Here is a 72,089-nt window from a genome sequence, read left to right on the forward strand (position 1 = left end):
TTGCACGAATGAGCCGACGGGGTCTACTCACGAGTAAGCCAACCCGGGTCTACTAAAGAGTACGCCTAGCGTGGTCTACTCACGAGTAAACCGAGCATGGTCTACTCGCGAGTAAGCCGAGGGTGGTCTACTCGTGAGTAAAACAACCGGGGTCTATTCGCATGTATGGCAGCTGGGGTCTACTCGTGAGTCGCTGACGGGTTGGTCTAACCGTCTAATCTAACCTTTTTAAGGTCTTTTTGTATTTTCTTACATCCATGTTTTTGGCAACTGTGTGCCACCCCAATATGATCTGGGCTGCTTTTTGACCTGTTCTTGCAACCAGTGAGTGTTTTTACTGAGTGGAACTAAGACGGAAGAAGAGTGTAGCATTTGAATGAATGCTATCTTGTTCTTTGCATTTTGCAAGCTTATCCGATCTGATTTTTAAGCCAAGGAAAGCAGGCTTTTCCTCTGTTGCGTAGCATTTGAATGAATGCTATCTTGTTCTTTGCATTTTGCAAGCTTCTCCGATTTTAATTTTAAGCCAAGGAAAGCAGGCTTTTCCTCTGGTGCAACATGCCTCATATGTGCAGAAACTACGCCTTTTATCACCACGTGTAAGCTTGGACATTGCACGAATGAGCCGACGGGGTCTACTCACGAGTAAGCGAACCCGGGTCTACTAACCAATACGCCTAGCGTGGTCTACTCACGAGTAAACCGAGCGTGGTCTAACCACCAGTCAGCCAAGCATGGTCTACTCGCGAGTAAGCCGAGGGTGGTCTACTCGTGAGTAAACCAACCGGAGTCTATTCGCATGTTGGCAGCTGGGGTCTACTCGTGAGTCGCTGACGGGTTGGTCTAACCGTCTAATCTAACCTTTTTAAGGTCTTTTTGTATTTTCTTACATCCATGTTTTTGGCAACTGTGTGCCACCCCAATATGATCTGGGCTGCTTTTTGACCTGTTCTTGCAACCAGTGAGTGTTTTTACTGAGTGGAACTAAGACGGAAGAAGAGTGTAGCATTTGAATGAATGCTATCTTGTTCTTTGCATTTTGCAAGCTTATCCGATCTGATTTTTAATCCAAGGAAAGCAGGCTTTTCCTCTGTTGCGTAGCATTTGAATGAATGCTATCTTGTTCTTTGCATTTTGCAAGCTTATCCGAGCTGATTTTTAAGCCAAGGAAAGCAGGCTTTTCCTCTGTTGCGTAGCATTTGAATGAATGCTATCTTGTTCTTTGCATTTTGCAAGCTTCTCCGATCTTAATTTTAAGCCAAGGAAAGCAGGCTTTTCCTCTGGTGCAACATGCCTCATATGTGCAGAAACTACGCCTTTTATCACCACGTGTAAGCTTGCACATTGCACGAATGAGCCGACGGGGTCTACTCACGAGTAAGCCAACCCGGGTCTACTAAAGAGTACGCCTAGCGTGGTCTACTCACGAGTAAACCGAGCGTGGTCTACTCGCGAGTAAGCCGAGGGTGGTCTACTCGTGAGTAAAACAACCGGGGTCTATTCGCATGTATGGCAGCTGGGGTCTACTCGTGAGTCGCTGACGGGTTTGTCTAACCGTCTAATCTAACCTTTTAAAGGTCTTTTTGTATTTTCTTACATCCATGTTTTTGGCAACTGTGTGCCACCCCAATATGATCTGGGCTGCTTTTTGACCTGTTCTTGCAACCAGTGAGTGTTTTTACTGAGTGGAACTAAGACGGAAGAAGAGTGTAGCATTTGAATGAATGCTATCTTGTTCTTTGCATTTTGCAAGCTTATCCGATCTGATTTTTAAGCCAAGAAAAGCAGGCTTTTCCTCTGTTGCGTAGCATTTGAATGAATGCTATCTTGTTCTTTGCATTTTGCAAGCTTCTCCGATCTTAATTTTAAGCCAAGGAAAGCAGGCTTTTCCTCTGGTGCAACATGCCTCATATGTGCAGAAACTACGCCTTTTATCACCACGTGTAAGCTTGCACATTGCACGAATGATCCGAAGGGGTCTACTCACGAGTAAGCCAACCCGGTTCTACTAAACGGTACGCCTAGCGTGGTCTACTCGTGAGTAAACCGAGCGTGGTCTATTCACGAGTCAGCCAAGCGTGGTCTACTCGCGAGTAAGCCGAGGGTGGTCTACTCATGAGTAAACCAACCGGAGTCTATTCGCATGTATGGCAGCTGGGGTCTACTCGTGAGTTGCTGACGGGTTGGTCTAACCGTCTAATCTAACCTTTTTAAGGTCTTTTTGTATTTTCTTACATCCATGTTTTTGGCAACTGTGTGCCACCCCAATATGATCTGGGCTGCTTTTTGACCTGTTCTTGCAACCAGTGAGTGTTTTTACTGAGCGGAACTAAGACTGAAGTAGTGTGTAGCATTTGAATGAATGCTATCTTGTTCTTTGCATTTTGCAAGCTTATCCGAGCTGATTTTTAAGCCAAAGAAAGCAGGCTTTTCCTCTGTTGCGTAGCATTTGAATGAATGCTATCTTGTTCTTTGCATTTTGCAAGCTTATCCAAGCTGATTTTTAAGCCAAGGAAAGCAGGCTTTTCCTCTGTTGCGTAGCATTTGAATGAATGCTATCTTGTTCTTTGCATTTTGCAAGCTTCTCCGATCTTAATTTTAAGCCAAGGAAAGCAGGCTTTTCCTCTGGTGCAACATGCCTCATATGTGCAGAAACTACGCCTTTTATCACCACGTGTAAGCTTGGACATTGCACGAATGAGCCGACAGGGTCTACTCACGAGTAAGCCAACCCGGGTCTACTAAAGAGTACGCCTAGCGTGGTCTACTCACGAGTAAACCGAGCGTGGTCTACTCACGAGTAAGCCGAGGGTGGTCTACTCGTGAGTAAAACAACCGGGGTCTATTCGCATGTATGGCAGCTGGGGTCTACTCGTGAGTCGCTGACGGGTTGGTCTAACCGTCTAATCTAACCTTTTTAAGGTCTTTTTGTATTTTCTTACATCCATGTTTTTGGCAACTGTGTGCCACCCCAATATGATCTGGGCTGCTTTTTGACCTGTTCTTGCAACCAGTGAGTGTTTTTACTGAGCGGAACTAAGACTGAAGTAGTGTGTAGCATTTGAATGAATGCTATCTTGTTCTTTGCATTTTGCAAGCTTATCCGAGCTGATTTTTAAGCCAAAGAAAGCAGGCTTTTCCTCTGTTGCGTAGCATTTGAATGAATGCTATCTTGTTCTTTGCATTTTGCAAACTTATCCGAGCTGATTTTTAAGCCAAGGAAAGCAGGCTTTTCCTCTGTTGCGTAGCATTTGAATGAATGCTATCTTGTTCTTTGCATTTTGCAAGCTTATCCGAGCTGATTTTTAAGCCAAAGAAAGCAGGCTTTTCCTCTGTTGCGTAGCATTTGAATGAATGCTATCTTGTTCTTTGCATTTTGCAAACTTATCCGAGCTGATTTTTAAGCCAAGGAAAGCAGGCTTTTCCTCTGTTGCGTAGCATTTGAATGAATGCTATCTTGTTCTTTGCATTTTGCAAGCTTCTCCGATCTTAATTTTAAGCCAAGGAAAGCAGGCTTTTCCTCTGGTGCAACATGCCTCATATGTGCAGAAACTACGCCTTTTATCACCACGTGTAAGCTTGGACATTGCACGAATGAGCCGACAGGGTCTACTCACGAGTAAGCCAACCCGGGTCTACTAAAGAGTACGCCTAGCGTGGTCTACTCACGAGTAAACCGAGCGTGGTCTACTCACGAGTAAGCCGAGGGTGGTCTACTCGTGAGTAAAACAACCGGGGTCTATTCGCATGTATGGCAGCTGGGGTCTACTCGTGAGTCGCTGACGGGTTGGTCTAACCGTCTAATCTAACCTTTTTAAGGTCTTTTTGTATTTTCTTACATCCATGTTTTTGGCAACTGTGTGCCACCCCAATATGATCTGGGCTGCTTTTTGACCTGTTCTTGCAACCAGTGAGTGATTTTACTGAGTGGAACTAAGACGGAAGAAGAGTGTAGCATTTGAATGAATGCTATCTTGTTCTTTGCATTTTGCAAGCTTATCCGATCTGATTTTTAATCCAAGGAAAGCAGGCTTTTCCTCTGTTGCGTAGCATTTGAATGAATGCTATCTTGTTCTTTGCATTTTGCAAGCTTATCCGAGCTGATTTTTAAGCCAAAGAAAGCAGGCTTTTCCTCTGTTGCGTAGCATTTGAATGAATGCTATCTTGTTCTTTGCATTTTGCAAACTCATCCAAGCTGATTTTTAAGCCAAGGAAAGCAGGCTTTTCCTCTGTTGCGTAGCATTTGAATGAATGCTATCTTGTTCTTTGCATTTTGCAAGCTTCTCCGATCTTAATTTTAAGCCAAGGAAAGCAGGCTTTTCCTCTGGTGCAACATGCCTCATATGTGCAGAAACTACGCCTTTTATCACCACGTGTAAGCTTGCACATTGCACGAATGAGCCGACGGGGTCTACTCACGAGTAAGCCAACTCGGGTCTATTAACCAGTACGCCTAGCGTGGTCTACTCACGAGTAAACCGAGTGTGGTCTATTCACGAGTCAGCCAAGCATGGTCTACTTGAGAGTAAGCCAAAGGTGGTCTACTCGTGAGTAAACCAACCGGGGTCTATTCGCAGGTATGGCAGCTGGGCTCTACTCGTGAGTAGCTGACGGGTTTGTCTAACCGTCTAATCTAAACTTTTAAAGGACTTTTTGTATTTTCTTACATCCATGTTTTTGGCAACTGTGTGCCACCCCAATATGATCTGGGCTGCTTTTTGACCTGTTCTTGCAACCAGTGAGTGTTTTTACTGAGTGGAACTAAGACGGAAGAAGTGTGTAGCCTTTGAATGAATGCTATCTTGCTCTTTGCATTTTGCAAGCTTCTCCGAGCTGATTTTTAAGCCAAGGAAAGCAGGCTTTTCTTCTGGTGCAACATGCCTCATATGTGCAGAAACTACGCTTTTTATCACCACGTGTAAGCTTGCACATTGCACGAATGAGCCGACGGGGTCTACTCATGAGTAAGCCAACCCAGGTCTACTAACCAGTACGCCTAGCGTGGTCTACTCACGAGTAAACAGAGTGTGGTCTATTCACGAGTCAGCCAAGCATGGTCTACTCGCGAGTAATCCGAGCGTGGTCTACTCGTGAGTAAACCAACTGGGGTCTATTCGCATGTATGGTAGCTGGGGTATACTCGTGAGTCGCTGACGGGTTTGTCTAACCGTCTAATCTAACCTTTTAAAGGTCTTTTTGTATTTTCTTACATCCATGTTTTTGCCAACTGTGTGCCACCCCAATATGATCTGGGCTGCTTTTTGACCTGAGCTTAGACGTGGTGATAAAAGTAGTAGTTTCTGCACATATGAGGCATGTTGCACCAGAGGAAATGCATCCTTTCCTTGGCTTAAATATAAGATCGGATAAGCTTGCAAAATGCAAAGAACAAGATAGCATTCATTCAAAGGCTACACACTTCTTCAGTCTTAGTTCCGCTCAGTAAAAACACACACTGGTTGCAAGAACAGGTCAAAAAGCAGCCTAGATCATATTGGGGTGGCACACAGTTGCCAAAAACATGGATGTAAGAAAATACAAAAAGACCTTAAAAAGTTTAGATTAGACGGTTAGACAAACCCGTCAGCGACTCACGAGTAGACCCCAGCTGCCATACATGCGAATAGACCCTGGTTGGTTTACTCACGAGTAGACCATGCTTGGCTGACTCGTGAATAGACCACACTCGGTTTACTCGTGAGTAGACCACGCTAGGCGTACTGGTTAGTAGACCCGGGTTGGCTTACTCGTTAGTAGACCCCGTCTGCTCATTCGTGCAATGTGCAAGCTTACACGTGGTGATAAAAGGCATAGTTTCTGCACATATGAGGCATGTTGCACCAGAGGAAAAGCCTGCTTTCCTTGGCTGAAAAATCAGCTCGGAGAAGCTTGCAAAATGCAAAGAACAAGATAGCATTCATTCAAATGCTACACACTTCTTCAGTCTTAGTTCCGCTCAGTAAAAACACTCACTGGTTGCAAGAACAGGTCAAAAAGCAGCCCAGATCATATTGGGGTGGCACACAGTTGCCAAAAACATGGATGTAAGAAAGAACAAAAAGACCTTAAAAAGTTTAGATTAGACGGTTAGACAAACCCGTCAGCGACTCACGAGTAGACCCCAGCTGCCATAAATGCGAATAGACCCTGTTTGGTTTACTCATGAGTAGACCACCCTCGGCTTACTCGCGAGTAGACCATGCTTGGCTGACTCGTGAATAGACCACACTCGGTTTACTCGTGAGTCGACCACTCTAGGCATACTGGTTAGTAGACCCGGGTTGGCTTACTCGTGAGTAGACCCCGTCGGCTCATTCGTGTAATGTGCAAGCTTACACACACACACACACACACACACACACACACAAATAGGAGCCTATGGGGTTTTATGGGGAAGGTTAAAACAATATAAAATAACTTGCTGCGGGTTGGGTGGTAGTTAGCACCCGATCCACTTTGGTGTTCCTAGGTCCTACCCATGGGGAACAATGGGGTGCTTCGAGTTGGGAAGCAACCCATTGTTCCCTTTGGCCGAATCACTCAAATTGATTTGAGGTTGCTCCATTTAATCTATTTGAGGATTTTGTGTTTTGTTTTGCGCTCAAAACGAATAGCAAAATCTGTTTCGTTAGCACCCCTAAACCATGTACACTGCTCTGGGCTCCTCAAAGGAAGAGAAGGATATAAATGTAAAATTAAAATTAATAAAATAAAATAAAATAAAATTCTGTTCGGCCAGATATCGGCAGAGTGATCCCATGATCCCAGCTAGAGCAAAGCCTGCTAACATTGGCATAACATCAGTGTAGCTTAGTTGAGATTTTATGCACTCTCAGCAGCAAAGCTGACTGACATATCAATCGCCACTCCCAAAGCATATTGGGCAACAGTACCAAACTACAACCAGTCATGGAGTAATATGCTAATGACTGGTTGGTTGATTAATAGATTATCTCCAGGATGATCTGTCTTCAACTTGGCCTTTAAGGTCTCTCAATAGTGCATTCAATGTTTTCGTAATCGAGTCCATCCACCTTGCTGCTGGTCATCCTCTTCTTCTCTTTCCTTCAACTTTCCCCAGCATTATGGACCTCAAGGGAGCGGGGTTTTCGAATAATGTGGCCAAAATATGATAGTTTGAGTCTGCCTCAAGTGAAAATTCTGGATTGATTTGTTCTATGATCCATTTGTTTGTTTTCCTGGCTATCCATGGTATCCTCAAAAGTCTTCTCCAGCACCAAAGTATCAATCTATATTCTATCTTGCTTCTTCAAAGTCCAGCTTTCACATCCATAGAGTGTAATGGGGAAAACCATGGTCCGAACGATTCTAATCTTTGTAGCTATATACAAATTGCAGCATCTAAATATCTTTTCCAAGGCCTTCATTGCAACCCTTCCAAGTGCTAGTCTGTGGCATATTTCTTGATTGCTGGATCCTTTACTGTTGATGGTCGATCCTAAAAAGCAGAACGTATCCACTGTTTCAATGTCTTCATTATCAACTCCAAGGCTTGTTGCTGAACCCGTTGTCATTAGTTTAGTCTTCTTGACATTTAGTTGCAGTCCCATTTTCTCACTGTGCTCCTTGATTTTCATCACTAGAGCTTGCAGATCTTCCACATGAAGTGGTGTCATCAACATAGTGCAGGTTATTGATCTGAAATTGCCGACCTCCTTGCTAAAATATAAAATAAATGTGAAATAATGTGATGTAATGCTATGTGATGTAATGCTATGTGATGTAAAGTGATGTAATGTGATGTAATGCTAAAATAAATGTGAAATTGCCGACCTCCTTGCTAAAATATTTAACTTATCCCTGAAATCGGGCTCTGTACCAGAGGACTGGAGAGTAGCAAATGTAACACCGATTTTCAAAAAGGGATCCAGGGGCGATCCGGGAAATTACAGGCCGGTTAGCCTAACGTCTGTTCCAGGCAAATTGATGGAAAGCATCCTCAAGGATAAAATTGTAAAGCACCTAGAAGAACAGGCCCTTCTGGGAGTGAGCCAGCATGGCTTCCGCAAAGGTAAATCTTGCCTCACCAACCTTTTTGGCGTTCTTTGAGAGTGTCAACAAGTATGTGGATAAAGGTGATCCAGTTGACATAGTCTACCTGGACTTCCAAAAAGCTTTTGACAAAGTTCCTCATCAAAGACTCCTGAGGAAACTTAGCTGTCATGGAATAAAGGGACAAGTACATGTGTGGACTGCTAACTGGTTGAAAGACAGGAAACAGAGGGTAGTTATAAATTGAGAGTTTTCACAATGGAGGGAAGTAAGTGGGGTCCCGCAGGGATCTGTACTGGGACCTGTGCTTTTTAATTTATTCATAAATGATCTAGAAGCAGGGGTAAGCAGCGATGTGGCCAAATTTGCAGATGATACCAAACTCTTCCGGGTAGTGAAATCCCAAACGGATTGTGAGCAGCTCCAAAAGGATCTCTCCAAACTGGGGGAATGGGCGACAACATGGCAAATGTGGTTCAATGTTAGCAAGTGTAAAGTGATGCACATTGGAACAAAAAACCCCAACTTCAAGTATATGCTGATGGGATCTGAGCTGTCGGTGACGGACCAGGAAAGGGATCTTGGGGTTGTGGTTGACAGCTTGTTGAAAGTGTCTATTCAATGTGCGGCAGCTGTGAAAAAGGCAAATTCCATGCTAGGGGTCATTAGGAAGGGGATTGAAAATAAAACGGCTAATATTATAATGCCCTTATACAAAACTATGGTGCGACCACACCTGGAGTACTGTGTACAATTCTGGTCACCACATCTTAAAAAAATTGTTGAACTGGAGAAGGTACAGAAGAGGGCAACCAAGATGATCAGGGGCCTAGAGCACCTTCTTACGAAACAAGACTACAACACCTGGGGCTTTTTAGTTTAGAAAAAAGACTGCGGGGAGACATGATAGAGGTATATAAAATCATGCATGGCGTGGAGAAAGTGGGGAGAGAGAGATTCTTTTCCCTCTCACACAACACTAGAACCAGGGGTCACTCCATGAAATTGATTGCCAGGAGGTCTAGGACCAACAAATGGAAGTACTTTTTCACACAACGCGTGATCCACTTGTGGAACTCTCTGCCACAATATGTGGTGACAGCCAACAACCTGGATGGCTTTAAGAGGGGTTTGGATGACTTCATGGAGGAGAGGTCTATCAATGGCTACTAGTCAGAGGGCTGTGGGCCACCTCCAGCCTCAAGGGTGTGCCTCTGAGTACCAGTTGCAGGGGAGGAATGGCAGGAGAGAGGGCACGCCCTCAACTCCTGCCTGTGGCTTCCAGCGGCATCTGGTGGGCCACTGTGAGAAACAGGATGCTGGACTAGATGGGCCTTGGGCCTGATCCAGCAGGGCTGTTTTTATGTACTTATGTTTGTTCCTCCAACTTTCAGGCCACGCTCATCTTCTTCTAATCCAGCTTCTCTTACCAGGCCATGCAGAGGCCCCTTGCACAGGTGCGGCGGCCTCCAAAATGGCCACTGGGCCAAGTGGGGGAAGGCTGAGCAACCAAAGAGCGGCTGTATGGCCGAATTATGGCTTAAGGGAGGCTGGTGGGGGGGAGGGGAACCTCCACGGACATCACCACCCCGCTGCTCTCTCGAACAACTCCCCCAGAGAGGGTGTGTCTGTGTGTGGGGGATCATGAACCCAAGGGGGGGGTTCAGTCCGGGATTGGATTGAATGGGGGGGTCGATGTCAAACCTGTTTGCTCATCACTAGTCCAGACACATTGCAGCCGGTTCTCCCCTGCCCTTCATACACTCATTTCTACATGTAATCAATGTCCGAACAGAACTCTGCATAGAACTAGGGATGTGCATTTCGTTTTGGATACAAAACATTTTGTGCACAAAACAGGCCATTTCGGCTGTTTTGTAGCCAAAACAAAACACCCAATGCTCAAAACAGAAAATTTTGTAGCCAAAACAAAACGTCCCTGTTTCGGATACAAAACATTTTGTTGTTTCAGCTGTTTTGGAACTCCATTTTGCAATCGCAAAAAGTCTTTCTCCTTCAGTCTCCATTTTGAGTTTTGACATCTCTTTGAATTTCCAGCCCTTCCAGCCTGCAGATTGGCCAGCGAAAGCATGGGCTGATCTGCTGGCAATTGCCTCCTTATTCCTTTTAAGCAAATTTAAGGGTAAATTTTACCCTCATTGGCCAGTGGGGCAGTGTGCATTTCACTGTTGTGTGTAGATTAATTGCATTTCAGGCAGGGGGTGGGGATGTGGATGTTCATGACCTTTGGAAATCTGCCTGATTTTTTCCAAAGCTCTGCTGTTGTTGATGTGTGATGTTGATGTTATTTGGGGTGGATTCGGAGCAGAAAGGGGGCTTTGGGGCAGAAGAGTGTTTCAGGTGGTAGTGCCCCAATGGGTGCCTGCTGCCACCCAGATTCCAAAGGAATTGGGAAAAGGGCTGATTTTTAAAGAATTTCTGAAGTTGAACTGTCTTTGGGGCAGATTCGGGGCAGAAAGGGGGCCTGAGGGGCAAAACAGTGGGTTGGGTGGCAGTGCCCCAAGATGTGCCTGCCACAACCCAGATTCCAAAGGAATAGTGCAAAGGGCTAATTTCTTAGGAATTGTTGAAGTTTATGCTTCTTTAAGCCCCCACCCCGAGAATAATGGAGGTTTTCAGCAGTCCCATAACTCCACCTGGGGGGCACTGGGGTGGCCGGGAGTGAGTGGTGGTGTAGTGCACATACCCATCTACATGGGTTGCTAACCCATGGGGTCCTGGGTTCTGTTGTTTCTAAAGTGTTCTGAGTGTAGATTCTCTGGTAGCATATGATATTTTCAATGACAAACCATGAATCCACTCTACCAGAGAATCTGAATCTACACTCAAAACATCTCAGAAACAACAGAACCCAGTACTCCATGGGTTAACAACCTATGGGGGTGGTTGGCACCCTATGTGCTCTACACCACCACTCACTCTGGGCCACCCTGGTGCTCCCCAAGTGTCGTTATGGGGCAGGAATTATGGAGCTCCATCATTCCCTATGGGGAAGAACTTTACAGACACGCAAACTCCATTACATCTTTAAAAAGCAGCCTTCTGCCCAATTCCTTTGAAATAATTCTGGCAGCTTCCTTGCCCCCACTGGGCACTACCACCCACCCTACTCTGCTCTTGGCCTCCCCTTTCCCCCCAACATGAAGCTATACTTTTGCTAAAACCTCCATTCTTCCCTATGGGAAAAATCCTATACTTCAAAAATTCACCAAAAACCAGCCCTTTGCCCAATTCCTCTGAAATTTGGGTGGTAGTTTCTACCCATTGGGCACTACCAGCCCCACCCACTAGTTTTTCCCTGGGGCCATTTTTTAAAATCCAAAACGGTTCGGATTCGGATTTTGCAATTTCGAACAAAGAACAAAATTGGGGTGTTTCGGATTGGCTGGTTTCGAACAAAGAACAAAACAGGGGTGTTTTGGATTTGGGCCAAAAACAAAATGGGATAAAACAAAACACATAACCCTACACAGAACTCTTTTTTCAAGTGTACAATTGCAAGTTGCTTTATTTGATGGAAGAAGGACATCTAGTGACCACTGGCAGAGTAACATTAATATTTTCTCACTGCAAAAAGTAATGCTGGGTCCATTCGGCTTGGCTCAGCTCAGCTCAGCTTAGCTGGTCCTACAGCACTGCAGAGTTTTTGGCTACTCGGATACCCCTGGATGATATCCTGGGATTTTTCAAAACCAACCCTTCATGCAACATGCAGAGCTGAGCAGCGAGGGGGCTCTGTGTGTGTGAATAAAAGGATGGCAAGGGTGGGGGGAAGAGTGGAATCACTGTCTCCCTCTTGCGTATAGTAAGGCTTTAACTATGGTGGCTCAAATCTAAAGGGATGATAGAACTGTGTAAAATTTGATTGAATTTGCCATTTGGCAGTTCTGTTACCTGGCCTTGAGTAGCGGTTTTCCATTTGAATTTTCTCAGGTTCCTTTTTCAAAATCAATGAACTTACCTCTCAGTGGGTAAGTTCACATGCACAGGCAAAACCAGGCTAAGGAAGCCCAGCCCAGGTTTGCTGGTGTGTGTGAACCGCCCGGAGCCACACGGCTTCCAGCAGTGGCACAGTGGCAAACGCGCTTCGGGAGCCCACCACAGCCTGAGTTTTGGGTGCGAGGACAACCTGAAACCAGGCTCAGTGCTGATGTGTCAGGGCTGCACGCAGCACCTACGTGTGAGTAGCCTCCCGAACAATGCATCCAGCAAACATCTGGGCCTGCAATCAATTGCCCAGCAAGAAGGGCAGGATCATCTGCAGGTAAGCAGTTTAAGGCTGTCTCTCCTCACCCCCTTCGAGCCCTTTTCCCAATTGTGAGAAAGGGGTCAGTCAGTATGTCAGTTAATCCAATCTTCTCAAAAAGCAATGTTTCAGATGTTTTCAGGGGGATGAAAACATCTTGCTGTTGCTGCAATGGGATTGTAGTTTTGCGTCTTCATCAATCATCCTCTTACCCACATGTTTTCCAGTTGTGAGACTGAAGATGCATTGGGGCAGAAGTATTAAGATGTTATGAGAATACATATGTTTTGGTACTGAGACACCCAAATAATGCAAGAATGTAAACCTAACTTGGAGACAAGTTTTTTTAAAAATAATATAAAAAGTTATGTCTAGCAACATAACTGAGTCATGATTTAGAGGACATACAAGACACACATTTGGGTTGTGTGTTCTGTATAGAGGCCACTGGCCTGACATAATTTTAGTTTATTTCATTGCAACTAGAGAGTCAACAGACAGCTATGCTGAGAAACAGAGACTCCCATTTATGTATTTCCCCCCAGAAGTGGACAAAGTGGAATCTTGGCCGGGAATTCATTTCATTCTCATAATATTACAGAACAATTTATTATTTACTTTAATTGGGGAGGTTTGGGGTTTTGTTTTGTTTTGGCAAAGCAACAGGAAGCCAGAGATAATTGCTATGATGTAAATTCCCATAAGGTGGAAAAGGTGGATGAGTCAGCTTCTGCAGAAAGATTTCATTAAGCTAGCCACAGATGGACTTCCAGACTGTTCAGGTCCCAGCTTGATTTGGCTAGTTCATGAGAATTTTTCCAGAGTTACCTGGCTTTGAGATCTCCTTTTCATCTGCAGATGTTTATTTAGGGCTCTCTATAAACTCTACCATGCTGCTGCTCCATTTAGATCAGTATTGTCTACACCAGAGATTCTCAACATTGGGTCCTCAGATGTTCTTGGACTTCAACTCCCATAATCCCCAGCCCCAGTGGCCTTTGGTTGGGGATTATGTGAACTGAAGTCCAATAACATCTGGGGACCCAACACTGAGAATCCCTGGTCTACACTGACTGGTAGTTGTCAGTGGCGCAACTAGGTGATTTTGGCACCTGGACCTGAAGGGCTTTGGAGGGGCCCCTCGCTGTGAAGCCCCACCACGATTAGGTCTGAGGGACCTCTGGGCACCCTAATGCCTCTGAAGGGCTGCCGTGTGCAGGCAGAAGTTGCAGGGAGGGAGAAAGAAGGCACAAAGGTTTTCCTACTTTATTCTTCTTACTTTATTCTTCTTACTTTATTACCTACTTTATTCTTCAGCCCTGTTGCCAAGGCCACTGACCCCCATGATGCAAGGAGAATCGGAGCATGCAAGTGTTGAGGCTGTAGGAGGAAAAGCCATGTGATTAGAAGGCTGGAGCCACCCAAGCAAAGAAATACAAACTAAATACCAGCTCGCCCTTTCCTTGAAAACACTCCTCGTGAGGAGGATCTCAAAGCAGTGCAGCAGCAGGGCCTGTGGAAGCTGAGGAATGCGGGAGGGGGTTGTGGAAGGTGGGGAGAAAACCAACCACCCGATCGGCATTTGTGGTATAGTCCCTTTTTATGATACATTATTCGTGTGTGCGCTCTCTCTCATACACCCCCCCACCATCCCCACCTCAGACTGACCGCGATGCGTTTGTGGTAACGCTGCATGTGAGGGTTTAATCGCATTCATTTGTTACCAGTGACCTTCAAAGAGGCAGCACAGCTTGAGGGAAGCATGTGACAGCTTTTGTGGTTCGCCCTCATCCACGCACATGTAGCTTTAAAGTGCTGCTGGTGCGCGTTGCTTCTCCAGTGGGGGTCCCCAACCTCCTTCCACTGACAAAGTGCTTCCGCACAATAGTGCAGCTCCCTCTCCCTCTTTCTCTCTTCTCATCACACACACAGTTCTGTTCCACTTGACCCGAAATGGGCGGGGGGGGGGAGGGGAGAGACACGCCACTTCTTGCTTGTCACCGGTGGCCACGCACCACTGCCACCGTCCAGGCAACTGCCACCTCAAACCGCCTCGTGCTCTAGTTGGGCGGCCCCTCCCCACAACGGCACACCTCATGCTCTGCCCTGGTGTGAGGGGCAAAGGACGCGGAAGGATCAGCACGCTCTCCGCCTTCCTAGAGGCCTGGGAAGGGGTAGGGAGGCTTGCTGGGTCTAGCAAGATCGGCATAGCAGCGCAGGCACAGGGAAGAGGCAGGGCAAGCACAAGGTGGTGGCAGGAGGCCCACCAGGACACTTGGAGCCCCCCCCGAGACAGAAGGCCACAAGGGGCAAGAGCACCTGTTATACACAGCAGCCTTTCCCAGCTCTTCCTGCAGGTGCTGCCTGAAAATTGGGATTGAACCTGGGACCTTCTGCATGCCAAGCAGATGCTCTTCCACTGAACTATGGCCCATTCGCTAAAATTGCACAAGGGGTCATTTTTAATCTCCCCCTTTCCTCTGAAGTCCACTGTGCATCACAAAAGCTATATGAGCCATGCATTATGAGCCATGCCATAGAAACAGAGTGCTGGATTAGATTGGCCTTGGGTCTGATCCAGCAAGGCTCTTCCTAGAATGACTTCACTCCATTCCATTGACTGGGGAGTGACTTATTTCTCTGGTCTCCTGATTAGTTTAGAAAGATGAGCCAATAACGTTCAAATTCCTTGGGGAAGAAGACCTAGCATCGTGTCTCACTTAATTCGAGGCAAGTTCGGGATAGCTCGCTCATCTCTAAAGAAAATAATGTGCTATTCTCAATTGCAGAGTTCTTCTCATCAACTTCCAAATCATAGAGCAGTTCACCACATCTATAATGTTGAAATAGTAACAGAATTTTCTATATGAGTCTTACTTCAAAGCTTTTTAAGCACCAGGCATAAAGCCATATTTGGCATCATTTTATCTAGGATATCAACATAGGAAGATTTTCCTATGAAATAAATCTAGTTCATTAAGAACTGGAAAGAAAAAGCATTTTAATTATTGCAATTAAAGAGAAGTGTCAAGGGTGGAAGGGATGGGAAGAATCCTAATTCAAAGGCAGATAAGATGCTTTGAGCAAAATAGTTAATCTCAGAAAGCCTTAAGAGAAAATGAGTGTCTTTAATAATTATTTTTAATTTGGAAACAGTAATACACAGTGGGAAAGCTTCTGGTGAAGCCAGGCAAACCATCTCAAAATCTTGAAACCGCAAAGAAGACATGGATTCCTCCCCGACCAAATCTGCAATGTTTCTGAGTCTCATCATATTCCATCTTTAAGCCACAACAATTACCCATTCAAAGATGTTGGTTCCCTTCAACTCCTAGTCCCACATGGCATTGAGGTCTACTGTTAGAAGCAAAATCTTAGACATGGGTTATGCCTGCCCAGTGTTATTTCATGTGGGATAATTGTGGTTAGGTTTTTTGTTTGCATTCAGGATCTTTGATACCAAGCAATACATTTGGGGTCAACAGCAACAACAAAAAAGAATTTCCCCTTAGCCATTCTGCTAGGTCACCTTTCTTCTTCTTAACGGCCATTTCTGAAATTAAACAGCAGTTCACAAAAGAAATTAAACAGCAGTTCACAGCAATCACCATATCAAATAACGCTGCAGATTTCTCATGTGATATGTGACGTGCAATGGAGAGGATCGAGGATTGAGTGGTGGACTGGAGAAGGAAAGTTGGAGCTGGCACTGAGGTGCAAACGATGAAATCCTGGCTAGGAGTGCTTCTAAAATTATTTTTATGTGAATTCCTCCCAAGATGTTGGAATTGCTTCGAGATTCTTGTTCTTAACATGGAGAACTGATGCATTTGGAATCCTCCATTGTTATGTGTTCTGCTTCTGAGGATGGGTTCTCAAAACAGATCCATGGCTGATAAATGAAAAACCAAGATCCTGGCAGCCCATGGACTTCCACCAGAATGTGTTGTGTGAAAAATCAGGGGAAATCTGCAATGTTCATCAGGTAGCACATCAGCCCAGTATCCACCTGGGTGGGTAATCTTACATCTGAACTCTGGCTGTTGGTCACAGATGAGTGTCAGATTAGCATATTGCCAAATGGAGATTGTAGATGTTTCCAGATTCACATAGACATTCTGTGGGAAAGGACTTGGCGCTGCAATCTTGTTTTTTTGTCTACCAGCCATGGTTTTGATTGTGAGAACCTGCCCTGAGTGTTCTGAATGTGTGATTTGTTGCAGCTTTCATTCCATGGGTGGGGCAGGGGGATTTACATAGTGGAGAAATGGCGGGGGGGGACGGGAGAGGGTTCCCTATCCTTAAGGTCTTACAGCTGCGTTTGCATGTAACACGAAACTGGAGTTGAAGGGGGCCCCGGGAAATTTGTGTATGTCCAAAGGTGTGCAACTGCAATTTGCTTCAGTTGTGCTTCAGACCCCAAATCTACCCACAGACTCAGATTTGTACCTTTGGCTTGTAGTGAGTTTCACTGCCTTTAGCTCCAGTTTTGTGCTGTCAGCGTTGCATGTGAATGTGGAATGGAGGGAGGAAGCACCTCCCTCGCTCTGGCTGTGATTGGCTGCCAGGGCTGTCCTTCATTCATGCCAGTACCCTCTCCTCTCTGCAATCGCTGTGACTGCAGCTTTCCTCTTGTCCGTTACATCCAAATGTGGACAAGAGAGTGGGAAGTGGGGGAGGGCGTAGAGGAATCTGTGATTCTGTGTGAATACGTCAGGAGGATGCACAAGCTTAACTCCTGCATCCTGCTGCTTGATTTACCCAGTCTGTGAGTTAATAGATCCTTGGTCCTGAACCCAACCCCCACCCTGCACTTTTCACATTTATCAATTCCTTCCATTCTGACATTAAACTGAATTATTCCAGCTTCAGCCTGTTGTTTTTTTGCTCCCTATCTTGCGTGTAATGCTCCCAGGAGATAATCCAGCAACAACTCAATTAAAATGCACAAAAATTTCATTTTTGACTTCCTGGTGGATTGCGCCCTCTAGTGGAGAAATTATCTTCTCATTATTTGGGAATTCACGAGTATAAGGTTGGTAAGGGGAACTAACAACAACCACAACAGCAATAGTAATAATATGTTACAAATGTTAAAAGTTTCAAATTAAAAATTATAAATAAAAAGCTAAAAACCAAACCACCTTCCAGATATAGCAGCGGATATGTATTTAAAAGCCTCCCTAAAAATATGTGAATTCAATGGTTTATTTAAAAACACTGATGGAGGAGCATGGCAAAGCTCTTCGGGGAGGGTGTTACAACCCTGAGGGGGTCATAACCTAAAAGGCCCTGCCCACACCAACCAGATCTATGTTAGTGGTGGGTCCATGAGCAGAACCTGAGAGGATGAATGGAGGGCCCTGGCAGAGGCATATTGGCAAATGCAGGTTGAACTGAATTCTGTCTCTGCATGGTCTCTGACCTAAAGCATAACGTGGTGTCAGAAGTGGTTGGAGGGGAAAAATTTTTATTTATTTATTTATTTGAAACATTTAATATACCCCCCACTCCGGGCGGTGCACAAAGACTCCGGGCGGTGCACAAAAACATGCAAACAAAGGAACATCAAGAATTACATTCTAAATTAAAAAACTAAAGTAACTAACAAAAAACAAATAGGTAAACTACAGGCAAAGCCTGGCGAAAAAGAAAAGTCTTCAACAGAGATTTGAAGATCAGTAAGGAAGGGGCTAAATGAAACTGAAGGGGAAGGGAGTTCCAGAGAAGTGGGGCAGCAACCGAAAAGGCCCTTCTGCGGGTCCTAGTGCTCCGAACCTCTCGGAAATCAGGGACCGAGACCGACAAAAGGGCTATGTGAGATGATCCAACCGGACGGGATGTAACTGGGTGGGAGAGGCGGGTCTGTAGGTAGACAGGTGCCAAACTCCGCAAGGCTTTGAATCTCAAAACCAGGACCTTAAATTGAATTTAGAAACGAATGGGCAACCAGTGCAGCGACTGCAGGAGAGGTTGAACCAGTGAAGGCTGTGGTGGGCAACTTTGCTAATCCCTGCTAACTGAACAAAAGTGGCACCTTTTAAAAGTGGTGCCTTTAAAACTACTGAGAGCCTAAACAGGGTCAGATAAATGCCCAGCCAGGGGAGGAGAGTTTGCAAATAGGAGGAGGGAGAGTGATTGTGTGGGCGTTGGGAGCTGGGTAGGGCTGCCTTTTGTCCACCCTCAGCAAAATGCTGGGGACAGAATGTGGGTTGGTCACACTCCTCCTACCCAGCTCCCACACAGCCACTCTCCCCTCCTCCTACCTTGATCTTTGCAAATACACACCCCGCTGATCGGCTCTCCTCCTCTGGCTGGGCACGCCTTCTGTGTCCTTTCTGCATACACACAGTCCTGCATAAAATGTCGCTTTCTCCCCCATGAAACCCATGGTTTAGGATAAGTTATTCTCTCTGCATTAAGCGTGTTTATTAATACCAGTTAACCAGTTTGGTTAATTAATAACTGGTATTAATTAATACCAGTTAATTAACCCAAGGGCAACTTTATTCCAAGCTATTCCTTTGGTGTCAGCCAGCCAGGTTTTTTTCTGGGGCAACTATAAACATCCAGCTTAGACCAGAACAGTCCTTTGGGTTTCAGGCAAACTTGAGTGAGAGTTCACACACCATTTCTTTTAACCATTGGTCAACGGGAGGGGTATGGCACACAGCAATGGCTGGTTTCTTCTGGGCTGTTCTGTTTATGGCTGTCAAAAAAAGGGGGGGGGAAGCTCCACCTCCTGATCTGCTCCGAACTAGGAACATAGGAACTTGCTTTCTACCAAGTCAGACAATGGGTCCATCTAGCTCAGTATTGTCTTCACAGGCTGGCAGCAGCTTCTCCAAGGTTGCTTGCAAGAGTCTTTCTCAGCCCTATCTTGGAGATGCCGCCAGGGAGGATATTTGGAACCTTTTATATGAAAGCATGCAGATATGAATCCCAGAGCAGCCCCATCTCTTACAATGCCCACACATGTAGTGCCCCAGTGATATGCAAACCAGGGTGAACCCTGGTTAGCAAAAGGGACTATTCATGCTTGCTACCACAAGACAAGCTCTGCTCCCCAAACTAAGCAAGCCTTCGACCAAGCACCTATCAAAACCCATTCCCAGCTATGCAATTCCTATCTTCCTCTTCTCTGCAATCAGGCCCTGTCCTTGACCAGTGAAAATGCACCTCTGGCTCTATCCACTGTCCAGAATTTTTTTAAACTTCAACTTAGCAGTTTAAGAAGCAATGTAGTTGGCCTCCCATTCTAGAAGCAATGTAGTAAGGATCTTCTTCCCTGTCCCTTTTGGATAAAACTTTGGACAAAACAGATAAATTAGAGTCTGCTTAATCTCCAAATTGTGATCAAGCAACTCTTCAATATAAAGTGCATTTACAATAGAACTGATCCTAGCATCCCCTGATAGATAGATAGATAAAAAATAATGTGGAACTAACAGATATACCAGGTGTGAAATGTTCACAAATCCATTAAAACAAAAAAGAAGGATTTTAATAAGGGAGAAACTCGTGGATTATTTTGGACAGTGGGTGGTGCTGTATGCTGTGAAATTTCAAACTGGGAACAAAAATGTTTAAAGTTGTTAGGGGAAACAAGGGGGTCTATTCCAACCTCAACATTAGCATTTAGCTTTAGGCTTGTTGCAAGCCAAAGGTGGCACAGAACAGGTTTCAGGGATTAGCTCAAATGCTGCTTTGAGCTGTTTGGAAGATGGACAGGATACAAACAAAATAAGTGAACCTCTCTGTTTCTTGCTTTCTACACTGGAAGAATTGGGGGGGGGGGGGGTTAATGGCATGAAGATCCTTAATAGTAAACATAGTGACTGACATCCTGACTGGCTTGCACAAGCAAGCTGCAGTAATGCAAAAGGATGGCAGAGCTGCACGAAGGCACGGGGATTTCAGTATTGTCGTCACAGATTGGCAGCAGCTTCACCAAAGTTGTAGGTTCTCAGCCCTCTCTTGGAGATGCTGCCAGGAAGGGATCTTGGAACCTTCTGCTCTTCCCAGTGTGGTTCCATCCCCTGAGGGAAATATCTTACAGTGCTCACACTTCTAGTCTCCCATTCATAAGCAAACAGGGCGGACCCTGCTTAGCTAAGGGGACAAGTCATGCTTGCTACCACAAGACCAGCTCTCCTCTCTATAGAAGACATGTGGGGATGTGTGACTCAATTTGAATTCAAATAGATTTGACTTGAAACAGTCATCAAATCACCCCTAAAAAGGGCAATATGAGTGTACATTACAGTTTAGCAAGAAATCCCTTTGCTGGCTCTTTCCCTGTAGAAAACCAGGAACTTGTATTGCTTGGTAATAGGATGTGATTTTATTTCTTAACTTTACTCCATGCTTAAGTGTCCCTAAGCTAGAGTGGAAATGTCACAGGACACAGACATAACTATTAGTGCCTCAAAGTGTCGGCAGGCACTGAAAGTGTTGGCATAAATACTCCATTCCTGCTGTCTCTTCTATGTTCCCCGAAGAGGCATTCAACTTGAGCAGCTGACCTGTTAGAGCTGGCAGCAGAGGTGAGCGCTTCCATATGGTTTGACTCAGCCCACGAGCCATCCGCTACCTGCTGTGTATTACTTAAGATGCTGCGGCCAGGTAGGCACTCTGGGGAGCCAGTATGCAAATTACCAAGAAAGACAAGTTTGTTTTCCTCCCCCAACAAAGCAATAATGAAGATACTCCTCTTTTCAGTCTACCGAAGCCAAAGCAATGGATTTCCCTCAAGGTTTAGTGGAGCAAAGCATTTGGGAGACTTGCTGCAGGAGTCAATGACTTTGAAGGCCTGCTTGCCGCACGCCTGGTTTTGGCATTGCAAGGCTGACCTAGAAGTGGAGGGTGTCATTCACACAATCAATATCTGTGTTCTACACAATCTTCGGTTATGTGGAAGCAAGGTAGGAGGAAAACTTGGGTAGAAGTGATTGAGGTCATTCACACCATCAAAAGGTGTGTTCTGCCTGGGCTTGGGAGCTCCCAATTTTCCGTTGGGAAAACCTTGCTTCCACACAATCACTTCTACCCAGGTTTTCCTCTTATCTTGCTCCCACACAACTGAAATCTGGGAGCACACACAACTCCCAAACATGGGTAGAACACAGTTTTTGATTGTGTGAATGATCTCAATACATCGTGGGAAAACTACATTGCTGGAGTGGCAGTAGCTTCTTAGCAGGTGCTATTCCCCATTCACAAACTAGAGATCATCAGCTGGTAGGATGAAATCCCCCCCTCGAAGAAATGACAACTGGGCACCAAGTGCCATCTTGGAAACAAGGAAAGTGTGGCAGTGGTGGCCAGGACCACTGGGGGTAGAGAATGAACTCCATTTGTCTCTCTCTCTCTTATTCATTCATTCATTCATTCATTCGATTTTTATACCACCTTTCCGAGCTGGCTCAGGGCGGTTTACAATTAAAAAACAGAAATCATTACAAACAATTAACAGAAATACAAATATAAACACCAATTTAAAACATCTTAAAAAACAGTTAAACTATCAAAACAATTAAAGGCCTGAAAACCAGGTTAACATTAAAACAATTAAAACTAATTAAAAACCCTGAAAGGCCAGGCCAAACAGATGGGTTTTAAGGGCTCTCTTGAAGGACAGTGAACAATTAAGATTATGAATTTCTGCTGGGAGTGCATTCCACAGCCCTGCTGGGAGTTCCCTGACTGCCTTTCTCGCTCTCTTTGTTAGCCCTGCCTCTACTCCTGGACTAGAATAGAACTAAAGCCCCATTCAAAAGCTGGCCTGGATCAAGGAATGGATTAACCAAAAACACCACAATGTGAACAAGCCCTTTTCTCTGACTGCCTTTCTCGCTCTCTCTTGCCTCACCCCACCTCTGCTTTAACTCAAGCTTTGTGGGGTTGGTGATTTCAATCCCTAACTGGGCAGATCATTTGCCCAGTTGAGCACCAAGCTGCATGGGGCTGGTCATTTACCCCTCTCGGTTTTTTGATCCCCAACCAGATGAGTGATCAACCTGTGCAGCTTGAATTAAATCTGGGGTGGAATACGGCCAGGGTGGGAAGGGAGAAAAACAGAGGCAGCTGCAGCTCATTTTTTGTACCCCGCCACAACCCCAGGGGCACCAGCTGCAGGGGAGAGGGGGTTAGCAGTGGAGAAAGCCTGAAAATTGTCAGATGTTTCAAACTTGGAGAGGTCTCTTCGCATTTCAGTTTCTCCTTGAATAGACCCTGCCCTCTGCTTTGAATTTTACTTTTCGCATATTTCGACACCATCCCGAACATGCCTCATCCCCTAAATTTCCTCCTGACTCGACACGAGCATGTATGAAAAGCGCTTTATTGATTTGATCGCTTTAAATCAAAGGCCTTTTGTTGTTGCCTGTTTTGGCAGTGATCCCAGGAAGAACATTAATGCTGGTGGCCATTTCTTTTTCTCCTCCTACAAAGGAGATGATTCAACAACTAGCAGAGGACATGAAATGTAATTTCAGGAGTTAATACTGGCCTCTTCCAGTGCAGTGGCAAGGGCTCGCAGCACCACACTCTGGGCTTGTTCACATTGTGGTGTTTTTGGTTAATCCATTCCTTGATCCAGGCCAGCTTTTGAATGGGGCTTTAGTTCTATTCTAGTCCAGGAGTAGAGGCAGGGCTAACAAACAAACAGCCAGCAGCAAGAGCCCTGAAAATTAGTCTGCACATGCCTCTGGTTAATCCATTCCTTGACCCAGGCCAGCTTTTGAATGGGGCTTTAGTGACTTGTATTCCAGTCCTGGAGTAGAGGCGGGGCTAACAGACAGCCTGGCCCACATCTCTTCTCCTCCAGTCTCCATTTAGTTTCTTCCCCGTGTTGCCTCATGGCCAGCTGAAGCAGCAGCTGCTGTCTGCTGGCTGGAAGGAGGGAGGGACTGATTGGGCGTGGGTGAGGCAGCAGAGACTACAGTCTTCCTAAGCATTTGCAGGGCTCACAGGCTTGCCAGGAGGGCCCTTTAAGAGTGCCCTCACTTAAGAACTCTAGGAGGAAAGCAGCGGGAAGGGCTACACTCTCAAGCTCTCCATGCTTGCCTTCCAAGGTAGTGCCCCGGCTCAAGAGGGCTCCATTTCCCTTAAAGGAGTCATACCACGGCACGGTGAGAATGCTTGCCTCCACATGGTTTTCAGGGGCTATTCAGAGTATTCAGCTTTGACTGAAGCTTCACACTGGCCCAATCAACAGTTAGTCAGGGGTCCCCACTGGCCCCCCAGACCTTACAATGAAGACCTACTGGCTTCCATTCTTCCAAGTGTTGGAAGTAAAGGACTCTGCACTGTCTCATGTCTCAATTACAGAGGGGGACAGACTAGTGAGTCTGAGGGCTAGAGGGGTCAAGACACTGGTCATCCCTTCTCTACTGCTCTGACACTATCCCTTTGATATGTAGATTGCTACTCTTAGGGACTTCCTGCCTGCCTGCCTTCCACTTCCTTTCCCCCTTTTTCTTCTCCCTTGTAACACACGTTCCTCTCTCCCTGCACTATGTGTGCAGAGATGTAGAAACCATCCCTCTGCATCCAGCTAGCTAGCTAGATTAGAGGTCCTATCTCTCCACTTTACTATCTAGAATGGAGTTCACTAATAAAGACTCCTTATATTGATTGGAAATTATGAACTGGCTCCAAGTTCCTTTTACTCTCAGCATACATGCATGCCTAGGCAGACTCTGCTGTGTTGTGCCTCAGTGCACTCTGCTGTAACAGAAGGGTATCTCTTACCAGAGAGAATTCCCAACACCAAGCAGAATTGTCTGCTGCCTCAGAGCAGGCTAACTCTTGCATCTTTGGAAACCCTTATCCCAGAACATTTCATTATTTCATACTTCTGAATCTTTGGATGGCACGCCAGTTAAAATGTTCAGGACAGCCCCACACGTCAGGCTTCCTGCCAACAGAAATTATGCAACTGGTCATGACTACCCTGCTGGAAGGGAAGATGACGATTAAATATGAATGCCGATTGATTTTCCTTTGTAGTTCTGGCTGGGTATGTGTGTGCTCATACAAAAGAATACTGAAATGCTCCTGGGACCCTCCCAAAATAATCCTGTGGCAAGCACAGACATATTGAGAAGGCACCCACCAACAGCAGCAGGTTTAGTAGATGTGGCCACAAAGTCATCTCCTTTAGCAAAAAGCATGATGTTGTTGACCTCATGATCAGCATACACAATACAGAAAGTCGTCTTTAAAATGAGACTGTAGCTCAGTGCCTTACTATACAGGCAGACGATCCCAGCCTCAATCCATGTAATTTTTCTGGTGGGACTGCTCATGGGTAATTTAGTCTAGCTGTCAGTTACAGTTCTTAACATTTGGCCTCTGCTAACTGGGCAAAGAGACACCTTTTTAATGTGATGAGTCTCTTTATTTAGCAGGAGGAGAGCAAGTGGCCCTATCCACCTCCAGCACAGCATCCCTCCAGTGGCTGTTGCTGGTGTCTTTCTTATGTTTCTTTTTAGATGGTGAGCCCTTTGGGGACAGGGAGCCATCTTATTTATTTATTATTTCTTTATGTAAACCACTTTGGAAGCTTTTGTTGAAAAGCAGTATATATTTGTAGCTGCTGATGGTGATGATCTCTGCCAATCTCTTGAATGCCTAATAGGAGCCATGAAGGTACAGGAAATAGCTTCCAATGCCTTCCCTCAGTGGAGAGTGGCATTTTGTTCTATGCATTGTAAGATGGAAGTCTTTTAAACAAGTTTTATCAAGGGATGTGCAGAGACCGGAATTTGCATTCCAAGCTGGGAAAGGAACACAAATCGATGGAATGAGCTTGGAAGTTCTGAGTGCCATTTTGGGGACATGTTTTCCCCTTGCTGACTGGTTTGGCACTGGCTTCCAGTTGGCTTGCGCTCTCCTTGCTTCTTGGTTGACTTCTTAACATACAAATCAAGATTTGTGAGATCAGCAGCATGCCTCCAAAATGGCGCCCGGAGCACCCGGAACAGAGTTGTTCCGTTCCGAGCTCGAAACAGGCCCTTCATTTAAGGGCATTCTGTTTCAAGCATGAAACATTCAAAACCGCTCATTTCGAGTTGGAACGTTTCAAGTTTGCAATGTTCTGCACATCCCTAGTTGTCTCCCCTTTCCAATGGCCATGTATTTTGAACAGATACTTGTTTAAGAAGTGGCCACAGAATCTCAATGAAATTGACACATGGAAGTGCACAAGAATTCTAACTCACTCATGGGTGTCCTTCAATTTCTAGTTCACAACACTTCCTTGATGGAAATCTAAATAAATATAGCCTCCCCATATACTCTCAGAGCAGTGGGTCATGGGGAAGAATGATCACATGCCATCATATTGCTGTAACACTATATTGGCTAAAACTAACCAGAGCATTTTTCTCATATCCTATCTAATAAAAGGCTTGGTGTCCATCGGTGGACGGACACCAAGCGTGTGTCCGTGCCTCCCTGGCCTCTTCTGGGCATGCGCGAAGCGCATGGCCAGAAGGAGCCAGGGAGGCAGGACCACCAGCACCCGGCGGCCATCTTGGGCGGCCAGAAGCGGCCGCCCCGAAGAAGCCGGGTAAGCGGCGGCGGGGGACACTGGCCGAGTGGAGGGGACACTCAGCCAGAGGAGGCGGCGCGGCCGAGGAGGCGGCAGAGCCATGGCCGAGCCCTGGCCGTGCCGCCGCTTACCCGGCTTCTTCGGGGTGGCAGCTTCTGGCTGCCCAGGATGGCCGCCGGACGAGGCGGCAGACAAAACAATGCGGCGGTGGGCCCGGGCAGCGGTGGGCCAGGCCGGAGCCGCAGTGGGTGGCGGGCCCAGACGGAGCCGTGGGCAGCGGTAGGTGGCGGGCCCGGCCGGAGCCGCGGGCGGCGGTGAGTGGCGGGCCCGGCCAGAGCCCCGGGCACCGGGGGGTGGCGGGAGAGGGAATGGCGGCGAACATCTGGAGCGCAGAGCTCCACTAGCGCCCGTTAACCAACGGGCTACAAAACCACTAGTATGATAAATATGATGGGTGCTATTGCGAATTTAAAAGAGAAAATGAAATGCAGCAGCTAATTCCTCTTACATGCTCTGAGAAACCGAGGAATAAGCATAGCTATTTAATGATAATTGTCCCCAAACAAAGCACTCCGAATGCAGCAACATTTCTCAGTTCTCTTGCCAAGTGGAATGGAAGATGAGAGAATCTAGAATAAAATAGGGCGCTGGGTAATGCCGTGACACACACACACACCCCAGGCCACACACACAACCTGATCAGTAGCTCAGAATTCTGAGGACAAGCGAGTAGCCAGGCTGGAAGAGCAACCCACTTCTAGACAATTTGGGGTCCACTAAAAATATGAAAAAAGAATATATTTTCTCTTTCTCTCAGTAGAAATAAACATGTTGTTATATAGACAGCAGGAGGGCTGGAGAGGTAGAAGCTTATATCTGTATATTCTGTCAGGAGCCTCTGCTGTTGAACCCAATGGATCAAATCCTCTCCTAAACAGCACTGCATCACAGAACCTCAATCAACTTCTAAGGAAGCAAAGGGAAGGGAAGGGGAAGGAAGGAAGGAAGGTCTCCACTGAACAAGAGGGGGACAGCATAGGTTTAGTGGTGATTATCTTTGCTTTCTTGTCTGAAAGCAACATGGCAGCAAGTTAAATCTGGGTGCTCTGTTGGAAGAGAAAAGGCTAGAGAATGAGTGGAAGAAAAGGAAAGAGGTATGAGTTTCTACATTTCACCTCACCTGATTCACTGTAGAAGGGGACTGTGACAAAGGAAGATGAGGATCTGTAAGTGGGAGAAAACTGCAAGGGTAGTGCCAGGCAGGAGTAGGAGAATCAGAAGGCATTCTGAAGCACTGGAGCAGAAACTGTTGTCTCAAGCAGCAGGTTCTTGGGCTGTCATCAGGGCGGCAAAACCTTCGAGCCACAATTCAGGAGCAATCTGACCCCTTGCAAGCCTTGCCAGGAGCACCTGTTCTCATGTTTTTTGCAGTTTGGAAGGAGCAGGCAAAATTCTCTCCTCCCTGCTTCCCAGGCCAGCTTCAAAGCTTGCAAGTAGGCTGGCCCCATTGGGGGCATGGGGCGGTGGCATTGGGTACATGGCTTCAGACACTGCCATCCCTTGGGCCACCCTTGCCAAAGTGAGTAGCACTCAGTATCCCAAGGGAAGACAACTACAGTGGCTATGTTAGATGGAAAGGAAGTTTGGATCTCAAGATGACTCAACCACTCATTTCGGGAAGAGGGGGAGAAGAATGGTTGGGGTTGGTGCCAGCTCCTCCCTGCTGAGAGAAAAAGTTGCCTCAGGGACATGTTTACACTCTCACAGAGTACTTGTGCTTCAGAAGTACTAGTGTCAAGTGTATCAGGAGGATTTCAGGGGTGAAACTTTGGACAGAGCTAACACATGGAACAATAAGCAATTGAGGGTAATCTAATCTAACCACAATGGAAATGTTGGATGGTTAGATGGGCATGTACAAACACCCCCTACCTGAGGCTACTCCAGAGGCGTAACTAGGGAAAACGGCGCCCGGGGCAAGCACTGAAATGGCGCCCCCCATGCGCCCCCCCCACCCCCAACATACTACATTATACTTAGGTTTTTCCTCACAAGCGCCCGCCGCCACCAAGCCAGGCCACTGACTGGCCGCCAGGCGCCAGCAAAGCAATGGGGGGGGGGCGCAAGCAGCGCGGAAGGGACCGCTCGTGGGGAAGGGGACACCAACGCGCTCCCTTGACTGCTGCAGCGCTGCTGCACTGAGCAGGAAACATTTGTATTAACAAAAAAAAATTAAAAATTAAAAAAATTTGGTCATGGCGGCGCCCCCCACGTGACCAGAAAAGATGGCGCCCGGGGCACGTGCCCCCCCTGCCCCCCTATAGTTACGCCTCTGGGCTACTCTACCTTACTTACTAAGGAAACCAAGCCCGATCTTGGCTGCTCGTAAGAAATGCTGGGATCACAGCAGATGCCGGTGATGCTTCCACGGCAAACCCGCCTGAGGAGTCAGCCTCCTAAACAAGGTTAAGAGAGTGAATGCTCCCACAGCCCCGTTTCCTTGATCATCTGCAGCACCAGATGCTTTTAGCCAGTGTCGCAGCAGTGACAGGCACCTGCCCAGTGTTGCTGAGAGCCCTAAAATGTACTGCACACTTTCCAGGGGCCAGGACAATGCGTCCCATTCACCATCCCTCCTGGGGCAGTGGAGGATTGTCTGGGTTTGCAGGCAGCATGCCCAGAAAGAACTGATGGATGGATCGTCCGTGGGGAAGATAAGTTCAAGCAGCCTTGCCTCTGCCTACCTGCAAGATCGTGAGAAAGGGCTCCCTATCTGTCTAATTAGCTATCCTTTATTCTTATTCTGAGCTGTTAACTGGTATCTCCCCCACCCCACCCCCACACACACCCACACACCTTGGGATTCAGTTCAGGCTCAGGTTCACCAGAAATACTTAAACAATGGTTCAGGTTCTGTTGGACTTCAGGCAAAATGGATAACAGTTTGATGTCGAGTTGGTTTGATTCCTTGGTGTACTTAGAACATTTTCCCCAGCAGAGCAGGGAAATGTGGCTTTACATGAGGGCCAACCCTAATCACCCCTTGCTGTGGTTGAGGCAGAAGCAGTAAAGTTTGCTTGGCCATGTGCATTTCTTGAAGGTATATCCCTCTTTAATTACACCTTTCAGGACTCATTATAGGGTTCTAGCAGGTCCGTGTTTATTTCTGGAGAGATGATTCACTTGTGAGGGATGTAGTGTGGTCCAATGTCTTTAATTAGGCCATGTGTTTTACAGAAGGTCCCCCCCCCCTTTTGTGTGTGTCTCTGTGAACATGTTTTGTGTCATCTTAGCTCTGCAGCTGGCTCTCACACAGCTTGGAGACTTCTGTGTCCCAAAGAACGGTTGTCAAGTTCATAACTAAAGGCACAATAGAAAATCCTGGTTGAGAGCTACCCAAACCAAGGCTACAGATGGTCTCTCTTGAGCTGACTATGGACTTAGACTTCCATTAGAAACTGGAAAATGTATTACAGTTTTATTAATGACTAGTCACCACCTCACACTTAATTGGGTTGGCTGTTATGGTTCTGTTGCGTATATGTCTGATTAACTTGAATTTTGGTTTGTGGGTTGGCAATACACATCAGTATAATTGGTCAACTGGCATAATAAAACTCAAACTTTCATGGTTACTGACTGTGTCATGTTGATTGACAGGAGAAGAACCTCTTCTTGGAACTGGAAATTTCGATTTGAAGATCTTTATATTTTGTTTTTTCTCCTCTTTCTCTTTCTACTATTCTGCTATCTCTTGGTATTGCTGTGTCGATTATTTTAACTTGTTTTTCTTTCTTCTCGATTACAGTTATATCTGATGTATTGTGTGGCAGATGTTTGTCTGTTTGTAGTCGGAAGTCTCATAATATTTTTGCATCTTCATTTTCTACAACTTTTTCAGTTTTGTGGTGCCACCAATCTTTGGCTAGAGGTAGCTTGTATTTTTTGCAGATGTTCCAATGTATCATACCTGATACCTTGTCATGCCTTTGTTTGTAGTCAGTCTGTGCAATCTTTTTGCACCAGCTAATTAAGTGGTTCACTATTGGTGGCTATTTGTTGCTGATTTTTCTACTTTTGCTCTTGCATTTCTACTTTTGCTCTTGCATTTGTTCTTAGTGCCTGTTCTTGTGAAGCCAGTATTAAACCCTCTGTTTCTTTTTTCAAGTTGCCATTCTTAAGCCACTGCCAGGTCTTAGTGATGTTTGATTTTCCAGTTATATTGTGCAAATATTGATAATGCAGTTGCTTATTTTTCCATTTTTCTGCTCACTTCTTTACTTGTTCTTTCTTGTAGGCCTGCTTTGTTTCATTGGTGTTGAATAGTTTCGCGTTATAGACCAATTTAAGTGCATCTTCTTCACTGTCCTTGATATATTCTGCAAGGCCACTTTTCTCCTCCTCTACTGTTTGATGGACTTGCAGCATTCCTCTTCCACCTGAGCTGCGAGGGAGGTATAGCCTATCTACATCACTGCGGGGGTGCAGAGCATTATTGATGGTCATTGTTTTCCTGGTCTTACAATCTAGCATCTCTAGCTCTGCCTGGGTCCAGTCTATTATTCCTGCAGTGTATCTAATGATGGGCATAGTCCAGGTGTTTATGGCTTGTATAGTGTTCCCACCATTGAGTTTGGACTTTAAAATTTTTCTAACTCTCCTGATGTATTCACTTCCAATTTTTCTTTTAACTTCAGTTCAGTAATTCAGCCTGAAGAATTCCCAAGTATTTGTAGTGTTCTTTCTCTTCCAAATTCTTGATGTTGTTTCCATTGGGCAGTTCTATTCCTTCCATTTTTGTTATTTTTCTTCTGTTCATTATTAATACACTTATGTAGTCCAAACTCCATTGCTATATCGCTACTAAATATGTGAACAGTATTTAGTAGTGATTCAGTTTCATACAACTTCAAATCTTCGATGTAGAGAAGATGATTTATTTTACTTGATGTTTTAGATGTTTGGTATCCAAGGACTGTTTTGTTTAGTATTTGTGAAAGTGGAGTCATGGCGATTACAAACAGAGGAGATAGTGAGTCCCCTTGGAAAATGCCTCTTCTAATGCTAACCTCTCCAAGTGTCTCGCCATTGATTGTTAACTGTGTACTCCACATGCTCATTGCTTTTTTTAAAATAAATACCTGAATGTTTTTGCTGACACCAGTTGTCTATAAACAGCTATTTCCGGTAATTGATTATGCTCACTCACAAACATATTGCACTCGTTACCATACATTTACCTGCAGTAGGCCTATCAGTTAGGGGTTTGCACAAAACTGGTGGGCCCGGTTTGGTTCAAGTCTGAACTGGACCCAAACTGGACGAGGCCAGTTGGGTTCTGCACCCCCTCGAAGCCCTCCCAGAAATAGCTGTGTTTTGCTATTTGACTTCCATCGGCCCTATGCTATGTTAAAAATGTTGAAAACATAAGCTTACTTATGTGGTGGTCTACAAAAGCATCTGATGACGCTGTAGTGGTCCACATAAAGGAAAAGCCAGTCAGGAAAGAAGTTCCAAAAATTCAGATCTTGCTAGGCCTGGCAATACTGTATAGAAAAGTCGCTCCTGCAATCAAGGTCTAAAGGACAAGACGATGTCTCATAAAGCAGATGGGAAGCTGTCACTTTACCTCCTATGCACAGATTGTTAAAGTGGCAGTGGAGAGGGAAAGGTCCTGTGTGGTGCTGTGGAGGAACAGGTTGTGGCAAGCTTCGCCGAAACCCAGCCCATGATTCTGGAAGTGCCACCCAAGGTCTGTTCTGCTTTGCTGGCAAGCTGGACTCTTTTTCTCACATCCACCCACACTCCTCTCAGCTCCTTTCTGGCTGCTACTCTACAGATGTGTCAAATCTTCACTGCTTGGAATGCAGCGATGCTAAAAACGATTTTTGTTGTTGTTGCACTGAATAACAACCCTCCCCAAGTGTCTCAACTCCCTTTTGAGAGCCACCCCTCAAATAATTTGTACCTGTTCCCTCTTGAGATTGTTCTCAAACATAGAACGTACAGATGTTTCCTGACATTCTGCCAAGCTAGATGATGAGAGCTGCAGTTTCCCACCATGATTTCCCAGGCTCTGCTATGAAAGCAAATGGCGTGCTTGTTAAATATTTCACACAAGAATTCCCCCCCTCTGAGTGCATGATAAATAGATGCTGGGATAAACAGATAAATGTTTAGCCTGGAGAAGAGGAGACTGAGGAGGGACATGATGTAGCACTCCTCAGTGGAGAGCAGGCACATAGAACAGGGTAAGGGTTTCTGGTCTATGATGGGAGAGCTGGTCTGGTGGTGGCAAGCATGAATGGTCCCCTTTGCTCATCAGGGTCTGCCCTGGTTTGCATTTGAATGGGAGACATGTGTGAGCACTGCAAGATACTCCCCTTATGGGATGGGATTGCTCTAGGAAAAGCACCTGCCTGCTTACATGCAGGAGGTTCCAAGTTCCCTCCCTGGCAGCATCTCTAAGATAGGGCTGAGAGAGACTCCTGCCTGCAACTTTGGAGAAACCGCTGCCAGTCTGGGTAGACAATCCTGAGCTAGATGGACCAAGGGTCTGACTCAGGAGAATGCAGCTTCTTAGGTTCCTATGAATTGATCTCTGTTGCCCCAGAGGACAGGACATGATCAAATAGGCCTAAGTTGCAGGAGGTCTATCAGCTGCACATTAGGAGAAACATCTCCAAATGGTTTACACTGCAAAAGAAATAAACTACAACTACTACTTTTTATATACCGCTTCTCAAAGCAAAATACAGGTGAAACTCGGAAAATTAGAATATTGTGCAAAAGTCCATTAATTTCTGTAATGCAAATTAAAAGGTGAAACTGATATATGAGACAGACTCATGAAAACCCCAAATCCACAATCTCAGAAAATTAGAATATTACATGGAACCAAGAAGACAAGGATTGAAAAATAGAACAATATCGGACCTCTGAAAAGTATAAGCATGCATATGTATTCAGTATTTGGTTTGGGCCCCTTTTGCAGCAATTACTGCCTCAATGCGGCGTGGCATGGATGCTATCAGCCTGTGGCACTGATGAGGTATTATGGAAGAGGTATTATGCTTCATTAGCGGCCTTCAGCAATTCTGCATTGTTTGGTCTCATGTCTCTCTCATCCTTCTCTTGGCAATGCCCCATAGATTCTCTATGGGGTCAGGTCAGGCGAGTTTGCTGGCCAATCAAGCACAGTACACTGTATACTTTTCAGAGGTCCTTTTCAGTATACTTTTTCAGGTATACTTTTCAGAGAAAATATTCTAATTTTCTGAGATTGTGGATTTGGGGTTTTCATGAGCTGTACACCATGATCATCACAATTATAACAAATTAAGGCTTGACTTCTCTCGCTTTGCATGTAATGCTTCTGTCTCATATATCAGTTTCACCTTTTAATTTGCATTAATGGACTTTTGCACGATATTCTAATTTTCTGAGTTTCACCTGTATATGCAATATCAATCAATCAGATGGTTTTCCTGTCCCCAAAGAGCTCACAGTCTAAAAAGAAACCAAGATAGACACTGGCAGCAGCCACAGGAGGGATGCTATGCCAGTTGCTCTCCCCCGCTAAATAAAGAGAATCACCATTTTTAAAAGGTGCCCCCCCCTTTATCAGGGGTGCCTTTTTGCCTACTTTGCAGAAGCTACTCTGCCCATTTTAATATCATTCTGAGCCTTTCTCCTGATATTGTGCCTTGTCTGTTATCTCTGACTTTCTCTGACTTCCATTATTTCAGATGGTTATGTGGCAAACTGCCAGGGTAGTACAGAGTAGGGATGTGCAGATTTCTGAGGAGTGCAGAGTAGGGATGTGCAAACAGGTTAGACGTCAAACATATTCAACGTCGAACTGGTTCGGTTTGACAATTTGGGGTCAAACTGAACCATCCCATGTTCGGTCTGACCCCGGACTGAACACCCCTTGCCTGTTCAGTGGGTTCGTGGACATTTTTTTTTAAAAAGATTTTTTTAACTTACCGCCTCCTGGAGATTTGTTGGAGGCGGCAGTGGGGGGGGGGGGGAGGTCCACAGAGGTTCCCCTTCCCCCTGCTGGCCTCCCTTGGTGCCCATACCATCTGGCCAGCCGGCTATTTTGGCCACCCAGGCCACCCAGAGGCCAATTGTGTAGGTGTGGCAGCCTCCCAAATGGCCTCCAGCCAGTATGGGCATCAAGGGAGGCCGGCGGAGAGAAGGGGAACCTCTGCGGACTCCCCCACCCTTCCTCCTCCAACAATTCCCCCAGAAGGGATATGTAAAATTTTTTTTTTTTAATTGCAAACCCCCGGACTGAACTGAACCGGGGGGGGGGTGTTTCGAGGGGGTGCCGGACCGAACTGGCCCAGTCTGGTTTTGGTCTGGTCAGGACTCAAACCAAACTGGACCAGCCAATTACATGCACACCCCTAGTACAGAGGCCTGTAGATTCCTCCTACATGTTTGATGAGCCCCACACCTCATTTTACTGAGCTTACTCCTGCCAACCTAAAATTCAGTCCCAACACTCTTCTGCTCCCAAATGTCTTTCCTCACCCCCCCCCAATTAAGTGAGGGGTTGTTCTGCAGGTTTTCTGTCTGTCTGCACCCCTGCTTCGGACAGACAGAGAGAGAGAGTGGGTTGAGGGGGGAAGAAGGCTTCCCTACAGGCTACATAAAAATATAATTGAAAAAAATAGTCAATACAAATAAAATGATAATAACTGACCTGGCAACCTCTGCTGTAAATGATCTGGGAATAGGCCAGCAACAGCATAGCCATTGACCGGCATCCAATGACTGTACTCAATAATTCTTCATGAATAGTCCTGCTGCAATTAATGGGATGAGTTAGTTGTGACTCACTTGTTCTGTGAACTTCAGACTCATGCATAAGTTAATCAAGCCAGCTTTATGGTTAGTACCACTCTGCCAACTCTATGGGCAGGGCGCCCTTTCCCTCTCCCTGCCCTCCCTTCCGTTTCCTTCTCCTTCTCTGCCAGGGGCAAGAGGTGACCTCTGGAAAAGAGGACAGTTCTCTTGTACCTTTAAGACGAGGGGGGAAAAGAGGGAATTTCAACACCTCCTGCACTGCATGACAACCTGCCTCTGCTAAAACTTCTGCTTCGGTGCATCTCTGAAAGGTACAGGAAAGTCGTCCTTTTCTCCATAAGGCAACCCTATGCCGGGCCCAGCATTGCTCTCACTCCCCACCAGCCCAGCAGAGGCAGCATAGCAGGGACAGCCAGGAAGAGGCACTCTTATCCCCGGACCTTGGGAACCTGGTCTGTGGCCTCCAAGGCCCAGGGGGGGGCCTCTTTCCACCACTCCACCCCACCGCTGCCCAAAGGTGCTGAAAACTTCAAGAATTCTACATGCGCCAAGGTGGGGGTGGGGGTGAACCAAGCAGGCCTCCCCCACCCCTGTGGTGGTGGCAGCGGCAAAATTGGATGGAGAGGGAGCGGCCACTAAGCTCAACCATTTGTCTCAGCGGCCCTTGAGACCTGCGAGGAAGCTCTGTTGTGTATGGTGGAGCTAGAATTCTTGAGGTTTTCAGTGCTGCGGTTCAGTGGTGGTTCAATGGCAGCAGGAATCCCCCCTGGGCCTTTGGAGCCCCCCCCCCAGACCTTTTGGGGTCACAGTAAAATGCAGGTTTGACTTCTTTTTTAAAAAATGACTTTTTAATTTTAACTTGTGGGCACGGTGGTGCTGCTGCCCCAAAGCCCTTCAAGTCCGGGCACCAAAATTACCTAGGTGTGCCCCTGCAGCCAGAGGACAGAGGATGAATTGAGGGGTTTGGGGTGTGTGTGTTGTTTTTTTGGCATTTTAGTGCCTTGCTTCAGGTGCAAAAATATCTTGGACTGAGCCTATGACCAGATCAGAGCGCAGTATTTTGAGGCCTTCAATCCTGCCTGTGCTACCTCCCACCCAGTAAACAGAGCATAAGAACATAGGAAGCTGCTATCAACGGAGTCAGACCCATTGGTTCATCCATTTCAGTATTGTCGTACTGGCAGTGACTCTCCGAGGTTTCAGGCAGGAGTCTTTCCCAGCCTTACCTGGAGATGCTGCCAGGTACTGAACCTGGGACCTTCAGCATGCTATGGCCCCACCCCTTCAGTCCAGCCTGCAACACCTTTAAGGAAACAAAATCTCACATCTCTAGCAACATAAGAACAGCCCTGCTGGATCAGGCCCAAGCCCATATAGTCCAGCATCCTGTTTTGCACAGTGGCCCACCAGAAGCCTCAGTCTCAGAGAAGCTTCTGAGCTGCCCACAGGCGAGAGCTGGGGGCATGCCCTCTCTCTTGCCGTTGCTCCCCTGCAACTATTTAGAGGCCTCTTGCCTCTGAGGCTGGCGGTGGCCTAGTAGCCATTCAGACTAGTAGCCATTGTTAGATCTGTCCTCCATGAATTTGTATAAGCCCCTTTAAAATCCATTCAAGCTAGTAGCCATCATCACATCCCATGGCAGATAATTCCATAGATTAATAGTGCACGGTGTGAAAAAACCAAAATAAAACAAGAGCATGCAATTCCTGCAGCCAAAATTATGCTAAGATAGCCAGCCAAGCAAATGCACCCAGCTCCCTTTACTTAGCCGGTTAGGCAGGAGTCTGTTTTTCATCAGCAGTTTTCCTGTTTGCAGAGCAAGGGGAAGCATGTTGGAAGAGTGCAGTCATTTGGCCCTTTTCTGGGCTCATCGGAGCCTGATGTCTTCCTAGAGGCCTGATCCTGGCATCAAGGCCTTTGGAGCTTGCAGTTCACTAAGATGATAGCTTTTAAAGGATAATAAACCACAGTTGGAATGAGGACTGGTCCTCCCACTGGGAGCTGAGTGTGTTTGCTAGTCAGCATCTGTCAGAAAAGATTAATGTGTAAGTAGGTTGCAGGCTGGGCGCCAGATTTTATTTTTAATAATCAGATGCCCATTTTTTAATTCCACACCGCAGCAGTTCATCTTGACAAGTTGTGGGGGGTGTGCCACAAAGAAGTACTGCCGTCTCTGGTTCCCGGCAGCCCAGTTGTGCCTGTTTCTCTCATCCCACTGTATTAATGAGAACCATGCTGCCTGCAGGCTGCTAATTCATCAGGTAGAGCCCCACCCACACAGCTCTACCTGATGAATGGCCAGCCTGCATGGGAGATGGGAGAAACAGGCGCAGTTGGGCTGCTAGGAACAAGAGGCAGCTGTGACTCCTTTGGACGAGCCACTGTGGATTCTACCAGAATTTTTAGTTTGAGTGGTGGTGTATTATGGATTTGAAATTGTATGATGGATTTGAAATGATGCCCACACTTTTGTTTCTCTTATTGGGATTTTGTATAATTTTGTTTTATGTGACTTTCTGTTTTCTGATCAATGATCAAAATTAACGATTCCACCAGTGTGCGAAACTGTTACTTTCTGATAAACTGGGGTGGGGGTGGGTGTTAAAGCAAAATAATGTAGCAAAAAAACCAGAGGAGAGCTGGTCTTGTGGTAGCAAGCATGAATTGTCCCCTTTGCTAAGCACAGTCTGCCCTGGTTTGCATTTGAATGGGAGACTACATGTAAGCACAGTAAGATATTCTCCTTAGGGGGTGTGGCTGCTCTGGGACCTTCTGGTGCTTGCATGTAGAAGGTTCCAAGTTCCCTCCCTGCCAATAACAGGTTAGGGCTGAGAGTTGTAACCCTGCCTGTAACCTTGTAGAAGCCACTGCCAGTCGGTGTAGACACAGCGGAGCTAGATGGACCAATGGTTTGACTCAGTCTAAGGCAGATTCCTCAGTTCCTAACCTTAAAGTGAAGACTGTGTGCTGGTTCAAACAGGTACGTACACCACTTGATTTATTTGCGGCTTTGAACTCAACACTGGATTAAGGCAGCTGAGTGTGTGAATGAATTTTATTGGAAAGTGTTGCAATTATGTGCGGGGTGGCATCCAGTTATAGGGAAGTTCTGTCTCCAGTGTTTGGTCTGTGGTGGCTCATTCACACATGCAAACCACCAAGGGAGGAACATGTGTGTGAACCAACCCTAAGTAGCATTCAACACAGTGTGGGGTTCTCTCTCATTCATACCCGTTGACCCATAACCCAGAATTCTGAGATTCCATCTGCATATGCATATAACAAAGGAAGCCTCTGCTTCCCAGCACATGAAACTGCCTTATTTTGAATTAGATCTTTTTATTCATTTATTCTATTTTTAAAATTTTACATTTTATATTCCATGCGTTCTCTAAGGAGTCCAGAACAACATACATAGTTATGCTTGTCCTCACAACAACCCTTTGAGGTAGGTTCGCTGAGAGAGCAGTGATTGGCCCAGAGTCACCCAATGTATTTCATGGCTGAACAGTGATTTGAACTCAAGTCTCCCCGGTTCTAGTCCAGCACTCAAACCGCTACACCACACTGGCTCTCAATTTGTGCATCTGCTATTGTCTCTTCTGATTCATAGCAGCTAACAGCTTAGAAAGGTGTCAGATCTGGTCTTTCCACCACCAAGATCACTAGTGGTTGTCAAACATGGGTCCACAGTGGTTGGCCATTGTTATTAGGGATGTGCCAATCAATTCAGCTCGGATCTGGGTGATTTGAATTTGAATCAAATAACCCCTTAAAAGAGGCGTTTCAGTTCAATTAAAATTCAAAATGAATTTTTGAAAGTTGATTCTTATTTAATTGAGAACCATTTGGCACCTTTCAAAAACCACTAAGCCCACCTGATTGGTTAAAAAAGGTGCCCAAACAAAGTTGAATCAATTCAAATTTGAATCAAATTTGAATCAAATTTTCAGACCGAATCAGACCTGATTAGAATTTGAAAGCAATTTTTGGAATTCGATTAGAATTTGATACAAATTTTTTAAAATTCATTTTGTGCACAGCTCTAATCGGGATAATGGGTGTGGTAGACCAGCAACATTCCCAATCAATATCTGTGAACCCCCTACTTAAACTGGACTGTGCATGCAGAGATGGACTGTGCATGCAGCATGTGTGTGCATGCAATGCATGTGCTCTAGCCGAGCTTGACACTTCTCTAACAACATTTAAGGGGGGGAAATGTTCTCCACTCCAGAGGCAAAGACAAGGCAAAGACAAACTAATCACACAGAGCTGAAGTGGTAGTCTCCTTGTTTCAATTAGCAAGCCTGGCCTGGACGATTTCATAGGTCTCAGGCAGTATCACATGACCTGCTCTGGTCTATTGTTGTAAAGAGCTACCTTGCTGGTTTGGCTAATTTCCTAGCCCCCACCCCCATGTTTGGTGACTAGAGGGTGGATCCCCTGCCTGTCAATTTCCAGGCTCCAGACCATTGTGGACACAAATCCTGACAGTACTGCACAATGTTGGGGCAACAGAGTGGCATAAAAGAGAAAGCTCAAATCAAAGGCACACAAATAACGCCTGTGCCTATTATCTTCCTTGCATCTCTATATAGACACAGTTGCCATTCCAAAAATGCACACCAGCTCAGACTAAATTTGGGTTATATAAGTGGCCAGGATTAACTTGGGTGCTGTGTTAAAACATTTCCCAAAGGCAGTGGAGAAGTGGAATCGCACAGCTGGGACTTCTGCCCATGTGCTGCAGATGTGCATGCATTCTGGTCAGTGGCCTGATATGGCTCTGTTAAGAGGATTATTCTGCTATTAGTGGATTGGGACCTTAGGAAGGGTTTTTGGAGGCATTGGCTGTCCGGCCCTCTCCAAAGTGACCTGCAGTGATCCGTAACCTTGGGTGCTGATGGAAAGATATAAACACCAAAGCTTCCAGAAGATGATCACTCTGACAAAATTCTGCCGTGCTGGTCTTTTGGCTTTCCCTGTGTGGGAGACTCACAGCCAGAATTTCCGTGGTGAAGAGGCTTGATCACTGCAGGACAGACAAATAAATACAGAGAGTCCAATGTATTTGAAGTTATTGAATTCTATTAAATATTAATAAAAATTAAATGTTACACAATTTAATAATAAGGGCATAGTGTTTGTCTTGGTCCCCTTCCACACATTGGTCAGAAACACCTTCCAAGGCTCTAGGAAACAGCATCGATCTCCAGGTGACAACTGAAAGCAATGCTAGAGGATTTCATGATGTGATATAATGAAATGTATTGATGTATTGCGGGGGCGGGGGATATGGGGACAGGATTCCGGGAATCCGAGTTGGCCACCTTAGCCAGAAGATTGGGAGGGTGGGCACAGCTTGAGGGAACCACTGGCTAGGATTTGTGGGTTGCTATTTTAGTATAAGGGATAGACATATTTTAAAAATGAAAGTGACCTTGCATGGAGGAGCATTATATATCCTGAGGGGAAACGTCCCATCAGAGTTATCCTGTGAGTTACCCCTGCCAACTGAACATTTATTAAAAAGTGGTATATACATATTTGTCATAGTCATAGTGAGGAGATCAGAGCTCAGGGGTCCTAATCAAACAGTATAAGCCACTATGAACAATTGCTTTTTATCAGAGATCGTTTTTCAAAAGCATTTTGTTGGCCCCCAGCTATAAGCCACCGAATGCAACTGAGAGCAGGGATTGCCATATCCTTTAGAGGAGAAACATCTGCTTCATGTCCCCTGATACCATTTCATTTAATTGTTTCAGTGCATAAATCAACTGGGCAAAGTAAGAGGATCCATAGCACAGCTTCCTCAGATGCTTGGCAAATTCTCCAGTGAGTCAGAAATGCTCCAGTAGGGATGTGCACGGAACATCATCTGCATTCCATTCTGAGCTTGGAAGGAACAGAACACAAATGCCTGGAGTGTTCCATCGGAACAACTGCTCAAGCAAGTTGTTCCGACAGTATGAGCATGGAACAAATCCACAACATTTGAAAAATTCTGAGCACCAGTGGACTCCAAAATGGTGCTTTTCTGGCCTCTGCACACGCACTGCAGCCATTTGTGTGGTGGGGCTGACCACACACATTTATTTATTTTATTTATTGTTAAATTTATATACCGCCTTTCATTAAAACAATCCCAAAACAAATGGCTGCCGCATGAGCACAGAGGCCAGAAGAGAGTGGTTTTGGAGTCCAAAATGGTACTCATAAGAACATAGGAACATAGGAAGTTGCCATATACTGAGTCAGATCATTGGTCTATCTAGCTCTGTATTGTCTTCACAGACTGTCAGCGGCTTCTCCGAGGTTGTTCCATTCTGGAACTCGGAACGGGGTTGTTCCGTTCTGAGCTTGGAACAGGTCCTTCTTTCTGTTCCGAGCTTGGAACATATGAAATGGCCCATTCCAAACTCAGAACATTCTGAACATCGCTACACTCTAAGGAGTCAGTGTTTCTACGTCATTCTGCCTAAGGATTAGTTCTCTTATTTCTCCACAGCTGGCAGGAGCCCAGGGTACCACAGACACTTAACTTGAAAGTCTATCAAGGTGGAAAAAAATCTGTAAGGAATATATCAGCAGAGAAATCCCATTATGTGTTATAAAATATGCATTGAGAGTGGATGTTTAGAGCTTGTGCAATCTGCGATATTCAACCTGAATTGGTATCATACTGTAGATCTGGGAAGACTATCTGTAGCCTAGGAATTTGCAAGGCTTTTAGTTTTATCCACCTATTTTGTGGGATCCAGCATCAACTGGGAAGATTCCAGTGATTTCCATGAAAGTTCAACAAGCATCCTGATATCTCTCAATATCTGGATTCCCAAAATGCTATCAAATTTTAGTATCATTTTGGAACTGTTCATTTTGGAAATGACCACTGGGTCTTCTTTTTAAAAATGATTATTATCTTAACACTCACAAAGGAAACAAGAACAAGCTGTGTAAGTTTCAGGAGAAACTGGTGTGTGATTTTTGCTGAGCCCTTCCACCACCTGAATGCATAATCAAAGGATTTTGCTTCTCTGATTAGCCTCAAGGATGCGTGTCACTCTCCACTGTGTTTACCCACTTCTAGGAAACTTTTGGTTAAGCTGCCAAGGATCTTAGTAACAAGCTAAGCCTCATTCTGGATGAAGGAGGGCAAGCTATAGAGACTGAGAGCCAAACACTAGGTGCTGGGTTAAAAAAGGCATGCTTTGGTCCCCACAGAACATCTAAAAACAGTGAGCAGGAGATTCTTGGTCACCTGAACTTCGCTTGCAGGGCTGTGGCTCCTGTGCCATTCTGTGGCAGCAATACAATGCCACACAGTGTATCCAAACTGCTCACGTTCTGCAGCAGCGATACAATGCTACACAGTGAAGCTATTCCCACAATCAGCAATTGGCCAGCACTGGGTTTGCAGAGCAGCCAGAGCAACACTCCCTACCTTTTAAAGGCAGGGAGAGCCACTCTGGCCGTGCAGCAAACACAGCACTGTGCAGCCCCGTTTGGGAGCGAAATCATGCCCCCTGAGTCTGACGGTACACCCCTGGTTGGTGGTGGCCCGGGTTCTTTGAACCCGTTTGCCCAATGGTGGCTCTGCCCCTGTTTGGATGGGTGACTACATATGCACTGTAGGATTCTCCCCTTAGGGGATGGGGCTGTAGCTCATTGGAACAGCAGCTGCTTGGCATGCAGAAGTCCCCCCAGTTCATTTGCAGGCAGCATCCAGGTGAGGTTGGGAGAGACTCCTGCCTAAAACTCTGGAGAGCTACTGCCAGTCAATACTGAGCTAGAATCTGCCTTAGTATAAGGCCACTTCTTGTGTTCTTATGACTGTGATTTCGGTGTTATTTCATACTTGCAGATTTATTTCTAATGGACTAAGTTGACTTGTAATGGACTATCCTCACAGCAAACCTCCGAGTTAGCTTAGACTGAGAGAAAGACTGGGCCAAGGAAATGCAGTTCATGGCTGAGAGGAGATCAGGGTCGCCCTGCAAGGGTTCCTAGGCTTGGGACCACAGGTGCCACTGGACTACAACTCCCATCATCTCCAGCCACAATAGCCTTCAGCCATTGTGACTGGGGATGATAGATGAGAGTTGTAGTCCAATGACATCTAGGGACCATGCCTAGGATCTCCTAGACAGGTTCCTAGGGCGTCCCACTCAGCCATGAAGTGAATCTCCATGGGCCAGTCGATCTCTCAGCCTACTGTGAGGATAAATGGGAGGGGAACCATTGGCCCTGAGCTCTTTGAAGGAGTGGGTGTGGATATATATATTTTAAAACCCAGTACATTAAAATGGTGTGATGTTTCAACAGTCAGCTTCTTTGTCATCATTCCCACAGCAATTACCTACAAATATTAGTAATCCTTGTGTAATCATTTATGTTTCTATTCCACCATTCTGCCAAACTCCTTTCCAAGGCGGCTTGCGAAAGTAAAAAGCAACACAATCGCAATTTAAAATCCAGCAAGCAACAGAATTTCAAGCAAAACTAAAACAACACAGAGAGAATCCAGGCTGCTTCAAATAAAAACAGTGCCAGACAAACCGCTTTGCAACAGGAATGTCTTTTTTCTCCCCTTCTAAAGAGCTTAACATAACTTGGCCAGGCAGAGTTCCACAGGGAAGAAGCTGGAACAGAGAAGCAGAGAGCTCTGCTGAATGCTCATTTATGCAGCTGATATAACAACACGAATGTTCGACTATGACAAAAAATATTTATATACCGCTTTTCAACAAAAAGGTCCCAAATTGGTAGATAGACAGACAGATAGACGAGAGAGAGAGAGAGAGAGAGAGAGAGAGAGAGAGAGAGAGAGAGAGAGAGAGAGAGAGAGAGAGACAGAAAGCCACTGCTGGGACCTTTCCAGAGCTCATTTCTAGGCAGGCAGCCCTCACTGTTAGGATAACGTTCATTTCACTTCCTCCGAGGGACAGCAAAAACTCAGTGCCGGGGCCGGGGGGGGCGGGGAGAGAAACCAAAGTCACACATTTGAATAATGCATAATAATTCAACCCCACCACACACACTATTTCCAAAGCTCTCAAATCCCTTTTAAAAATCCAGCTTCACTATATATTTATATATTTATACACACACACATGCACGCACACACCTAGAAATGAATGCTGGAGAGTTCCTGGCAGCAGCGGCCCCCACTGGCTCAGAATTGTTTTGTGGGGGGGGGGAGGAGGCGGTAATTACTCATAGACCAGCACAGACCGGCACTCAACTCCTCACGGACTGACACTGGACCAGCGGTTGAGAAACATTGCTGAAGGGGAATCCCCGCGGTGGAGCCAATTGCTGTGGGTAAATGTGGCAAGCTTCATGTCAAGGCTTCCCTCGCATGGGTCTTATGGGGAGTAACCTATCAGGCGGGGGGAGAAGTAGTCATCAATATGCCGCTCTGGAGGCATTCGTGCTGGCCCTTGCAGGGAGATGTTGCCTTGCCATCAACAGACAGCATAGCTTTGCCAGATCAGGAGCGGCTCTTGTGAGATCTTAAGGTGAGCTCTTGCAAGACTTGCCCCAGCTGACAGGAGCTACATAAAGGAGGACTGGCCAAGGGTGAGGGGCCAGTCCAGGAGCAGGGCTTGGTGTAGAAGGAGCCCTAGGATGCTGACTGAGCCTTGGGGGTAGCAACACTAGGACAGGGCTGTTCCTAGGGGTAGGTAGGGCTGGGGGAGAACCAGCATATGCAGGGGGCCCTTAACACTTCCAATAAATAATATACATTTTATGTAAAACCAAGACATAAATATACACGGTTTAACACATTTGCATTCCAAACTTGAATTCCAAAATTCAAGTTGGAAAGCACCAATCAGTGGGCATGCCAGCCCCAAACAAATGCCAAGTCCTCCCCTTTCCCTAAATAGTTGTTGCTTTCCAGCTGCAATGCTAGGCATGCATACATGGGAGTAAGCCTCACGGGCACACCATGGAGCATATTTCTGAGAAAGCATGCACAGGATGGAGTTTCCAGCTGCTGTGTTGCTGCAGGATACCTGGGGGCCAGTAAAATAGTCCCTGCGGGCCAAATCCAGCCCCCGGGGCCTTATGCTGTGCAGGCCTGCTATATATGAAATGGTTTATCTTCACCAAAAGCAACGACACCATTAGACAATTCAATGGACCGAACACTAAATGGAACACAATAATATCCTAGAACTCATATTACACGTTTCTTGTAATTTTCTCAAAGAATCAAATTTGCTGAATCCAACTGGGAAGAAGACAACATTTTCTTTTCATTTTACAAGCAACAGATACCTCACATTATTCCAAAAGCAAGCAGCAAGCACATGTAACAAGGTGTTCCAGCCCAGTTTTCTCTAAAAGCATTATTGTCCCATGTGGGCAGGGCTGGCCTTCAGGCATGGCAACTTGCCACTGGCAAGCAGGGCAACCGCCCCAGGCCCTGCTCTTTTAACTCCCATTAGAATTAACTGGAGGGGGCCCCACACTTTCTAAGGACAGCCCTCCATGTGGGGTTCACCTCCTTGTCCCCATGTGGCCTTTTGGCTACTCCACTATGATGGGGTGGTGAAAGAGGGGCTTTGCAACAGGGGCGTAACTACAATAGGGCAAGGGGAGACAGTTGTCTGGGGGCCCCCTGCCTTGGGCCCCCCCATAGGCAAGTCACATGACTGAATCCCCCAACCGCGCACCCGCCCAGGCTTCCTTCAGTTGTATTCATCCTCCAAAACTGATGTGAGTGTGAAGACCCGGAGCTACCAGAACAGCATCTCTTTCTCTAGTGCCATTAAATGACTGGCATCATCCACATACTCTGCTTTTTGTTACCACTATTCAGCCCCATTTAAGATTTCTTTACTTCATGAGCTGAGCATCAGTGAGGAGGGGGGCATTTTAAAATCTTGTCTCTGGGCCCACTCCAACCTTGCGACACCCCTGCTTTGCAAGCACATAATGCTAGGAAAGAGGAAAAGAGCAAGGAGAATGTTGGAGGGGGATAGGAATGCAGTTGGGGGGGAAGCAGACAAGAAGGTCAGAAAAGACAGCAGAGAAGGGGGAAGAAGGGGGAAAGGGCAGGTGGGGAGAGGAATCAGAGAGAGATCTGGAACTAGGAAGGAAGGACGGAATGAGATAACAGAGGAAGAGAAAGGGGGAGGGGAACCCAAAGAGGAGAGTACTGCGGAAGTGTGAATGTAGCAACGGGACCCACAGGAGAAGGGGAAAGGGCAGTTAGGGTCCAAAGAGCAGTCAAAACAGCAACCCAAAACTGCACCCCAAACTCTGACTACAGAGGAGTCTCATAAGGGACAAGGGGCAGAGAAAGGAAGGAAGGAAAAACTGTTAGGAGCTAACAGTAACATCAGAAATAGTAAGGACCAAAAAATAAAAATGAGTGAAAAGAGAAATGAGCAGGGATGTGAAGAGGAGGAGGAAGGGGGAAGGGAAAGCAAAGGGGGCCATGCAGGAGGTGAGAGAGAGACCCTGAGGGCTGGTGTTTGGCTCCAGTTGACTGCGGCCAGGGTTGTTACTGCCTTGTGCTTGTGTTCCCTGACGTGTGTGTGCGCACATGGCCTTACACATGGCTCACACACACAGAGCACAGGAACAGTCTGAATGGCAGGCAAAAGCAGCTGTCGCATCCTTGCTGATGCCCGCTCCAAGCCTGGCTGGATCAGGTTGCAGGCGAGCAGGCAGCAGCAGGCAGCCCTCACTTCCTCACTGTCGCTTGGGAGCGATACTTGCAGCGGCAGAGGAAAAGATGGCATGGGGGAACAGGCGACAATTGCAGCCGTCATCCTTGCTCACGGGAAGACTGCGCAGATGCTGGAATCGGTGGAGCGGGGAGCCACACCTTTGTGCATGTGCTCCCAGCCATACAGCTTAGAGCCCCAAACTGGAAATTTGGGAGAGCAGCGAGACACAAGCTGCTGCCTCTCTGCCTGCTGCTCCCCAGTGAGGGATGGCAGCAGAGGGAAGGAGCGAGCAGCACAGCAGCAAGCAATGGGCAGAGTGCTCGGACTCTGAGCCTCTCAGACACCCAGAATCTCGGCCAGTGTGCCCCATCAAGAGATGAAACAGATTATTCAGGGTGAAAGGTTATTTAGTTCACCCTTTCAGGGTGAAAGGTCCCCCATAGTCCAGACCCTGGAATCCCCCTCTCTAACAGAACCCCTTTCTCTAGAATAAGTGAGGGTGACAAACTCGGCACTTTTTCCATGCCCCAAGGATATCTCTTTAATCTAGTCCTTTGACATGGAGGAGTACCTTCAGAGAAATGAAGAGGAGATCCCTGCTCCTCCAGAGTCAGTGTCTGTGAAATTGGGGAAGGCCTTTTAGTGAACAGAAGGTTCTTCAGGAAAAGGGTAGGCAACCACACTAACTAGCTAGCAATCTGCATAAGACTGCAGTCTAATCCAGATCTTTGCTGGAACATAGTACCTGCTCTAGTGTTACTCTGCAGCATAAACTGTGCTACATTCCAGCACAACCTCTCCTGCTTGGAGCTGTCTCTGGTCCTGACCCCACTGCCTGACTTTTGCTCGCCCTAGGAGCTGTCCAAGTCTGAATCCCTCCCAGAACTCTTGCCTCCTCCCAGACCCCAGCTTTGGATGAATACCTGGCTCATCCAGTGACCCCACCTGGAACAGGATAGAGTGTTAGCCAGGAGTGCTGATGTTGCACATTCCAAGCCAATCATGGTTCAGATCTATCCAGCCAGTGTTTCAGTGCTGCTGATAAGAGTATGGGGCTTCTCCCCACTTCAGTGGTAATTGTCTCTCCCCGTCCCTGCATAGCTATCATGTTACCTCTTTGGCGGCCACTGTCCCAAATGGTAGTAAAACTTCTTTTTAAAAATAGCTTATATAATAGAGTCAGATCAACAAACATAATAATATAACCGACCATATAGTCATCATTTTTATTATGTTAAAACCCCAGCACATACATCAAAATGATCTTAAAAAGAAAGTCACTTTTACTATAATTTAGCTACTTAAGGAGAGAAGAGAAAGAGAAAAGGAATATTACATCCAAATATTATGTTACTTGAAAATTGAAAGTAATATTCCCTGCATGGTATCATTATTTGGCATTACATTGTTGCAATACAACTCAGAAAGACTCCATTTCTGTGTGAAAGTGTTCATAGAAGAATGTTTTCTTCCTAACAGTCATTTAAGTGTGATTACCTGCCTCCGTAACAGTGAATTCCACAATTTCCACAGCCAATGTGGTGGTATTACTTTTGAACTTCATCTGTGCCCATTTTCATGGAGTGCATTCGCACATAACAGTAAAACTACCATTTCTGAGGGGAGGGGGCACAGTGTCCCTCTGAAAGTCAAGCAACCACCCCCAACAATTAATTTCACAGAACACTGTACTGGAAGAAAGGACGATCTGCTGTCACTTGCCTGCTTTCAAGTGGCAACTTGCATGGGCTCACTGAAACTGGGGACCTAAGAGAGTGAAAGATTTTGTGTGGGACCTCATTTTGGCTCAGAACTCATGAATACCTCGTTTTAACAGAAATGTTTGCATACTTTTAGTTTGGGAAACCACAGCACCTTGTAACTAAATATATTTTTCTATGGTGTATGATGCACTGAACAAACGCAAGTGTGGTCTGGCTGTCTTCTTTAGAAGCCTTCTGGTTGGGTTTTGCTCTCTTGCTTAGCCCTGGCCTGGCCCGTTCAGTTGCTCAGCTAATTTCTGTGATGATGGGGTCATATCAGGATAATTGAAAATCAGTTCCAAGTCTTTAACTAATCACAGTTGCTAACAAAGCCTCGATTTGTGGTTTAATTCATAAAAGCTTAGCCGAGCCCAGTTGGGTTGAAAATTTGGTTGTACTAATTACTTAGCACTTTGTGGAGGGGGAGAATCTGAGTCATCTGGCTGCTGAGCTGCACTTACTTGCTGGCACCAGAAACAGCACTGGAGGGATGGGACAGCAGGAGGACACTGCAGCCTTTTTGTAATGTGGTGGTTTTCCTGGTGAAACCCACAGACCCGTGCAGCACAGGAACGGTCTGCTGACTTGCCAGTGTTACTTCTTCTATTCCCCACCACCACCAGAATAGCTGCCCCACATTCAACGAAGGCGGCTCCTGTCTCCCCATCTCCAGACAAACCCAAAAACATTATGACTACCTCAACCCAATCCCAGTAACAAAGCTGACACACTTGCTACTACAACTCCTCAAACATCCAAACTGAATATAGTGTAGCCCAACCCTCAGCCTGGCCCCCTTTGGCAGCTGGCTTTGGCTTTGGCTTTGGCGGCCACCTGCAGGCTGGCTGTGCCACTGGCTGCACCACCTGCAGCAGCCCCGCTCCTTAAAAAGCCTCCAGAGTCCTTCCTCTCATGAAGGACTCTGGGCAAGGCTGATGTAATCAATCAGTGCCTGCAGGTAGTGTAGTTCAGGTACTAGGTCAGGGGCGTAAGTAGCATAGGGCAAGGGGAGACAGTTGTCTGAGGGCCATATCTTTCTCTAGTACCATTAAATGACTTGCATTGTCCACATAATTTAGGATGATGTTCTATTGTGGCATATACATGCATGCTTTTTGTTACCACTATTCAGCCTCATTTAGGATTTATTTACTTCATGAGCTGAGCTTCAGTGAGGGGGCCCCCTCTCCAACCTTGCTTCGCCCCTGCACTTGGAGGAAGGGAGGTTCCCAATCAGGCAGCAGGACTGTGCTGGTCTGAGTTGTCCCGGCCAGCAAACCAAGGGTGGGGGAGGCAGCTGAGAGACTCCCGGCCGTCCAGCAAAGGAGGCTCGATGGTGAACAGAAGCTCACCTCCTCCAGTCTTCTGCAGATGCTGTCTGCGGCAGCCCCCTTCCTTAAAAAGCCTCCAGAGTCCTTCCTCTCATGGTATATAAACAAAGTTTTAACGAGTATATTCTATCTATTTTACTTTTTAAACTGCAATCATTCTTAGTTTTAACCTTTTGACGATATGTACTAATATGTATTTTAACTTGCCTTTTAAAACTGCAATCATCCTTAATTTTAGATTTGTCAAGATGTGTACCATCATATTATCAGAACAACATCACATAACATGTAATTTTTTTACCTATATCAATTTTATGCTGGTCTCTGACCGTAATAAAGGATTGATTGATCACCCAAGAATGAGGCCTTAGAAAACCCAGTGTTTGTGTGTTTTGTGTGCCGATATAGTCCTTGTCTTTGGTCTTTCTGTCAGCTGTGATGCAAAATGAGCCAGATGTGATGACCCTAAGTAAAGCATGGCAGCTGTGATAATCACCATCATGTGACAGCAATCCAAACTTCTCCTGTTGTTCCTGTGGTGATTCCATAGCTTTGATAACAGAGTGGAAGCAGATGTTGGATGCCCCACAGGCATTTCTGCTGTGGAGAAAGCAGTGATGGGGCTGTCTGCCCCCAAAGACTGCTGGTACCTAGGCTGCGGAATATGTGATTCATCATCCAGCAAAGTGGCATCCCCACAAGCGATTCTAACAGCATCCCATAAAATATCAAGATATGATATTTTAACAGCAGTGATGAAACATGTATCTTTTGGTAGTTTTTAGATGAAACACGGACAATGTGGATTTTGCAAGAAAGGAGAAAATCAAATTGTAAGTGACCAGAAAAAGTTTCTGACAGTGAGAAATAATAGTCATTCAACCAAATATTTATAAATAGGAAAGATCCCAAGTGTTTCGATGACCTCAGTCCAAGGAATCCTGAGTGCATCGTAGTGAAAGGTCCAGCACAAGCTGTTCCATGAAGCTGTCCTATACATTGTTGATCTAGCTCAGTATTATCTCCACAGAGTGGCAGCGGCTTCTTCAAGGTTGCAGGCAGGAGTCTCTCCCAGCCCTACCTGGAGATGCTGCCAGGGACGGAACATGGGACCTTCTGCATGCTAAGCAGATGCTCTTCCACTGAGCTACAGCCACATGGCGATGCTCTGGAAGACCTTGCAGGAATCTGCCATTGGACAGAACATAAAGGCCATTAACATAAACCCTTTTCCATTTTAAAAGTTCCATCACACATGGCATCTTTAGTAAGCCCTGAACTATTTTGGTGTCGGGCTTAGCTGAGCCTCAGAATGGGAATGAAGGGGTTCCAGCACCCTCAGTCTTCACCACCCAAAGCGGTTTGCCTCCCTTCAGCCTTTCTTTGCCTCTCTGGCTTTCTCCAGAGTCTGGCTCATTCACCTCATCACAGACTCTGCTATTCTTATATACCACATCCTGACTTCTGGGTCCTGCCCATCGCTCTCTCCATCCTGGGGACGTAGCTAGGCGAGAGGGGGCCCGTGTTCACCCCTCTCCCTGGTGGCTCCTCAGGTGAGGGAGATAATGAAGAAAATAAGGAAGGGTGGTGCTGGGGAGGTCCTCAGGAACTGGGGGCCCCAGCTTCTTTGAACCCATCCACTGAATCATAGCTACACCCCTGCTCCCTCCTTTCCCCTATATGAGCACTTTCAATTGCCCTCTCTTTATTCCCTTCTTCCATATATAGCAGTCCTAGTTTACAGAAGAAGCTCTTTTCCAGTGTGTGTGTGTGGGGGGGGTGTCCAATGGGGGGGTTACTTTGTTTGAGGTCAGGAGGAAACAGGAGGCTGGGGGGAACCCCCCTGTTTCCCCCTGACCACAAGCAAAGTAAACCCTTTGTTTGAGAAGCTGCTGTATGTGTTGCCTTGAGGATGTGGCATCTGTAGATATAGCTTAAAAACTGCAACAGAATCCAGTATATTATGCAGGGCACAATGCATTAAGAAGAGCCCAAGATTACTCCGAATGCTTTTCATGCATCTCCTCTTCATCAGGGGACAGAAATTATTGACACCTTTCTTGCAAAAACAGGCTCCCAAAAGGATTGGATTGGGCAATTAGATCATTCTTAATAAATTTGTCTCCTGCCTAGGTTGGATTCTGCCATGTTTGGTGAGAGTGCTGCTGCCCTCTTTGGTTTGCTTGCAGTAAAACTTCACCTGCTCTTTCTATCACAAAGAAGCAGAACACATTTTTCTTTCAAGGTTTGACTTGGGTCCTAAGAAGGCTGCCCATTTTTGAACTGGTACTTGCTCCTGTGGCTTTGACAGCTGCTTGGTCTGGAGATATTAGCAAATGGTCAAGCTTTTCCTTGCTGTGAAAAGCATCACAAGATGATCACTGTGGTAATCGTTGAAGGCACAGGAGAAGGCTAGTAACAGTAGAGATCTATTGAGGAAAAACTTTACTACACTTTTGAGCAGAATTATTTAAAATTTTTTAAGTCGTGTTGAAATAGAGTATTTGCAACTTCTCCTGGCTGTAAAGGATGCAAGCGCTTATTGTTCATAGTTCTCAGAACATTGCTTTTCTTCCTCCAAACATTTCTGACTGAACATTTCTTTGCATCCTACAGTTGTGGCTGGACTTGGCACACCATCCTGGCCACAACTGGGGAAACGACGATCTGAGAGTATTGGCCATAACGATGAGGAAAAACCAGTGTGGAAATCAGCTTGACTCCTATCATTAGGGAAGGTTCACAGGAAGGTTACTAGGGTAGGACATGCCGCCTAACCTGAGCTGCACGCACTCCCAATTTCTGATTGTCTGTGAGTGTAAAACAAGGTTGGGTGCCTGGAGCTTATGCTGAGCCCCAGGAGAACTGGGTTGTTTTTTCATCCTGCCTCGTTCCGAAGCTAGGGATGGAATCTCGATAAGGCATGCTCATCTCTACCCATGTGAGCAAGATTCCCACCTCCAACCTTGTTTTACACTCATAGATGATCAAAAATCAGGAGCACGTGTAGCTCCCAAACTTGGGTAGGACACTTGTCCTACCCATCTGTGATAACAGCCCTATTATATTACAAGACTTAACAGTTACGACATATATTTCAAACGCATATGACTGAAGCCTGTCATCTGCCTGAAGGTTGTGGATAGGGATGTGCAAATGATTTGAATTCAAAGTGATTCGACTTGAATCTTTGCCCCCTCCCTGTTATTGACCGTAAAGCCGTCAAAGCCCCCAGGTTCAGGACTTGGCTTCCTAAAGGACAAACTTCTATTGCTCAAGCGTGCTTGCTCAGATCCTTCTTCATTAGACAGCCCTGCATGTCTCTGCACCATCTGCAGAGGGGTGCTGATCCGGTGGGTGGTGCTGACTGGGGCCAAGGTTTCTCAGACTTGACATTTGGCCCCCCTCTTTTGAAACCGCATCTTTCTTGGGATATGACTGAACCTTGGCCAGATGGCTCCCAGGCATGTGCTTCAACATTTCAACAGTTTTAGACATCTGAGAAGCCACTTGCCAATCCAAAACTCCCTTGGAACAGAGGCACTCACTCCTTTTAGGGATGGATTAACTTAACATTTGTGTCTTTCCCGAGAAGTCAGATTTGAGGCTCTTTGACGCTCTGTGTCAAAGGCCTGACCTTGGGTCCCCAGTTATGGTTGTACAAAAACATTAAGCTTGTCTTCAATTTGTGCATATTGCGCTTTAAAAGATGGTCAAAGATGTTACGGCAATTGGTAAATTTGCTGACGTGGGGCCTATGGAACCAGGAATCACATTTCAAATTGAAGTATGGGCTCGGGGTGTGTGTGTGGGTGTGTGGGTGGGAAACTGAGTTAAAACTAACACTTAAATTGAAGGACTTCCAAAAATCATCCAAACTGGAGAAAAGGGAAGAGGGGGCAGATGTAGCAGATCTTATGGGGAGCTGGTTAGTGTACATTCTATCCCTGAAGGAAGGCATTACTCCCATAATTGTACCTGCTTAGGAGCACAGGAGGCTTCCTAAGCAACATAAAGACGCACTTTTAAAGTGGTGACTCTCATATATTTAGCAGGGGGAGAGCAATCTATCCAGCCCCAGAACAGCATCCCTTCAGTGGCTGCTGGTGGTGTCTACCTTATGTTTCTTTTCAGACTGTGAGCCCTTTGGGGACAGGGATCCATCGTATTAATTTACTATTGTTTTCTCTATGTAAGTTCTTTGGGAACCTTAGTTGAAAAGTGGTATATAAATATTTGTTTGTTATACCAAGTCAAACTCCATCTAGCACCGTATTGTCTTCAGTGAGTGGTTGGCAGTGTCTGGAAAAGCTTTTCCATTGGAGAAGCCTGACAGTGGCAGGTGCTCTAGCACTGAGCTATGAATGCTCCTGCAAAACATTTGCAGTTGCCTTCTGAGTCAGACCATTGATCCAACAGCTCAAGACTGACTGGCAGCAGCTCTCCAAAGTTTAAGGCAGGAGTATCTCCCAGCCCCACCTGGAGATGCTGCCAGGGATGGAACGGGGAACATTATTGTGGTGAAAACCACAACTGTGGTGAAAACCAACAATGCTCATACACCATAAAGATCCTAAAAGGAAGCAAGGAATATGCTAAAAGGAAGCAAGAAATGAGCAAGGCTCTTTTCCCTATAAAGAAGTGGCCATTCAAAATATATCCAGGTATCTCCTCAGAAACTTGCAAAAGAGGAAGAATATGAAGCCTATTACAGATTCCTTTGAAAATGCCAAATTAAGCCATCAATGGGGAAGAGCGGTATGGAAATCGAATGCATAAATAAGTAAATAAGAAGGGTCTTCAAACTCTCACGAGATGTACCATGTACCACCTAAGCCTTTTTCGCCTACTTTATTGCTTGATTGATTCGATTTCTATACCACCCTTCCAAAAATGGCTCAAGGTGGTTTACACAGAGAAATAATAAATAAATAAGATGGCTCCCTGTCCCCAAAGGGCTCACAATCTAAAAAGAAACACAAGATAGACACCAGCAAGAGTCACTGGAGGTACTGTGCTGGGGGTGGATAGGGCCAGTTACTCTCCCCCTGCTAAATAAAAGAGAATCACCACATTAAAAGGTGCCTCTTCGCCAAGTTAGCAGGGGTACTTTCCAGTAGGCTTATGAGATCACCCGGTGGTGTGTGTGTCCATCCACATGTCAACTTCGCAATGCCTGGACCAATATGAACCAAATTGGGTACACATAGGGACAACTCAGTGGTTTAGCTTGTGATAACATCAATGAGACCAATCCAAGATGGAGGATGTGTGAATGTTTGAGGCACAAGAGGGATAACTTGTGGACTGTCTAACTTATTTGAACCAAATTAGGTACAGTTGTAGTGAGTGACACACAGGGACACCTCAATGGCGTAGCTTGTGATTATGTCATCCACACTGATTCAAGATGGCGGACACTTAAACTTTTGAGGCGCAAGTGAGCTAACGTGAACCGTTTAACCAATTTGAACCAAATTTGCTGTAGGGACACATAGGGACACCTCAATGGCAAACATTGTAACCATGCCATCCACCCCAATCCAAGATGGCGGACACATGAACATTTGAGGCACAAGAGATCTAACTTGTGGACCTAAATTTGCACCATATTTAGTCCAGATGTAGAGACAATGAAAGGAAAGTAGGCTGATTAGTTCTTACTAGAACAACTTGTTTATATATAGATAGTTTTAACAAAAGCCCTGAGAAAACTGATGTGTCTTAAGTGGTTTTTAAAGGCAGCCGGAGATGGAGAAGTTCTTATACTAACAGGGAGAGCATTCCAAAGGGGAATGTAGCCCCTTTGGGGAAGGCACAGAGAAGGTCCTGCATTGCCACCAAAGGAGCTGATAGCAGCTGTAAGTGAATCATTTCTCTTCCCCTTCAGATTCATCTAGCCCCTTCCTTACTGATCTTGAAATCTCTATTGAAGACTTTTATTTTTTGCCAGGCTTTTGCCCTGTAGTTTACATTTGTTTTCCATTAGCTACTTTAGTTTTTAATTTAGAATGCAGTCTTTAATGCCTTATTCACATGTTTTTTGTACAATGCCCATAGTCTTTGGAGTGGGTGGTATAGTAAATGTTTCAAATAAATAAATAAATAGATAGATAGATAGATAGATAGATAGATAGATAGATAGATAGCTCTCTTAAATACCCTGGACCAAGCCATTAATGGATCCTAGCATTATTCCTGCTGGTTGCGTCTCATTATACTGCTACAACACAGTATAATGGTGTAATTATACTGCATCACAGTATATAGTGGGAGGCAATTGGCTTGGGAGCCACAGAGGCCAGCAACAGGTAGGAGTTTGCATCAGGTGTGTGAAACAGCTTTCTTCAGCTTTCTGAGTACCCAGAATGTCGGGGGCAATATGCTAAATCATTGTAAACCGCTTAGAGAGCTCCAGCTATAAAGCGGTATATAAATGTAAGTGCTATTGCTATTGCTATTGCTATTCCTGGCCTCATTTGGTGGTTTGTGTACAGAGCACACATTTGTACAGTTGTGGATCCATCCCTTTGTCCTGCCCAGGGCCCTGGCATTCTTGACAACTAAATTTGGCCATCTTATATGTGAAGGTCATTCCGGTTCTCCGAAAGCAACTCTAACTATGCAGTCCACCATCCATAACATCCTTTGTTGCCTGATTTCTTTAGTGTCTACTGACAGATATTTTTTAAACTTGACTTCAGAAATTTGCTGCAACTAATCTTTCCTGTGGCCTTTTAGAAACACACACATATAGCAGATATAAATAACTTTGAAGAGGCCTTTAACATCCCTCTCCCTCCTTTTTAACTAAATGATTGTTTTTACAGTAATTCGCTCTTAGAGTCATGCACGCCTTGTTAACAAATCCTTCTGTATATTTAAAACAACCCATTAACTTTAGAAGAGGTTAACACTCCATTGCCCCCAATAAATTTCGCTATGTTCTCTGGATGCCACCCATACAGGGCAGAAGGAACTCAAGGAATGTCCTAGAAATGTATGTTGTGCAGAACAGAGTGTGAAAATGGGAAGTAAAAGCACTGTTATTGAGGAGGTGATAATGGTAGTCTTGTAGTGGTTTGAAAGGAAGACAAAAGCAGTCTCTGCAATAAGCAATTATTAAAAATTACCAAGTTGCTCAAGTAAGAACTAATCAGCCTACTTTCCTTTCACTGTCTCTACATCTGGACTAAATTTGGTGCAAATTGAGGTTCACAAGTTAGATCTCTTGTGCCTCAAATGTTCAGATGTCTGCCATCTTGGATCAGGGTGGATGTCATCATTACAAACTGCACCACTGAGGTGTCCCTGTGTGTCGCTCACTACAGCTGTTCCAAATTTGGTTCAAATCGGTTAGATAGTCCTCAAGTTAGTGCACTTGTGCCTCAAATGTTTATGCATCTGCCATAATCTTGGATTGGGGTGGGTGACATCATAACAAACTACACCAATGGGGCATCTCTATGTGTCCATTCAGCTGTAGCAAATTTGGTTCAAATCGGTTAGACTGGCCGCACTTGCGCTTCAAAAGTTGTCAGCCATCTTTAATTGGGGTGGATGACATGGTCACAATCTTCACCGTTGAGGTGTCCCTATGTGTCCCTACAACAGTACCCAATTTGGTTCATATTGGTCCAGGCATTGCAAAGTTGATGGCGGGGGAGACACACACAGATGGACGCTGCGCACACACGTACACACACACACAGAATGCCTGGTGATGTCATAAGCCTACTGGAATGTAGGCTAAAAATGGCCCATTACGTGGAGAGGCCACAGGTCAGAACCAAAGCTCAGTGTTAGAGCATCTGAATTGCATGATGAAGGACCCAGGTCCCCTGAATGACCTCAGCAGACCTAAGAAAGACCTATATTTGAAGCATCAGAGAACTGTCATCTCTGGAGAACCAGTAGAGCAGACACTATTGGTGTCAGATATTTAAGGTATGGGTAGATGTGTTTTATTTATTTTTAAATTTTATTTAATTTAAAATGTTTGTTTGTTTGTTTGTTTGTTTGTTTAACATATTTTTATATCGCCCTATACCTGTGTCTCTGGGCAGTGTACAATACAAACAATACAAATTAAAACCAAAAATGATTAAAACATTAAACTCATTTAAAACCCAACATTAAAAACCTTAAAAACTAATAGAACTATACATTGAATTAAAAGCCTGAGTGAACAAATAGGTCTTCCGTGCCTTTTTAAAAATTGCCAGAGATGGGGAGGCTCTTATTTCAACAGAGAACGCATTCCAAAGTCCAGGGGCTGCAATGGAGAAGGCCTGTCCCTGAGTAGCCACTAGATGAGCCGGTGGCAATTGCAGATGAACCTCTCCTGATGATCTCAATGGGTGGTGGGCTCATGACGAAGAAGACACTCTCTTAAATACCCAGGGCCTAAGCTGTTTAGGGCTTTATAGGTAATAATCAGCACCTTGTATCTTGCCTGGAAACTTATTGGCAGCCCGTGTAGCTCTTTCAACAGGAGTAATATGGTCCCTCAGAGATGACCCAGAGACCAACCTGGTTGCCACACTCTGTACCAACTGCAGCTTATATCTTGTCCCTCCTTCAATACTACTTGGGGCAGCTCACAACAACAACTACTACCACTACTATTATGATTATTTATATAGAAGATTTCAACAAAAGTTCCCAAAGCAGTTTACATATGGCTCCCTGTCTCCAAAGGGCTCACAGTCTAAAAATAAAATAAAATAAAATAAAATAAAATAAAATAAAATAAAATAAAATAAAATAAAATAAAATAAAAGACATCAGCAACAGCCACTGGAGGGATGCTGTGCTGAGGTTGGATAGGGCCAGTTGCTCTTCCCCTACTCAATAAAGAGAAACAATAAACAATAATATACAATGTAACACAATAAAACAAATAAAGCACAATATAGAATAAAAACAATTAAACTGAATTAAGTTTAAAAACCCATCAGGCTATAGTAAAACACATTTACAAGCCTCTCTAAACAAATAAGATCTTTCTGAAATCTTTTATTTTGGAGACAGATGCATATGTCATGACCCCAGCCATGACTCCTGTGGTTTGGAGAAGATGGTCCTGTATGGGAAACTGCCCTGACATCCAAACTCCCTTCCCAGAAAAAGGTCAGCTTAGGGCCTATACAGGACTGCTGACTGCTCCATCCCTGAGTGGTCCCCCTCTTCTCTTGCCCCTGTTCGCCTGCGCTGTGGTCTCTAACGTCCCTTGAAGCTTCTTCTGAGTCCCTGCAGGTCTTCATGATGGGTTGGTCTTCTTTCTCCAGATCCCTTGCCAAGACCGGGCTCACACAGAACACAAAACCTTTCTTCAAAGATGTTTGTAAGCTGAGTTAAAGAGCTAATGATGGAACTGGCGAGGAGAACTGTATGTTGTTTAAATAAGCACTGGGGTGGGAAAGAGGTGCACAAATATCCTGTAATTACAAGAAGTCGGCAGGGGCGTAGGGAGCTTGCCTGAAGCCCGGTGACAGGCTCCAGCTAGCAGCCCTCCCCTCCTCTGCCAAGCATGCACACTGGCCAAATCCCCTGCATTGGATGCCAGGTTCAAGGGCATAGCCAACACCACGAAAGGGCTGAGCAGCCCACCTCCCATTACTGGCTGCGTGTGTTTCTTTCTCTACTTTGTTTGGAGCAAGGGAGAGAAAGAAGAAAGCTCCCAGTCAGCAGTGAAGCAGCAGCTGGGAAGGATCAGGAGGGGCTGCACAGACCTCCACTTCTGGGTGCTGGCCACGCCTCCTGCATTGGCATGCTGACATCAGGTGCAGTGGGCGTGGCCAGGACCTGGAAGAGCCAACAGAAGGGCCATGCCTTACACTCTCAGCCAGTGAGTGCTTCGTTCACCGACTGGATGAGGGAAGAGGACAAGGGGGACGGGTGCCATGGTGGCCCTCTGACCCTGATGGCCCAGGGACCTGTGTCCCCCTTGTCCAAGAGCGGCTATGCCACTGCCAGCCAATCTATTGGAGAGATGTACACTCACCCTTTCAAAGACTCATATTCACTTGGAGAGGCTCATTTAACCATGTTTGAGATCCCCGGTTTATGTGAATTGAGAGGGTTCCTTTGATCCCTTTTTGAAAAACAGACTTGAAAGGGATTGCTGCTGAGTGGCAATCTGATCCTGTTTGTATGTTTTGGCAAAGTTCACAAGGCTGGGCTTGGGTGGAAATATATGTAATTTTAAAATGACAATGCACGGCTGCATTTGAGAACAGAAAACAAAGGATGCTGTCCATAAACAAGAAGAAAACAAGGTTGCTAGGTAACCATGCATGAAGGGCTAGAACATCATTCTGCAAAGATTAAAAGCATCTTTTAAGAAGTTGTTGGGAAATCCATAACGTTTCTCCTTAAGGGAGCTTTGCCTCATATATATTTTGTACTTAAGATTTGTGGTCCCCAATCCCACCCTGCCCTTTGCTGGTAGGAGCCACAGGATAATATTCTCATTGGGGATGGGGCCAGAGCTCAGTGGAAGAGCATCTGCTTGCATGCAGAAGGTCCCAAGTTCAGTCTCTGGCAGCATCTGCAGGTAGGGCTGGGAGAGACTCCTGCCTGAAACTTTGGAGAGCATAGTATTAGCGTACACCAGGGATTCTTAACGTTGGGTCCCCAGATGTTATTGGACTTCAACTCCCATAATCCCCAGCCAAAGGCCACTGGAACTGGGGATTATGGGAGTTGAAGTCCAATAACATCTGGGGGCCCAACGTTGAGAATCCCTGGAGTAGACGATACTGAGCTAGATGGACCAAGGCTCTGACTTGTTACAAGATGGCTTCCTAATATTCCTAGTACTGGAAATTCAGCAATCCAGTAAGGAAGGGATGACCACTGTTGAAATCTTGTCTATAGGCACAATGGGATTTCGCCAGATCAGAATTACAAAAATAATGACATCTTGTAAGGAACAAGAGTGTTCAGGGATGGGGAGGGGGCCCTAGAGAGAGAAGAGCTGGCCTTGTGGCAGCAAGCATTGTTTGTCCCCTTTGCTGAGCAAGGTCCACTCTGGTTTGCGTTTTAATAGGAGACTACCTGTAAGCTCCGTAAGGTAGGGGATATGTCCACCCTTAGGGGATGGGTCCACTCTGAGAAGACCTTAAGATCTTCTTCGGAGGCACTCCTCCGGGTCCCCCTGTCAAATGAGGTGAGATGAGTGTCTACTAGGGAGTCTTTTTAGTGGTTGCACCCCTTTTATGGAATAGCTTCGTCACTTTGTTATTTTAGACACCAGGTAAAGACCTTTTGTTCACCCTGGCCTTTTAAATTTTGGTTTTCAGATTTGATCTGATTTTTAACTAATTTTTCAAATGAGTTTTAAAGCAGTTTTGTATTGTATTTTGTATTTTCTTTTCTTTTTGTCTGTTATGATTTAATGTGGTGTGTTTTTATTGAATGTTTTTGATGTTGTGAGTCGCACACTTTGTTATGGGGATGCTAACAAATAAAGTTGATTTTATTTATTATTTATTATTATTATTCTTTATTCACACAGTCCGGCAGATGTTATTGTTTGTTTTATCTAGACATCGAGTCCTTCCCAAGAACCTGGGATGCCTGAATTTTATTGTCAATATTGTTGTTGTTATAAATATTGTTGCAAAATGTAAGCTGTTCCCAGTAAAGTTGCTTTTTGTAACTGACTGATGGTAATTTCTGTGACCCCTATGGTATTGAGGTGCTCTTCAAGGTGTTTTGGAATTGCACCAAGGGCACCAATTACTACTGGGATTATTTTGGTTTTCTTCTGCCATAACCTTTCAATTTCAATTTGAAGATCATTATGTTTTGTTATTTTTTCTATTTCCTTTTCTTCTATTCTGCTGTCACCTGGTATTGCTATGTCAATTATTTTGACTTGTTTTTCTTTCTTCTCGACTACAGTTATATCTGGTGTATTGTGTGGCAGATGTTTATCTGTTTGTAGTCAGAAGTCCCATAATATTTTTACTCTTCATTTTCTACCACTTTTTCAATTTTGTGGTCCAACCAATCTTTGGCTATAGGTCGCTTGTATTTGCAGATGTTCCAATGTGTTATTATTATTATTATTATTATTCCAAGTTTCCTCCCTGGTGTTTCCAGATAGGGCTGAAGAGACTCCTGCCTGTAACTTCGGAGAAGCCGCTGCCCAATGGTCTGATTCTGTATATGGCAGCTTCCTAAGAATTGTATTGACCAGTTCATCAGAATTGAATCCATCACCATCCATCCAATCATCTTTCTCAATTGCTTCATCTGACACATGACACCGGTACAAAAATGGAAATAAATTGGAACAATGGAAGATGCACAGTGCATCTTTTGCAGTTCAAGAAGAAGACCAAGTAATTCAGAACTCCACATTCCTGAAAGAAAGTCTGAGGACAATATCAGCAGCCTTCCTGGCTCCCTGCCTCACTCCTTTATCAGGGCCACCACCCAAGGATATGACATCACTTCCCCCACCCCCCCGCCCCGCCAACCCAAACTAAAATAATCAGTTACTCTCCTGATCAGTGATGTAGTTGCAAATCCAGAAGTGCAGGCACTCTCCATGACAGCCCCCATGGCCATGCCCACCCCAACAGTCACAGAAGCCGAGATCCTGTCCTGATCAGTGCTCCATCCCTGTGTATCCCCCACCCACCCCCACACACTACACTCCTGCTCTTGATCATGACAGGATTTCTTTTTGCAGTGTCGATCTTAGTTCCCAGGTGATCTAATTCTGTCACTCCTCCCACAAAGCAAACAGCGCTCTGGAATTTTCATGAAGTGACAATGTTGTGCTAATTATGGTGGAGGCTGGCTTACCTCAGAAACGTTTTACGCTCCTCAGAAATAGCATCATGTGCCTGTCTCTTACTTCAAAGGAAGCCAGTCACAAAATGTTAGGAGGGGTTTTTTTTCCCCAAGTGTTCTTTCTTCTTCTTGATCCCCCCCTCCTCTGTTTTGCCAAAATGAAGCATTTGCCAGGTTCTTGGTCTTGGAATGACATTTGGTGCAGAAGAAGGGAAGCACTTGACAGCCCAGCATTTGACATTTATATATCCTTCCTACAGATGTAGGGATGTTTAATACATTCAACAGATTCATGGGTCAAAGGTCTTGTTGCTGTTTCATGCTTCAAGGTCTGTCAGTCGAACTTTATTTCAGTCATCAACCAGCAAAAAGAAACAAACACCAATACCTATTTACAGGCTATGACAACAGTTCAGAACAGAACAAGAACAATATCATCCTAATTACCCTCATAAGCAAACAAACAAAAAACTCCACCTATACTACAATTACATTCTAATTCAGTAAGAATTTTGAAGAATCCCACACAGCGGACTCTGTTTGCCACTGACCGAAAATCTGGCAACATTATAAGTAATGATTTGATTCTGGCCGTGCATCAAGGTAGTCCTCATGATGGTAAACAGCATAGGGCAAGCATCCTAACCAGCAAAGACCTAGGAGGAGGGGAAAGTGATCATGTGGGAGGTGCGCAGAGACTCCAATGCCATTTCTGTTGAAGCTAGGACCCTGGCAGCTTCGGCTCTCAGCTGCAATGTCTCATAGTGACCACTGGGGTTTTTTAGGGTCATGGATAAAAGTGCTGTACTCCTCCCCTCTATGTTCTTCCAGTGTTAGTCTCCGTTTTGTCTCTCCAGAGATGGCTGTTTATTTTGGTCTCTCTCTTTAGCCATGAGCGACAGCTGAAATAAGCTGCAGGCTCTTTCATATTTTTGGTAACCCTTTCTTTAAATAAATCCTTGTAGCTCTTCAATATGAAAGAACTGTCTCAAGACCTCTTTCTTTGCTGCTGTAGCAACCAGCCCCTCCTCTCCCCTAAAGAGTAAATCAGAAGTGAACCCTGTCTTGACTGACAGGCTGGTGAAGTCCAGGGATCACCAATCAGCACACCAGGAGGGTGGGACCTAGACAGGAATTGAGAGGAAGAGAAGGGTTACTTTGTTGGAAAGAAGCTGGGCTGGAGGTGCAGTCAGACGTGTGGCCAGGAAAATGGCTGCAAAAGGAGGACTGCAGTTTTTGGAAAATAGGACTTCAGGGGCTTGAATTCTCCATCCAGGAGTTGGTGAGTTTCAAGGCAAAGGAAGCCAGGGTTTTTGGCTTCTGGAAGTTTAGTCCAGAGAAAGTTTGTTTATTTTGTGTTAGACTTTTATTTCCTTTCATGTGCTTTGCATACCCCTGAACCTGTTCTATTGTTTACCTGTAACACAACTAAGCTAAGAAAAACTGAGCCTGCACCCACCCAACTAGGGCATTGTAAAGGACTCTGTAAGCTTTTAAACGTGCTTTTGTATTTTCTTACATTCATGTTCTCTGCAACTGGGTAACCACGGTTTTTAAAGTGTGCTGCCCAATATCATCTGGGGTGCTTTTTGAAGTATTCTTATAATCTACTGAGTATTTCTGTTACCTGTAACTAAAAGCTAGGAGACCTTCAGACCGAAGCAGTCTATAGCATTTGAATAAAGCTTTTGTTTTTCTTTTTTGTTCTTTGCAATTTTAACAAGCCTCTCTGAGTGGATTTTTTTTACTCAAGAAAGAGGGTTTCCCTGGTGCAATTGCCTTATACGTTCAGCAATTCCACCAGTTTTATCTCCATGTGTAAGCTTGCACAAGGTTTTTGTACTTTTCCAATAGTAGAGGAAATAGAGCTTTCCTGGGATTCCCACCCAAGCCCAGGGGGAGTTAAACTCTGTTGATAATAACCCAATTATCAACAAAGAAAAACTAATGTCAGCATAGGTCCTACCAATATTACAGGTAAGTTTTGGGAGAAGCCTTTGCCAAAAAACTCGTAGAGGATGATTCAACATTTTTCTTCCCCTCATATGGACTTGCTCTGAGACAAAGGCTGGTAATCCGCTAAAGCTGCTTTCTCACCAAACTGGTTTTGCTCTGCTATTTGGGGACTGAACTGCCATTCTTCCCCTACAATTCCCTCAATAATGGGTAAAAGTGCTGGGTAGGATGGCACCATCGGAGCCTATGACTGTTTCTCACATGATCATTTCTCCCTCCTCCTACCTAGGATTTTACTAGCAAATGGTAAAAAACCAGAAGCACATACAGCTCTCCAAGCTGATGCTTTTCCTTCTCCAGGTGTTCTCAAACAGGGGTGTTTGAAAACTCCTGCAGTAGGACAATAGAACTACATCTCCTGTCACAGCCCAACATCTGGGGACCCACATTTGAGAATCCCTGTCCTACCCAATTTACCTCCATGAGAACCAGCCTATTATATACTTTTTTCTTAGCTTGTTTGTTTAATTTGTATACCACCTTTCACTAATATAATCCCAAAGCAATTTACAGTATAATTAAAACAATGCACAATTAAAAGTGCAAATATTAAATTTAAATATAAAAATATCTATTTAAAAGTTTAAAAACTTGTATCCAACATATTTAGTTATATCTTTTCAATACTCCCCTGTCAGAACTGCCTGCCCATAGAAAAATAGTTTGTGACAGTTCCACCCCATTGGTGTTCCTCCATTAAATGCCTTAGGAAGTTTCCATCCAAATGCACTTTCCAGTTAGTGGCATCCTTTTCCTTTGCAGCTTAATTCTTGACAGTGCATTTTCTTGTCCTTTGTATCCTACCCATCTATTCCCTCCTGCATCCTGCATCAAGGGCGTAACAAGGCTGGAGTGGGCCCAGAGACAAAATTTTAAAATGGGCCCCTTGCTCACACACACACACACACACACACACACACACACACACACACACACACGTCACAATATATAGTCATGTGACTTGCCTCTGGGGGGGTGCTTCGAGGCGTGGGGGCCCCAGGCAGCTGCCTCCCCTTGCCTAATAGTAGTTATGCCCCTGATCCCGATAGGGGAAAAATTGTACCGCCTTGAGATTGTTTTTAATGAAAGGCGGTATATAAATTCAACAATCAATCAATAAAATACTTCGTGAAGGCAGACAAGAAGCTTCAGGCTTCATTAGAAAGTGATTCTAATCTCTTCTTGCCTATTCCCAGGAAGCTGATGATGCATCACTTTTACAACCCAGCTGCCCTGGCATTTACTTCTGACCCTGCAAACTGACTGCAGACAATTAGCTATGATTTCTGCTGATTTTGCACTGGGGTTATCCCTAATCAAATTTGAGTGATATTTTGAGTAATCAAATTGTATCTCCCTAATTGGGTTGCTAGGTATTATTTGATACAAGTGGCTCAAATAATCGGGCGATGCATCTTCGTGTGTTGTATGACCCACAGTATTGAAGAATCAAAGAATGTTAGTTCTGAAAGGCACCTTGACATTCTTCTAGCTAATTAGGAATATAGGAACATAGGCAGCTGCCTTCTACTGAGGCAGATAATTGGTCCATAGCTCAGTATTGTCTACACAGACTGGCAGCGGCTTCTCCAAGGTTGCAGGCAGGAATCTCTCTCAGCCCTATCTTGGAGATGCTGCCAGGGAGGGAACTTGGAACCTAGATGCTGAGTGATTGCTGAGTGCAGCGGTGGAGGGCAGCGGCGGATTGCCGAGTGCGACGGGGGCAGGCGGCGGCGGATCGCCGAGTGCAGCAGAGCGACGCCGAGGCCTGCCGTCTGGCCCGGCGTCGCTTCCCAACTGCGAGGCGTGCCTGCGCAGTTCATTCTATGAATTGCGCAGGCATGCCTGTGCAGTTGGGAAGCAACGCCGGGCCAGACGGCAGGCCTCAGCGTTGCTCTGCTGCACTCGGCGATCCGCCGCCGCCTGCCACCGCCGCACTGGATTGCCGCCCACCACTGCCGCACTCGGCGATCCACCACTGCCCGCCACCGCTGCACTCAGCAATCCGCCACTGCCCACCACCCGCCACCCACCACCCGCCACCGCTGCACTGGATCGCCACCCGCCACCGCCGCACTCGGCGATCCGCCGCCGCCCCCCACTGCTGCGCTCACTCCCACCGCCGCCCGCCACTGCCATGCTCACTCTGGCCAGCCCAGAGGGGTGCAGGTATGTGGGGGTGGGGTGGGGGGAGGGGGCAACTTCAGGGGCAGAGCTTGCCCTGGGCGCCATTTCCCCCTGTTACGCCTCTGCTCAGCCCTGTCTTGGAGATGCTGCCAGGGAGGAAACTCTGCTCTTCCCAGAGTGGCTCCATCCCCTGAGGGGAATAGCTTTCAGGGCTCACACATGTAGTCTCCCTTTCAAATGCAACCAGGGTGGACCCTGCTTAGCTAAGGGGACAAGTCATGCATGCTACCACAAGACCAGCTCTCCTCTACCTACAGACCTTGGCATTCACATAACAATACTCACATCAGGAAGAGCTCTGTGAGAGGAGCATTGCACCATTCATTTCTCCTCCATAACTGTTGTATGGAATCGCCCACATTGATGGGGTTTTTGGAAGCCCAGCCTAACTTGGAAATGTCAGCAGCTGTAAGCTGCGGCCGGGTTCTTATCCCAACAGCTTGCAAGGAGGTTCATTAAGCATGAATGCATCTCTGTGTGAGCTGCCATTATTTATAAGCCTGCCACATTGATTTATCATTAGTTATTTTGACCAAATATGAATAATGCAAGGAAGCCTCCAAAGCCACAAGCTGCCTAAAGCCTCATGTGTGAACCTAAGAATATGTACTAATGTTCAGCATAAAAGGGTAGTTGCACATGTCCGGATGTGCATCACTCCTATCCTATCAAATCACATCTCTTGGTTTCTCATACAGTTCCATGCAATTGGCTTGTCCAGATTAGAGATCTCCCTGTGGTGACTTTGGTTAATCCATTCCTTGATCCAGGTCAGCTTTTGAATGGGGCTTCAGTGACTTGTATTGCAGTCCTGGTTTAGAGGCGGAGCTAACAAACAGCCAGCAGCAAGAGCACGGGAAAGGCAGTCTTCACTTGCCTCTGGTTAATCCATTCCTTGATCCAGGCCAGCTTTTGAATGGGGCTTTAGTGACTTGCATTCCAGTCCTGGAGTGGAGGCGGGGCTAACACACAGCCAGCAGCAAGAGCACAGAAAAGGCAGTCTGCACTTGCCTCTCTACATAATATCTGTTTCATTAAACTATAAATATTCCTGATTCCACTCCAGTGCCTTGTCCTTGCAGACCACTACTCTTTTCCTTAGACACTACACCTTCCTTCCTTTGCACTCCCTTCTACAAGAATTGAAACGTCACCGAGGTGGTTAGTATGGCTCCCTCACAAGACTGAGACAAGAAGTACTCTTATACGTGTAGAATTCCTGCACAACTCCCCCACCTTTTTCTTCCCACTTGATGTCCAAACACAAAAAGGCAAACGACACCAACAGATGTATGGACCACTTCAGCCTGCAGTCGTAGTTATTAAAAATAATAAAAATACTTATTCACCACTTTTCAATTTTAAAGAAATTCACAAAGCAGTTTGCATAGCAACAGGAAGAAGAAAAGACTTCTCCATCCTAAAAGGGATATCAGTCTTTAAAAGCCCAAGTATTGAATATAATGTGTAAATAAGACTTCTGTACACAGGTACAGTTATTCTTACATGATATTGAACTTAGTTCAGGAGTACACTTCCTGTCTGTGAAAAGCGGTATATTTAATATATGGAACTTTGATTCATGTTTTGCAGAATATAAAGTGCCCTTTTGTACAATGGTTGATGTGCAGTCTGTGTGTTGCTAACCCAGAGCCAAACAGCTGGCTGCAAGATTCTTTCTTTAAAAAATCTGTATTTTTAGGCTCTTAAATTATTTAGGGAATTGTGCTGCTTTCGGGTGGCTTCATCTGAAAGGCAGAGGAGCAAACACTTCTTTCCTTGTTTGCTGAGGTCTTTTTAAGAAATGCAGAACCAGAGATCTCCCGGGAGGTAGATTTGCAAGCCGACTGCTTCTCCCTGGGATAGACATCTCCTTTTACACAGGAGGGGGGGAAAGTGGGGGGGGGGATAAGATATCATCTGCTAGAATGCTATTGTTGGTTGTCCTTAGATGGTGAAGGATCACATGAATGGATGCCACATGTAGTTTACCCTTGGGTTTATGTCGCTAGTCTGCCCAAATGAGTGTTTAAAAATCTGATTCACACAATTGTTCAAATCTAGGTTTAATGTGCATTTGAAATTAGGTTTAATGTGGGTTCACACAATCTGTCAGTACTGTAGTCAGTACTGCAATGCCAAACATTGTTTCTTCTACTAGTGGCAATATTGCTTGGTACAGCCCCTTCAGAACTATTTTATAGAATCCAAAGCATCTATTACCTTCATATGTCCTGCTAATCATAAGGATTCTTCCAAAGTGAAATTCCAAAAGATTAGGAATGGGACCATAGCTCAATAGGGTTACGAATGGGACTGTAGGCAGAGTGTCTGCTTCACATGCAGAAGTGGTCTTGTGGGAGCAAGCATGACTTGTCCCCTTAGCCAGGGATCCTCAACGTTGGGCCCCCAGATGTTCTTGGACTTCAACTCCCATAATCCCCAGGCCCAGTGGCCTTTGGCTGGGGATTATGGGAGTTGAAGTCCAAGAACATCTGGGGGCCCAACGTTGAGGATCCCTGCCCTTAGCTAAGCAGGGTCCACCCTGGTTGCATATGAATGGGAGATTAGAAGTGTGAGCACTGTAAGATATTCCCCTGAGGGGATGGAGCTGTTCTGGGAAGAGCAAAAGGTTCCAGGTTTCCTCCCTGGCATTTCCAAGATCGGGCTGAGAGAGACTCGTGCCTGCAACCTTGGAGAAGCCACTGCCAGTCTGTGAAGACACTGCTAAGCTAGATAGACCAATGGTCTGACTCAGTATATGTCAGCTTCCTATGTTCCTAAGGTTACAGATTCAATCCCTGGCAAAATCTCCCAGTCGAGTTGAGCAAGACCTCTCCCTGAAACCCTGGAGAGCGGCTGCCAGTCAGTGCAGACAATACTGAGTTAGAAGGACAAATGGTCTGACTTGGTATAAGGAAGCTTCCTATGTTTCTCCCCTTCCCTCAGTGTATGTTTTTGAGAAAAGGGGTGTGGGGTTTTTTTTTTGCCTAAGAAGCAGTGATGTTTGAATCTTTGTAGGAGGAGCTCTTCAGACATAAGAGGTCGGTTCTTGTCTCTCTCAGGAGTCCAGGCTTTCAAAAAGTTTTGATGTAGTGATCAGATTCCCCTCCCCATAAAGAGTTAACTGGAAGTGAACCCTGTCTTGACTGACAGGCTGGTGAACTCCAGGGCTCAGACAATCAGCACACCAGGTGAGTGGGACCTAGAGGGCTGTTGCCAGGAAGACAGCAGTTCTTTGTTAGAGAAGAAGCTAAGCTGGAGGTGCTCAGAAGGACATGTGGCCATGGAAGTTGGCTGCAGGAGAATGACTCAGCAGATCCTTGAAAGATAGGAGGGTGGGAAGCTTGAATTCTCATCTGGAGTTTGGTGAGTTCAAGGAAAGGAAGCCTGGGCTTTGGCTTTGGGAAGATGAATTTAGGAAAAGGTTTATTTAATCAGACTTTGTTAAAAGTTTTATTTCTTTGGGGTGTGTTCTTTTGCATATCCCTGATACTGTTCTATTATCTGTAATGTATCAGTATCTGTAACGTAACTAAAATAAGAAACATTAGCCTATGCCCATCCTACCTAGGTCGTTGCAAAAGATTCTATAAACATTTAAGCATGCTTTAAGACAACCTATTTTTGTAACCTATTAAGGATTTATAACTGTATGGAAGCAGTTTGTAGTAACTGAATAAAACTTGTTTTCCTGTTCTTTTTACAAGCCTCTCTGAGTTGGTTTCTCACTCAGGAAAAGGGGGTGGGGTGAAGGGGGAGTTCTCAGGTGCAAGCATGCCCTCAGACATTCAGCAGCTATCAGTTTTCTCATCACATACAGGCTTGCACACAGAAGATTGTTGTACTTACCCAATAGCAAAATAAAGAAAATTTTCCCTGGGATTCCACCCCAAGCCCATGGAGGTTCAAGCTCTGTCGATTAGAGGGGTGGCGGTGGCAGCATTTTGAACTTACCGATAATATAGAATAGTTTTAGGCGAAGCCTAGCCAGGCAGATCAGCAGGAATGATTCAGCATTTCTTTCCTTCACATGAACTTGCTCTGTGACAAAGGCCATAATTACCATAATCCACTACAATAAGTCTCCATATGTGACATATATCTGTGTTTATGCTAAATCTGGACACTGGAAAAGCAACTGTGGAAATGTAGAGATTCCATCTTCACAGCATTATTTGTATACGTTGCCTTGCGACTGACTTTGCTCTCTTGAATCTATCTTGTGAAATGTTTTTTCTTACCATAAACGTCAAGATCTCCCCAACAGACTTCAAAATCGCAGCACTGACGGTTGGAACTGAGTGTCACTCCATTTGCACTTTTGCAGAGTTAGATCACTGGAAGTGGGGGGTAGAGAAGATATATTGTGCAGCCGCATTTGGAACTTCATTTTTCATGAAAGGTTGGTTGTCATAAATATTCCATTGATGACTCACTCCTGTTAGAAAATCCTGTTTGATTTTTGACCTATTTTCTTCAATTAAGTGGAGGAACTGGTGGAGGAAGTCTATGATTCAAATTGCAAAATAATAATACATCATAATAATAAACCTCCACTCCATATGTACTGTTTATAAATGCTGCTTTAGCCCTTTCACCTGCATTCAGCCCTTTCACCGGTACTGCTGAATCAATGTACTCTTTTTTGTTTGTTAAGGTTATGGTGCATTAATGGGAGGAGAGCTGGTCTTGTGGTCGTGAGCATGAATTGTGTCATGGGAAAAACCATTGTATGAATGATTCTAATCTTTGTAGGTGTAGACACGTCACGATATCTAAATATCCTTTCCAAGGCCTTCATTGCAACCCTACCAAGTGCAAGTCTGCAGCGTATTTCTTGACTGCTGGATCCTTTACTGTTGACGGTCCATCCTAAAAGACAGAAGCTATCCACCACTTCAGTGTCTTCATTATCAATTCTGAGGCTGGTTGCTGTGCCCGTTGTCATTAGTTTAGTCTTCTTTACATTTAGTCGTAGTCCCATTTTTTCCACTGGGCTCCTTGACTTTCATTACTAGAGCTTGCAGATCATCCACATTCTCAGCTATCAGAGTGGTGTCATCAGCATAGCGTAGGTTATTGATGTTTCTTCCTCCAACTTTAAAATCACGCTTACCTTCTTCCAATCCAGTTTCTCTCAGTATATGTTCAGCATATCCGTTGAATAAAAAAGGAGAAAGTAGACAGCCTTGTCTTACTCCTTTGCTGATCTGGAACCAGTCTGTTTCACCATGTTCTGTCTGGATTGTGGCTTCCTGCCCTGTGTATAGGTTTCTCATGAGAACAATGAGATGTTCTGGGACACCCATTTTCCTAAGGACATTCCACAACTTGACATGGTCAACACAATTGAAGGCTTTTCTGTAGTCAATAAAGCACATATTGACTTCTTTCTGGTATTCTTTGGCTTTCTCAATTATCCAGCATGCATCAGCAATGATATCTCTCATTCCTCTGCCTTTTCTGGATTCCCAAATGTTGAAGACTACAACAGCATTCTCAGCTTCAGTGGCCGTTAGCTGGGGATTATGGGAGTTGTAGTCAACAACATCCCTGTTACAGGGAGCACTGATGTCAAGAATTATTGATCACACAATGAAACTATGTTGTGCGTCCCTTGGGAATGAGGTA

This window comes from Hemicordylus capensis, chromosome 9, assembly GCF_027244095.1.
Source record: "Hemicordylus capensis ecotype Gifberg chromosome 9, rHemCap1.1.pri, whole genome shotgun sequence".
NCBI classification, from domain to species: Eukaryota; Metazoa; Chordata; class Lepidosauria; order Squamata; family Cordylidae; genus Hemicordylus; species Hemicordylus capensis.